This window comes from Mercurialis annua, linkage group LG1-X (assembly GCF_937616625.2).
Source record: "Mercurialis annua linkage group LG1-X, ddMerAnnu1.2, whole genome shotgun sequence".
In the NCBI taxonomy this organism is placed as follows: Eukaryota; Viridiplantae; Streptophyta; class Magnoliopsida; order Malpighiales; family Euphorbiaceae; genus Mercurialis; species Mercurialis annua.
The window spans coordinates 51,641,735-51,713,823 of record NC_065570.1 but is presented as its reverse complement, the minus strand read 5'-3'; the positions used below and the strand labels follow the sequence as shown (position 1 = coordinate 51,713,823).

General features: G+C 30.7%; 6 protein-coding genes and 2 long non-coding RNA genes across 10 annotated transcripts; 6 read left to right on the top strand and 2 right to left on the bottom strand.

Annotated features, from left to right (window-relative positions):
- The first annotated feature begins 1,133 nt into the window (after positions 1–1,133).
- Positions 1,134–4,368, top strand: LOC126665950 (uncharacterized). The gene is made up of 6 exons (XM_050358895.2): positions 1,134–1,502; positions 1,977–2,062; positions 2,162–2,308; positions 2,828–2,951; positions 3,649–3,935; positions 4,031–4,368. The coding sequence occupies exons 1-6, from the start codon at positions 1,271–1,273 to the stop codon at positions 4,121–4,123; spliced, it is 969 nt and encodes a 322-aa protein (XP_050214852.1). The 5' UTR covers positions 1,134–1,270; the 3' UTR covers positions 4,124–4,368.
- A 491-nt stretch (positions 4,369–4,859) lies between these two features.
- LOC126664348 (boron transporter 4-like) lies at positions 4,860–8,869 on the top strand. Its single transcript, XM_050356705.2, has 14 exons — positions 4,860–5,098; positions 5,199–5,304; positions 5,408–5,490; positions 5,595–5,787; positions 5,878–6,016; positions 6,295–6,460; positions 6,540–6,706; positions 6,803–6,976; positions 7,071–7,166; positions 7,260–7,376; positions 7,467–7,780; positions 7,882–8,161; positions 8,244–8,363; positions 8,489–8,869. The coding sequence occupies exons 2-14, from the start codon at positions 5,201–5,203 to the stop codon at positions 8,540–8,542; spliced, it is 2,007 nt and encodes a 668-aa protein (XP_050212662.1). The 5' UTR covers positions 4,860–5,098; positions 5,199–5,200; the 3' UTR covers positions 8,543–8,869.
- A 96-nt stretch (positions 8,870–8,965) lies between these two features.
- Positions 8,966–14,829, bottom strand: LOC126664347 (potassium channel AKT1-like). Its single transcript, XM_050356704.2, has 11 exons — positions 14,409–14,829; positions 12,917–13,282; positions 12,755–12,812; positions 12,333–12,653; positions 11,996–12,241; positions 11,785–11,883; positions 11,655–11,687; positions 11,352–11,537; positions 11,068–11,262; positions 10,884–10,959; positions 8,966–10,158 (listed from the first exon to the last, which is right to left on the bottom strand). The coding sequence occupies exons 1-11, from the start codon at positions 14,594–14,596 to the stop codon at positions 9,230–9,232; spliced, it is 2,697 nt and encodes an 898-aa protein (XP_050212661.1). The 5' UTR covers positions 14,597–14,829; the 3' UTR covers positions 8,966–9,229.
- An 8,385-nt stretch (positions 14,830–23,214) lies between these two features.
- On the top strand, positions 23,215–25,989 carry LOC126680683 (uncharacterized). The gene is made up of 4 exons (XR_007641269.2): positions 23,215–23,783; positions 23,886–23,972; positions 25,328–25,400; positions 25,796–25,989. It is a non-coding gene; the product is annotated as an uncharacterized LOC126680683 (long non-coding RNA).
- Positions 25,990–30,640: 4,651 nt separating this feature from the next.
- Positions 30,641–33,423, top strand: LOC130014703 (uncharacterized). The gene is made up of 4 exons (XR_007641264.2): positions 30,641–31,217; positions 31,320–31,406; positions 32,762–32,834; positions 33,230–33,423. It is a non-coding gene; the product is annotated as an uncharacterized LOC130014703 (long non-coding RNA).
- Positions 33,424–53,482: 20,059 nt separating this feature from the next.
- Positions 53,483–53,869, top strand: LOC126672856 (uncharacterized). The gene has a single exon (XM_050366809.1). It carries the CDS (start codon positions 53,483–53,485, stop codon positions 53,867–53,869), a length of 387 nt encoding a protein of 128 aa, XP_050222766.1.
- A 1,887-nt stretch (positions 53,870–55,756) lies between these two features.
- On the bottom strand, positions 55,757–58,395 carry LOC126668586 (uncharacterized). Of its 3 annotated transcripts, none has more exons than XM_050361780.2 (4): positions 58,288–58,394; positions 58,100–58,185; positions 57,929–58,019; positions 55,757–56,084 (listed from the first exon to the last, which is right to left on the bottom strand). In XM_050361780.2, exons 1-4 carry the CDS (start codon positions 58,317–58,319, stop codon positions 56,054–56,056), a joined length of 240 nt encoding a protein of 79 aa, XP_050217737.1. In that variant the 5' UTR covers positions 58,320–58,394; the 3' UTR covers positions 55,757–56,053. The 3 variants fall into 3 exon arrangements, with proteins under 3 accessions (XP_050217737.1, XP_050217732.1, XP_050217741.1); XM_050361775.1 differs by lacking the exon at positions 55,757–56,084 and adding an exon at positions 57,447–57,813 and having other exon boundaries at positions 58,288–58,395; XM_050361784.1 differs by lacking the exon at positions 55,757–56,084 and adding an exon at positions 57,447–57,787 and having other exon boundaries at positions 58,288–58,395.
- Positions 58,396–58,824: 429 nt separating this feature from the next.
- Positions 58,825–61,880, top strand: LOC126672850 (GTP-binding nuclear protein Ran-B1-like). The gene is made up of 7 exons (XM_050366804.2): positions 58,825–58,839; positions 59,096–59,165; positions 59,432–59,488; positions 59,578–59,695; positions 60,403–60,492; positions 60,590–60,769; positions 60,850–61,880. Exons 1-7 carry the CDS (start codon positions 58,825–58,827, stop codon positions 60,971–60,973), a joined length of 654 nt encoding a protein of 217 aa, XP_050222761.1. The 3' UTR covers positions 60,974–61,880.
- Positions 61,881–72,089: the final 10,209 nt, after the last annotated feature.

Here is a 72,089-nt window from a genome sequence, read left to right as displayed (position 1 = left end):
GCACGAAGTATCAAAAAAACCCAAGTTCGTTTAAGTGGATCACTTTTCCCCTGAACTTGGCAAAAACGTATCAAATCAAGCCAAAGAGAGTGAGATAATCATCCCCCTCAATTATCAAAACCGGACCAATTTAGCCCTCCATTCCACCCAAATTTAATACAAATTAAGTCTAATTTAAGACAAATTAAGCCTAATTTAATAGAAATTAAGCCTAATTTAATAAAAATCAAACATAATTTAATACTAAATCTTATTAAACTTAATTTAATATTATTTAAGTAATTTTAATTATCCCGTCTCCATTCCGACTCCCTCTCCACTCCATTCTGACCTCCGTCGGCCAACCTAATTCGCCGTCGGCCACCTCCGTAACCCCCCCACCGCCTGCCACCTCTGCAACCCATTCACCGCCGGCCATTGTTCTCAGACGAGAACAGTGGTACTGTTCTCTTCTAAGAATAGATGGAATGTTCTCAGACGAGAACAATACCAATGTTCTCGTCTGAGAACAGAAGGTCCGTTCTCAAGACGAGAACAGAAAGTCGTTCTCGTCTTGAGAACAGACTTTCTGTTCTCAGACGAGAACAGGCGGATCTGTTCTCAGATCTGAGAACAGATCCATTGTTCTCGGACGAGAACAGAGGGTTCTGTTCTCGTCTGAGAACGGTGGCCGGAGGATTGGGGAGTTTTGGGAGGTGGCCGGCGGTGAAATAGGGTGGCCGACGGTGGCTGAACTTTTAGTAACGTAGGAGATGAAAAAAGTACACAAAAGTTCCTATATATTTTTTAAAAATCTATTTTAATATATGAATTTTTTAAAATGTAAAATTGTTTTTTTATTTTAAAAATTTTCATATACTAGTTTGGAGAATTGTAAGAAAAATAAGGACTATTTTTGATTTTATACTATTTTTTTTAAGAGAGTATGTTTCAAACACATGTGAGAGTGGGCAAAGATAGAGGAGGGGTGAAACCGATCCGGTTTTGCCAAGTACAGGGGAAAAATGATCCGGTTTTACAAACTTGGGCTTTTTTGATATTTCGTGCCAAGTTGAGGGGGTGAAATGATCCTTTGTTCAAAGATGGGTTTTGCCCAATATAAAACAAAACAACATTCAGTAATCCAATGAGGTCCGATGTACACTATGTGCGCGCCAAGTAGATAAGCCCCCCAATCATATTAATCTCCCCAAAATTATCCATAATCCCTCACATTTTGGTTAAGCATTGAAAAATAAAAGTAAAAATTTGTTTAGGGTTTAATTTATCGATGAAAGGGGAGGTTCAGCTTGAAGCAGTGAATTACAGTGATTCGGATCCTTTATTAGAAAACAGTAATAGGGCTGATGATTCATCGTCATCAGAATCAACATCATCATTATTGCCGGCGGTAAGAGGAAGTTCGAGTGAGATTGAAGAAGGTGTTGATAATGATGATGATGATATCGAGAATGGCGGTGTTCCTAGTTGCCGCATTTGTCTCGAGAGTGATTGTGAACCAGGTTAGGTTATAATTTTATTCTTTTTTTTCTTTATCAATTTATCAATCAGAATTGTTATCTGTCGACTACATAACTAAACTTATATGTAAATACCGCTATCTTTTTGTGCCCATTGACTTTTGATGATGAATTACTATCATAATTTTGTCATTTGCTAGTCTAGGAATTAGGTTCTTTATATATATATATTGTGATGATTTTATTTCCTTTAAAATCAGGGATGTAAGATCATCCTTAGCTTTGAGATCAGTATAACATGTCAAAAAACTCTTGTAGCCTAGTTACTAATCTCCACTCTTCATCTCTAATTATAGATTGGAAGTAATGTTGGGTTATTGAACTTTTTAATACGATTTTTCTCTTAATGCTTCTTTGCAATTGCTTATTCATTATTTTGGTTCTTATTATATGTAGAAGTTCTATTTTGTTGATTTTAATTTTACTTTATTCAAATTTGTGTGTTTGATTCTGTAGGTGATGGATTAATATCTCCTTGCATGTGTAAAGGCACTCAGCAATTTGTTCATCGTTCATGTCTTGATCATTGGCGCTCGGTTAAGGTATATGCATGACCACTCGGTATGAATACTAAATTTTTATGTTTTAGGTGCTTTTTTATTTCCATTGATTTAATTGTGGCCTTCTCTATTCTTTGATAGGAAGGATTTGCTTTCTCACACTGCACAACATGCAAAGCCCAATTTCATCTTCGAGTTGCACTGTTTGAAGACAACTCATGGCGTAAAATGAAATTCAGAATTTTTGTGACAAGAGATGTTATAATTGTATTCTTGGCTGTACAGACCGTGAGTGATTTTATTACTTTTACTTCTATTTCATCTTTTACACATCACACACCCCATACAATTACAAACTAGAAGCGGAAAAGGGAATCGTGCTGGGATTTAGTTACATGTTTGTCATATATTTCAATCTAGCTTGTGCAACCTTTAAAAAGTTATCACGTGACAATAGATTACTTACATGTTTGTTTACCATGATGTTGGGATGCTATGAGTCATGTTTTCCATCTACTTTTAGTAAATCTAAAATGATCTCAATCTGAACACACCACCCACCCCCACAATTACAAACTAGAAAAGGAAAAGGAATGCTGATGGGTTTGAACTTACGACCTTTGTCTTCTCGATAGTCTATATTTGATGTCCTCAATCAGATATCTTTGATGTCCTAAATCAGATTTACTTAGATGTACAAGAGCACCTTTCTATGGTTTGAAATTAAGAAGTATCTTGAATTTTGATTATTATATCTGCTTTCTTCAAAAGTGCAACTTAATGTATATGAACATTTCCGTGTTTCAGGTAATTGCTGCCATCGGTGGCTTTGCATACCTGATGGACAAAGATGGCGCCTTTAGAAATTCATTTAGTGATGGCTGGGATCGAATCCTTTCTAAACATCCTATACCTTTTTATTATTGCATAGGTAACATCATGGTTTTGACTCTTTGTTTTTTGTTTATGTCAATTCATTTATTTTCTTTTCTAGAGTGGAAATTCTATTTCTAGAATGCTAATTAATAATTACAGATGTGCAAGTTCTTATTCCTACTTTTATTTCGTTGATTGATGAGATAAAACTAAATTTCAATCAAAATTGAAGGTATGTGTTCTTTGATAAATGAAAAGAAACACATAGGGGAGAAAGGTTAGTGTTTGTGGCATTGGCATTGCTCAATGTTATGGAGATAATTGTGCCACTTTTGTCATATTGTTTCTTGCTGAAACTCCAATCTCAAATTTTGCTTTCAAAATTACTCTTATCTTGTGCGTGACATGTGCAGTCTGTTACCAATATTATATGTACTGCAACTGTATGTGATTCTCTTCTGTAAAACTTCTTTTACAGTGTGAAATTGTGAATTCTCTAATTCTGAATATGTTTGAAACATTTCAAGTTTCCGTGGTTTAAAGTATTTAAGTTGTCAATATGGGGTTAATAATTCATTGTTGTATTTTTGTCCACAGTTACAGGGTTCTATTCTGTTGCTTCTCCCTGCAGTTATTACATAAAACATGAAAAAATCTCGATTTCCTCAATATGTGAGCACATCTCTAGTCTTGTTGATTACAAGATGCTGCTAATCATAATTTTCCTGTGCTTTGTTTTTTAATTGCAACAGGGGTCCTGGCATTTTTTGTGCTTCTCGGGTTTTTCGGCCTCATATTACATTGCTCCTCCCTGAATAGTAACGATCCCCGTATGGCTGGCTGCCAGAACTGCTGTTATGGATGGGGCATTCTGGACTGCTTTCCGGCATCTATGGAGGCATGCTTTGCGTTGGTTTTAGTTTTTGTTGTTATCTTTGCAATTCTAGGCATAGCTTATGGTTTCCTTGCTGCCACCATGGCCATTCAAAAGATCTGGCAGAGACACTACCACATTCTTACTAAGCGAGAATTGACAAAGGTATCTTGACGCTTTCTTCTACCGCTAGATTTTTTCTTGCTGCATGTACATTTGATACATAAATTATGTAACTACAACCTTTGACGATTTCACAGGAATACATAGTAGAGGATCTTCATGGCTGCTATACACCACCAAAATTGGATCCAGAGCACGAAGAACGCCTGAAAATGCTTAAGTTGTTGTAATAATGTGATTGTTGGTGCAGTTATAAGATATTATATGAAGTGTATCTATTTTTTTTTTAGGATCTTAAAGCTGCCAAAGTGTTTCTTACAGAGATAAAAGAAGCTGCGTTTTGATTTTGTTTGACAAACTTATTTTAATACAGCAGGATGAAAGAAAACTTTTTCATCTCTATGCTAATGCTCTGTAACTTACGAACCAGATATTTTCGAGCTACTGCAAGATATATATATATCGATTTTTGAAATTTTGGTTTCTTCTGTAACCTATTATTTGATAGGAAACTAGCTAAGCTGGTAGCGGGACACTGTCCTGAAACGCCAAGGTGCATGATTGAAATGTAAAATTTCAGGACATTTCTGCTTAGGCCGAATTCACAGTGGACCGTTCTTTCTCGAGAGAACTCAAGTATTGCGAGAGGTGTTACAAAGATTCAGTTTCGATTAAGAAACTTCTATAAAAAGTTCATTCTGAAACATTGAAAAAGGCATATTTATCTGTTTGCGACGGATTAGACAAGCAGCTTCTGATAAAGAAAGAGTCGGATCAGTTATCCGGCAGCTTAGTAGTACATTGTAAATTTGTAGTAATCGACAGAAACGAAACTCAAAACGACCCATAATGTCTTGAGCGATAACCTATCTGATAACAGAAATGAAACAACCTCGTAAATAACTAAACTAAACTAAAAGAATGAAGTGAACGCCACATGTTGATAACATCCTGTACTGTTTGAACTATCAAAAAACGGTTATCACGCCCTATATTTATAGTGAGAGAACCGTCCGCCTTCTCTTTCTCCCTCTCTTCATCCCTTTGATCAGACAGACAAAAAAACCTGTTTAATGTTAACTTTTTGTTAATTCTTTTTCAATATTGTTTCTTAAAAGAATAAACAAAAGGTTTTCATTCATTATATCTCCATTTTTGAATCTTCATCGCTGGGGTGGGACGCCAATTTGGCGTTCATTTTCCAGGTATAATAATATACTTATTAACATGGGTTTTGTACAATGCAGAAATGAGGGTTTAAAGGTTAAATTTCTGATCTTTTTGATATGTTTAATGTTGTATTAGCGATGAACAACATCAAATTTCCATTCCAAGGTATAATCCAAGATTTTAAAGGAAGGAAAGCTTGTTATTTGAATGATTGGAGCAATGCACTATGTACCGGTCCCAGGTTTGTTCTTATTTATCATTGTTTTTATTACAGGGTTTAAGATTGTTTGATTCTGATAAGGCTATGATGATATTTATGATTGCTTTTGTACTGATTATGTCAGGATTTTAGCTCCAACCACCTTTATATTCTTCGCTTCTGCTCTTCCTGTCATTGCTTTCGGAGAGCAACTCAGTAGAGAAACAGGTGCTTTTCGAGTTCTACGTTTCTACATTTGTTTCCATTTTGCCCGTTTTTCGTTTTGGCGTTTTCTCCGCCTGAAAGTTTTTACTTTATGGGGTTTCTTTTAGATGGAACTCTGAGCACAGTAGAGACTCTTGCTTCAACTGCAATATGTGGTATAATACATTCATTGATTGGTGGACAGCCATTGTTGATCTTGGGAGTTGCAGAACCTACTGTCATAATGTACAGTTATCTGTATACTTTTGCTTCGAAAACAGATGCAATTGGACGAGACCTGTTCTTGGCTTGGGCTGGATGGTATATTTATACATATTCTTTCAGGGTTAATTCAAGGTTTAAACCTTTTTCACTAATGGGGAACCATTGTTGTAATTTTGAAATTTTTAGGGTTTGTGTTTGGACAGCTCTTCTACTCATTCTTCTTGCTGTATTCAATGCTTGTACTGTCATCAATAAATTTACAAGGGTTGCAGGAGAACTTTTTGGCATGTTAATTGCAGTTCTTTTTCTTCAACAAGCTATAAAGGTATTTTTAACCAATAACATATGAATTATTTACAACTATGTCAACACTACAGCTTTTTGATCCTACATTTCGGGCGTTCTGTTTTTGAAAACACTTATGAAACTCCGGAACTCTATATTGTTCATATATCCTTGTAAAAAATGTGTCTCGTTGTTTTTCGTTTCTTTAGTTTCTCATTTCGGTGATTCCATTTGCGTGCTTGGTAGTTCCAATAATTGATGTAATTTCATTTGATTATATGAAGGGAAAAAAGAACAAAATGTTGTTTGAATTTGCAGGGAATGATAGGTGAATTCAGCATTCCTGTTGGTGATAATCCAAAGTTAGGAAAATACAGTTTTCAATGGCTATACACAAATGGGCTATTGGGTATTATATTCAGCTTTGGATTACTCTTCACTTCTTTAAAAAGCAGAGGTGCAAGATCATGGCAGTATGGGATAGGTTTGTGAAGCATGCACTTGAGTTTCTGAGTAACTGTTCCTTCAGGAATCTGAAAATGTTCTTCAAACCCTTTATGCAGGATGGTTTCGCAGTTTTATCGCAGATTACGGAGTTTCTTTGATGGTGATAGTATGGGCAGCATTATCATTCAGTATACCAGGTAAAACTCCTTCTGGAGTTCCAAGGAGACTGCAAAGTCCTCTTCCTTGGGATTCTGCATCTCTCGAGCACTGGACCGTAGTCAAGGTAAATACTTCGTCGTTTTAATTCAGAATCTTAGATAATTTGAATTATGCGAATACTCCAATTTTGGAAGAGGTAACATTCTTGATTGAATTACAGGACATGCTAAGGGTCCCATTGCCATACATATTTGCTGCTTTCATACCGGCTGTTATGGTTTCGGGTCTTTATTTCTTTGACCATAGTGTTGCTTCACAAATGGCACAACAGAAAGATTTTAATCTCAAGAAACCCTCTGCTTACCATTATGACATCTTAATTCTTGGGATTTTGGTAAATTATCTGATTCCTATTTTATCTTTCTATCATTTATATCCTTTTGTGAATTCGCATAAAGATTCACATGTTTGTTTGAATAAATTGTCAGACTTTAATCTGTGGATTACTCGGACTCCCTCCTTCGAACGGAGTGCTGCCGCAGTCTCCTATGCATACCAAAAGTCTATCTGTTCTTAACAGGCAGGTTAGTTTTATGATCAAAAAGCATATCTGCATAATTTCTGTCAACAGATATAGTTTATGTATATTTTTATAATAAATCTGATCATTGATGTAGTTGATTAGAAGGAAAATGGTAAAAAGTGCAAAGGAAGGCATGAAACAGAATGCTACCAGCTCCGAAATTTACGGCAGGATGCAGGAGGCTTTCATAAAAATTGAGAAAGCTCCACCTGTAAGTTTTTAGTTTATATAACCAGTCTAAGCCACATCGGGGTTTATGCGTCATTTCCCCCTTGATAATAGTAGTATGTCTCTGTTGCAGCCATCAGCAGCTGAAGAGCTCAAAGACTTGAAGGACGCTGTAATAGGCGAGGATGGAGGGACCATAAGTGGTCAGTTTGATCCTGAAAAGCACATCGATGCTTACTTACCTGTCCGGGTTAATGAGCAAAGACTTAGCAACTTTTTACAAGCACTTTTAGTGGCAATATCATTACTTGCCATGCCTGTAATTAAGATGATTCCGACGTCAGTGCTGTGGGGATATTTTGCTTACATGGCAATTGACAGTCTCCCTGGAAGCCAATTCTGGGAAAGACTGTTACTGCTTTTTGTTGCTCCTAGCCGACGATACAAGTAAGTTGTGATTCCGTGAAATGCGTTTCTGATATTTATAAGCCTAATCGAAACATGGCTTGATGAATCTAATCTATCATATGATGAAAAACTTCTGTCAGGATTTTGGAAGCAGCACATGCTTCTTATGTGGAGAGAGTTCCGTTTAAGTACATTGCTCTATTTACAATCTTGCAGCTGTTGTATCTTCTTCTTTGTTTCGGAATAACTTGGATACCTATTGCCGGAATTTTGTTCCCCTTGCCGTTTTTTCTGCTCATAACCATAAGACAGCATATACTTCCCAAATTCTTTCACCCACTTCACCTTCAGGAGCTGGATGCTGCTGGATATGAGGAAATTGAAGGAGCTCCAAAACGCAGTCACTGTGTCTCATTCAAGGTATGTTCATTTCTCAAGTTGATCATTATTATATACACAATCCTAGAAATGAATTGCTATAAGTTGGTTTATATGTTGACAGGATTCGGATGAAGATTCTGACTTCGAATCGTGTGATTCTGAGATACTCGATGAGCTAACTACAAGTAGAGGAGAGCTGAAGCTTAGATCTAAAAAGTTTAATGAAGAAAAGATTAGCCAGGCAAAACCATAACCTTCAATTTCTATAATTCAGAAAAGATTGCTTTATTGCATATACTATGAACTCTATCAGAAAATTATAACCTGAAGCATAATTAAGAAGAATATGTGTTTATGTTGATGCAGATTCATCCCGGGTTTGATGCTGCAAGAAACGAAGATGAAATTGTAAGATTGTGAAGAACAGTTCAAATTCACAACAGAGACTGCAGGTTAAAAAGATCATGTTGGTAATTCTTTTAACAGTATTAATGAATTAATACAAGAAAGAAAAGAAGAATATGAAAAATGAGAGGAAGCACATAAATGAGAGAACATTCTCGTTCAAATTTCCCATTTTCCTTCACCAGGACATTTATTATTGTTATTATTAGGATTAATTTTGTATTTTCCTTGGTTTCTTGGAAAGATTACATCGTCAACGACAGGCGTAAAGGAAGGGAGGTTAGCAAGATTTAATTTGTAAATGTTAGAAAATGGAATGAATTTGATGAAATACTTTTGACAGATTCATATATTGTTTATCAGAAAAAGATGACAGATTTTTATTTCATAATTTTGAGTTTTATTATTTTATTTATGAGAAAATTTTGAGTCTAGATAGAGACAAGAAAAGGAAAAAAGAATCTGTATTGTTTCATTTTACTTTTTTTTATCTTGGTGCACAACTGTATTTTGAATAGCTTGTGAAATACAACAGAGGCACTTCCCTCTACAGATCCATCTCAGGCAATGATTTATATTTACACTGGATCTGCTTTGTATTGAAAAATCTTCAAAGAAATAACTGAAAAATGAAGAATTTCATCAATTGACCAGGACCATTCTGATGCATTATATACAACACGACCTTTCCTTTCTTAGGACTTATTCGCTGTTAGTCTCCGATGTCTGATCACTGATAACAGGCAAGGAGAATTGACGGGTAATCTCCTTGGAACGGTCCGTTACAAATAAAATGTGATCACCATCTCTAATAACTTCAATATCATCAATTTCAGCTCTATCCTTGCTCAGAACTTTGGAATGTCCGAGGCCGAATTTCTGCTTACCAATCTCAACCAACTCCTGCAAACTTTTCGGAAGCAGAACGAGCTTTCCTGCCATATCGGCCTTTTCTGGGCAACTAATTACTACTCTAGCAGGGTTAGCTCCGTAATTGTCTGCATGGACAGCAGGAGTAGTTGGGAATGGTAATTCCTTCTCTCCCTTGTGGGCAGCTGACATCATTCCAAAGAGCGAGTTGTGAAAATTATTAGTTCTGCGCCTGGGACGGTTTCGGCTCCATGAATTATCTGTTCCTGTGAATGAACCATCACGGGACAGAGGGCGGATATTCGGTTCACTTGTAAATCTCCCAAGAAATCTAACACCATGTGGCTGCTGTCTCTCAGGAACTGTAACAATAGATTCAGGTTTAGGCTCTGTTCGAGTTTCGAAAATGAGTTTTATATCTTCATGTCCTTGTTGTTCAGCTAGATCTCTTGGACTCCAACCATGGATGTCGGGTTTGTCAATGTCGGCACCCTGGTCCAAGAGAAATCTAACAATTTCAGTATTGTCTTCGCATACTGCAACGTGGAGTGCTGTAGTTCCGTTCTTCCTCGGTAAAGTTACGTCCCCACCCTGACGAGCAATTTCATTCAGCAAATTCAAGCTGTTTTGTTCCGTTGCAGTACACGCAAAATGACCCACATCTCCTAGTGTTATATTTGCACCATTTTCTATCAGAAGTTTGGTCACTTGTTCATGACCATTCACCATTGCCTCCCATATTGGGACATTGCCTTCCGAATCTGACCACATCCAACGAATTAAAACATGTCAGGTTGCTTAAAACTTAAAATCATTAAAGGATACTAAAGTCAATATGTTTGAACAAGTCAGGATAAGGAAAAAAACAAACATGCATTATTGAGTTGGCTAATTTTAGCATAGTTTAAATAAATGAAGAATGAGACATGCATTATTGAGTTTACTAAATTTGGAAAGAACTAAGATGACTAAATCCTGCAGGCTCAAGACAGGTAGAGATTTGAAATCACTATATTAATACTAATTTTATATTCACAATGAGATCTGGCAATGCATGCCAAAAAATATAATTCATAAAAGAAGGGGATCAACTAGCTGTTCTGGATAAGATTGTTACAAGGTCAACTATAATCTATTTCAACTGATCCGGATTAATTTATAAAGAACAATACATATGTCAGATAATTACTAGTTTACATATCAACTACTATACGTCACTGTCTACTCTACACGTTTTCCTGTTATAGGCATGCTAGTCTATGTTGCACAACAACGGAAATACTGAAATGGGAAACGCTGAGATAACATTTCTTTTAAAAATTGATAATAAATATAGAGTTTCAGAGTTTCAGAAGCATTTCAGAAAAATGAAACGAAATGCTGAAAGGTGAAATTCGACATATTTCTATGCAATTATAGCCGGAAAATGAAAAGTAGTCATGTTAGGGGAAAAATGATCAAACATCGGCAATAGAACAGAAGTTACCTTTACAGTTAGGATCTGCCGCGTAATCTAGTAAAAGAAGCACACAGTTCTCACTTCCAATTGATGCTGCTATATGCTATAGACATAAGTTTGAGAAAGAACGATAAAAAAGTACATCAGCATTGGAAATAAAAAAATCAAACGCTACTTGTGAATACATATGGTAAATTGAAGTTTCACTTACCAATGCTGACCTCCCATTGTTGTCTGATTCATTTGGATCGAGGCCTCTTTTCAACAGTTGATGTAATAAAGAATCGTCACCCCTTTGTGCAGCAAAGCATAGACTGAGAGGTAGATCCATCCGACCACGAGCTAGCATGTTCTCCGTCTCCAGCAAAAGTCCCTCCATTAATGGGTCCTTTTGTTCTTTTAAATGCTGCAAAGAATGCATAGCTTGTTAGGACTAGCCGAAAACATACGTTTTCTTGTTTTTATCTATGAAATGACTCTAGATTCATTAAATACCTGGAGAAGATTATTCATAATGATGGTCCCATCCCCAATATTTGCCTGAACGATGTTCAAGAATGTAGTACGGTTCAGACGTAGTAGCTGACTCAGTCGTTTGGTCCGCACTGTAAAAAGTTGAGGTCTATAACAAAGCACACCAATTTCACCACAAAGATCACCAGTTTGTGCCTGCCCAACAACCTGCAATCAACCAAGATGATCATCAAGAACTGAACTATAAATATGCATTCTTGATACCACAATTTTCTTTTTTTGGAATTAAAAAGCTGTTTTAAGATTTCAAATCATAAGACTTGCCTGTTCAGCTCCATTTTTGTATACCAGTAGATCCTGTCAAGTAACTCAAATGTTAATAATTTTCTAACATTAGAAATTTAAGTTTTTTAATTGCAGCAGAATGGTAGCAGAAAAGGATTCAAATTTTTACCACAGCACCAGTGACAAGTATATAGAAGTCTGTAGGTGCTTCATTCTGCAAAATAACATCTTCTTTTGGAGGAAAATACTCGGCTTTCATTTCGGATACCTTTGAAATTCATTTACACAAGCAAGGATCCATTATGAACCATTTAATAAAAAACAATCTCTGCATAGATACAAAAATTGCAGAAAAGGACCAAGTTTGAGTAGTGAATTACCAGCTGGAAAAGCAAGTCATTGGAAACCCCACGAAATAAGTAGACCCTGTCGAGAAGAGAGTAGAAAAGATAATGTGAAATGCTTGATCGAATTGCTTTAGGAAGGGAATCAAGAGTCTCCTGCTGCTGCAGTCCTTCTGAATCTGTCCTAAACTTCAAACAAAGATGTGCTAACATCTGATCTTGCAAGCGCAGAGGAAGTTGGTTCCTCTGCGCGAAACTTGAAGCTGCTTGTATGGTATCTCTCTGAAATGTTAAAATTACAGACAATGCTATGAGCAATATATCATCCAATAGAGGTAACTGAAAAAAGATATCAATAAAGTAGAATACTTACAAATCTTCTAGTTCGGCTAGTCCCATGAACAACCAAGTTGGTCATGTTACCGATCAAATAAGCTGTCAATCCAAGGTTGAAGAGCATATAAAAAATATCGAAGATCATCTCCCTTGTATTGACAGGATGAAGATCACCATAGCCAACAGTGGTTAGAGTAGTAATAGACCAGTAAATTGAAGTCACGTATCGAATCCAAATACTCTGCTCGAGGAAATTATCTCCCAAGGATGCTCCAATCCAAGTCCTTTCAGGGTTTTTGTAACGTGCAGCAATAAGATAATAGAAACATGCAGCACTATGGACGGCGAAAAGGGTGACCTGCAGAATGATTTATATGCTTATAAGATATTTCATTTCTACAATTATATGCTTTATAACTCAATATCAAACACATTGATTCTTATCCTGAATTTACTTACACAAACAAGTTTGGCACATCGAACCCAGAAGTAGTTGAAGTTCCTATCTTTCTCCAATCTGTTCATACAAATCATGTCAAAACAAAATTATGTACAACATTCCCCTAAGGAGCTCAATCAAAATCTACATCGGCATAAGCTAGTTGATGGAAAAATCCGTACCTGGAAAATAAAGCACTGACTCTTCTGAGACGCCAAAGGCGAAGCATATTGAAGAAGCCATACTGTCGAAAAGGTTTGGGCGAAATCTTTTGAGCAAGTTCAGATGGGATTGTAGAAATGACATCAAATACAAGCCATGAACTTGTATACTTCCAAGCAATCCTTTTTGGATTATCAACAAGTAGGTAGGTAGCACGATCAAGGTAAGCTACAAAGAACGTGAGAATGATATCCACAGCAAAGAACCCATTTACCACATTATCAACAATGGACAGTGGTCTATCTGGTTTATCGAGAAATCCGAACTCGAAAGGCGATACCCAAGCTGTATATATCACCAGAACAACAAGAAAAGTCTCCCATATTCTGCAATTATAAGATTATTATCCAATTTTTAGCACAATATCTTAAAACTATTAGAATTTCAGAAAAATAATGCCCTATTTCAAATTGGTTAATATCTGCAATCATTCACCTAAGCAACACAGACAAGATCCAGTAATTATTTTCCACTATGTTACACTATTACATGTTTTGACATAAAGTTGCAAACTTTACAAGAAATAATGCAACCTGAAGAATGTTCACTGTTCAAGTCAAACCAAAAGAAGATTTTTTCAAGGCATCCAATAAGGAACAGTATTTGGTCCAAATCAGTGACAATTCAACAAAGTCATTCTTACCAACTAACAAATGACTAGCACACCTCTCATTTTTGTAAAATGTTTCTATATTCCAAACCCATGTACAAGCAGCACAAAATATTGAAAAAAGATTACATCTTTAATTGTTATCTAATCAACATGACAAAAAGCTCAAAATAGTTGGTTACCAAGAATCTAAGCAATCTATCTAGACCATTAATGATAAAAAGAATACCATTCTAAGTAAATTAAACTTCAAATCAAATACCAATCAATTTTCTTGATAGGTTCAACATACCATGATCAGTGATTCAAAAAAATTAGGAAGTCCAAAAAAACTGATAGATCAAAGATTCAAGAAATGAACTTTGTAGAATCTTTTTTCTAGATAAAGAAAAAAGTAATGAACTTGAAGTTTTATTCAAAAAAAGACAGAGATGAGAACTAGGTAGCCCCTTTTCCAGATACAAACAGAAGGGTGCAAAAACAATAAGAAACAAACAGATGAACAGCAAAAAGTATGAAAATGATTCAAATTTATTTACACAAAGTGACAAGAACCAACTTTGAAATTCCCTACCCAGAAAAGAGAAAAGGAGAGATGTAATTATTAAAATAGTTTGTATTGTAGATATCAATAAACAAACTGTCACGAGATTCAATGCCATTCTTTTCAACACCCTTTCAAGAATAAACAATGCAGAAACCAGCCCAATAATAGCAGTTATAAGTCAAAACCAACGAACCAGCTCAAACTTAAATTAAATAAAAACCAATACAAACAAAAAGAAACAAACAAAATATGAATCAAGAATCAAGAAAACAAACAAGAAGAATAATAATCAGACCTGTAACGGCGGTCATAAGGAGAAATAATGAAACTCCGGAGCTTAACTCTCCGGTTACTTCTTGCACCAAGTGAAGGTAGAACCGCATTAGTAAGACTGTACTGACTACCGTCTCTAGATAACTGCTCTATCTCTTCTTGCCCACAAACTGAAACCCTGAACCCGCCTCTACTTAGTAGACCCTCCATTAATTCTCGAACTCAATGATCAAGATTTTTCAAGAAACTGCTTGTGTTTTAATGTTCTTCTCTTGAATATATATATGGTTTCGGTGCACAAATATGTATATTTGAGGGTGGTGACTGGTGAGTGCGTGTTTGTAGAAAATGTTTCTATATATGCGTGTCTTATATAGAAATACATAAAGCTCTATTCATTTCATGGGTATGTTAAATTATTTTTATTTTTCTCTTACACAGTGACTTTAGTTCTCTCTCTCTAACAAATTTGATTTCTATTCTCTTGTTTGTCGCCTATATTATTAGTTTAAGTTCGTTTTACTCCTTTAACTTGACACTTAAATGATTAAAAAGGTTCAAATTTGTATTTTATGACAACAAGTTCACAGTTTGTCGATTTTTGTTCAGTTTACTCCATAAGTCGAGATTGATTTTAATGTTCAAGGGTAGACCGGACAATTTAGACATGATACGATTAAATCGTACGATATGAAATTAGATAAATTTATATTTGATGAAAATAGATTTAGATTATAATTAAATAAATATAAACTTACTAAAATAGATTGATTCGTTTACACAATTAGTTAAATGGTTTATATGTGTCGTATCGTACCGTGTAACTTGTATTATAAATGTGCTGTGTTTGAATGTCATATATTAAAGGCCTAATGTCTTAAAAAAATCCCGACCTTTTATCTCCTTTTCAATCATACCCTGACGTTGAAAATCAGTCAATTTTATTCTTTTTTGCAATTTTTCATTTTAATTGTAACTTTAAACATAAAATTGACCTTTTTTATTTGGTAAAAGTTCAAAAAAAATTCTCTAAATTGACCATTTTGTATTATATTAACTTTTTATATTAAATTGACAATTTTTGAAGAAATTTTTTGAATTTTTGTCAAATAAATAAAAGTCATTTTTATGCTTTATACAATTGAAATAAAAAAATACAAAATATGGAAAAATTGACAAATTTTCAACGTTGTGATAAGATTGAAAAGAGGATAAAGGTCAGGAGTTTTTATGACATTAACCCTATATTAAACCGAATAAATTCATGTCGTGTTTTGTGTCTAAACAAATATGATCTATTTTACGACTCGTGGACACGGATTTTTCGAGTCTATTTGAGAATGTAAACTGGACCAATGTTGACAAGCTATGGGTTTTGTCATAAAATACTAATTTGAACATTTTTTGTATGTGCCAATTTGGAGGGGTTAAATGACCCTTTGTAATTCTTACTTTCCAAGAAATCACTTCTATTGACCGCTTTGCACTTTTCTTTTATAAAAGTGCCACAATTTTTCCATTTTGTACCATTTCACTATTTTAAACTATACCCCATGTGTTTTTCGCCCTTTTGGATTTTCTAATAAGAAAATCCTCTATTGGGAAAAGTTTTGAAAAGTATGTCTATCAGTGTTTTAAAAAAATTAAGTATGTGATTTTTCTTAACTAATAGAGATGTATATATTTCATTATAACGCATAAGAAAATAATTGAAAATTACTATTAACTTTTTAAAGATAAAATGAATCTTCAAATATCTTATTTATTCTAAATCCTAAACTCTAAACCCTAAATTCTAAACCTTAATTTTTAATATAAAAAAATTAGGGGTTTTGGTCTGTTGAAATTGTCAATTTTCAATTGCAACGGCTAACTCACTCGATTTTTTTGAAAGAAAGAGAGGGTCATAGATCTCTGATACTCTCCTCTGTTCATCACCTTCCTCAATATTGGTATATTGGAATAAGAATTTTTTTTAATTCAATAACTTCATGTTAATAATTTATCTATTGATCATTTAAAGTTATTATATTTGTTATCATTTTCAAAGATATCTTGTACTCATGGGAGAATAAAAATTTGTTAAATAAGTATGTAGTGGTATTAGTTGAATAGCACATCTAAATGAGATTGCTAATTTAGAAATCTAGTTAAATTGATTGCTAAGTTTTTTGTTTGTATGTTTGTTTCAACTAATACCACTAAATATTGATTTATTTGTGTTTAGAAATTAGATATGAATGTATAATGATGTATTTTTAAAATATTTGTTATGTATTTATAATTTCTCTAGGTAAAAACAAAAGTGTAAATATGATTTTATAGGTATTTAAATAAATATAAAATTTTAAATTTAAAGTATACTTTTAAATATAAATAATTTATTTCATATTATTTTATAGTTTTCCTTAATATTTTGGAAAGAACTCCCGTTTGATTTGGGCGATGACCCACTCTCTTGAAGAGTTCATTCATTATTGGTGCTGTTTGATTCATAGTAGCTCATATTCTAAGTTGTGGTTTGAAATTTGGATGTTTACGATATGAAATCAATAAAGCGGGAATATGCGTAATTTTTTAGGAAGAACATTACATTTGAGGATGTGGTTTTTGCTAATTTCACTATGACTTCAAATTACAATAAATATTATAATTCGACTTTTGCTTACTCTCGTTTAAAGTTGTTTAGAAATCCAAATTATATATTACTTGGATGATTTTGTTTTGTATCTGCCTCAATCTTTAATTGCGTTTTTGTTTCTGAGTGTTGGATTGTCTTTTCTCTTGACTTTTTAATACTATTTTCATTCATAAAAAAAAACTCCCATTATGAGCTGAGGAATTTGTATTCGAATAATTATTCTATACACTAATATAAATACCACGTCAATTACGTAAAAGGTAAAATATCTATTATTGATAACTTTATTTTATATTTAACCAATCAATAAATATCTAAAACATTATTCATATATTTATAAGGGCCGATCATTTTGGGACTCAACATATTATGATTCATATTTTTGTCTCTCATGTTTGAAAATTAGACGATATAGTTATTTTATCATCCGTTTATTTTTTGTGCTAGTAAATTGAGCCAAAGTACTTAATTGAAAAAATTAAATTAAATGTAGGCCTTAAAATGATTTTTACGTAAATATCAATACAAGAAATTTAATTTCTTAATAAATTTAAGTTATTTATTTTTTACTTCTTTAATTTTTAAATTTTTTAAATTGTAATTTTTAGTTTTAAAATTTAAAAATCTTATAGCTAAAAAGTTTATTTAAAAAAATTAAAGTATTAATAAATATTAAAATTAAATTGAAGCCGTTAACTCACTAAATTACATATATGATTTTTTATCTAAACATATAAATTTAGGAATTAAATTGAACTTTATTTTTCTTTAATTTATTTTTTTGACCCATGTTACTAATACCATCAATAGAAAGAAAGACTAAACTGTTGGCGAAAATAAAAATTAAAAGCCATATTATTTATTTTTTGAATAGTGAAAATAAAAATATAAATTATGGTATATATAGGAATAATTTACTCTAATTATAATCATGAGATATACATGTTGTATTGAATAATTTTCTTCATAAAGACCGCTTGCTATTTTATGAAGTTCGCAAGAGTTCCGTAATGATCTTAAGTACTCCCTCCGTCCCATAAATATAGACAAAATGACTATTTTGGGTGTTTTAAAATATAGGCACAATAGCCATTTAAATTTGAATAATAATAGTATTAAACTTCATCAATTTCAATCACTTTTATTATTTTCTATAAATCGTCATTAATTATCACTATATACAATACAATAATTAATAATAAATTTATCTTTTTAAAATTTAATTATAATTTCAATTCAGTAATTATCTTTTTCAAATATAAATTAATAATACTTAAATTATTAAGTTAAAATTATTATTAAAAAATAATAAAATATAATTAATTTAACTATTTCTTAATTTATGTATAAAATACAAATTCTATTTTAACTATTTTGTGGGACGGAGGGAGTAATTACGAAACAATCTAAACAAATAAATCCATGTATAGAAAAACCTTACTGCCAGCATTAAATAACCGAAAGCTCCAACGAATAACGAAAGTCAACCAATAAATGACACTATAAGTTGACTTTTATCTCTTGCCCCTGCTTAATTAAGTGACCTTTCAATCTTGGATTTTTCTTTTTCTTTTAATTATAATAAAATATTTATTATAGGTTTTGGTCACCACATCACCCATAAAAAATACTAATATTATAAAATATTACTCCCTCCGTCCCATTCTAATTGACAAAATATGGAGTTTTTGGTGTCCCATTCTAATTGACAAAACTAACATAACTATAATTTTTTCCTTTAACTTTCCATCTTTACCCTCATTTAAATTTAAACTTTTTATGGAAAAATGGTGAATATTTAATGAGAATTTGACTAATATACTAATAGCATTAATTAGCTCCATTATTAATAGAGGGGTATAAAAGTAACTATCTATGTCATTTATTAGTTTGTATTGGTTATTGTAATTTAGTTATTTTGTCAATTAGAGTGGGACGGAGGGAGTATTATTTAAATAACATCAATAATTTAATTTTATTAATTAAAAAAATTATACATTTATTGGATTTTATTGTTATCAATATAGTACACGCACAGGCGATACCACCTTAAATTTTCATATACCGATAATGTGTACATAGTGGCGAATTTAAAATATTTTTATATAATGGATAAAACTGCACTATAAATTTTTAAAATGATCATATTGGTAAGGTATAAATTTTAAGGTGAATAAAATATAAATTTTAAAATAATAAAATTTTAATACTTAATTTTGAATTAATATTCTCAAAAAATTTTAAAATTATAAGATGGACGAAGGCTGCTAAAAGCTTTTTTCGGATTTAGACTCGTCAAAAAATTTATCAATCAACTAAATCAGGAAAAAGAAAGACAAGGCTAATTCGTGACTCGGAACATCGATCGGCTTTATCGACCATGCGCTTTTTCTAGATCAGTCTGTCCATATAAATACAAAGTTTACATAATTTTATTTAATTATGATATCTATGAATTTGTCAACTAGGTATTCTTCTTCTAACGTGCCCATAACCCAACCCAAATCACATTAAATTCTGCATTTTGCCAATTGTTTTCTATATATTATTTTGTCATTGATTTTGCTATTTTTAGACATGTTATTGGATGATGATCAGGATTTTGAAGAAATCGTGATGACATATAAAGTGCAAGAAGTATGGATTTAGTTTAAGTTATGAATTTTTATATTCATAGGTCAAACATCTTACAACGCTTTGATTATTTATATTCATAGGTCAAACATCTTACAACGCTTTGATTATTTGTTTTTGAAGTAGAATTTCATCTGGTCGGTCATTTAATTATTTTCTAAGAAACTTATTTGCTTTTTTAAATGGCCATGCTAGTAAGCACCAAATCCTTTTAATTTTTTAAAAATTTATTTAGATTTGTTAATGTTGTAAAATCAATCTTAATTTGGCTAATTCGTTAAAAAACTATCCAATTTTTAAAATCAATATAATATTTCTTAAAATTGATTTATGTTAATATTTCTGACATTCCAATCAATAATTTTTTTTTTAAATTACACATTCAATTGTTATGTAGGCACAATTAAATTAATTTAAAAAAATAGATAAATTTTGAATAATTTGTCAAATTAAGATAGATTTATAATATTTAAAATGTTTTGATATGAATTAAAATATCATTATTCCATCTACTTCAATGAAACATATAAATAAATTTTGGCAAGTAAATGAAAAATATAAACTGACCTATTTTAAAAAAAATAAACTGTTACTATTTTACATTATCTTCATCAAATTCTCAAGTTGTGAATGTAAAGCTTCAATCCCGTCATATAGTTTTGTTTTGTTTTTTGTCAATCCCGTCATATAGTTACTTGACGCCATTTTTCTTCTCCATTCTGTGCACGCTATCCAATTGATATTGCTCATTAGATTCATTAAACACTAGTCGTAAGCTCGCGCATTTGCGCGGAAACTAATTAATATTCAATTGAAATAATAAATATTTTAAAAATAATAATAAAAATCTAATATGTAAATTAAGAAAATAAAATAAAATGAAAATATATTCTAATAATTCTAATAATTGATGATTTTAAAAACATTTAATATATACGATATCTTTCTTTCATTAAATATTTTTATGAGTTGTGACATTTTATATTCTTATCCTTGTAATGATCTTCTTCCATTTCTTTAAATTTACACGCGGCTACTTTCGATAATAAAATGTGGACCATACATAATAATTTTTCGTACCTTATAATATTCGTAAAAAGGTAACTGAACTATATAAAATTACAAAAAAATTATCAAACTATTGTTTTTAATAAAAAAAGTTCCCTTGGTATACATTTTTCCTTATCCATATCATTAAAATGGTAACCATGTAATAAATAAATATAGGTCGGTAATCGTTTTATAATTTTTTATAACTTCGTAACCGTTAAAACTATATTCTGATGACTATTTTTTAACTTTTTAAAATTTGATACAGTTTTGTAAAACAACTATAATTCGGTGACCATAAAAATATTTAACTCTGTCAGCGCAATTAAAAGTGTAATACCTGAAAATAGTTCTACCATGAAAATGAAAAGTAGTATTAGAGACCCATAAAAAGTGAAGGAAAAGATACAATTTTTAATGAATAATCATTTTGGCATTATTCATTTAACTTTTATTTATAAATATACTGCAATTTTTAAAATTATAAGAATCTCAAACATAAAATTTCAAAAATAACCAAAATGCTAAAGACAATTTTAACCTTCAAGAAAAAAAAACTAAATTGCCTTATGTAAAACCCTAAGAACAAATTCAGAAATAAAATGTTGTTTATAAAACTGAAACCGCATATAAAATAAATATAAACCAATAAATTTTTATTAATTAAATTTGGTAAATTGAAACCATTAAATTTCAATTAAGTAAAACTGGAACTAATAAAATTATTTATCGAAAACTCTAATCACAAACTCATAAATAAAAATATTGTTCGTAAAAATGAAATTAATAAACTGTATATAAATAAATACAAACCAAAAAAATTTCAATTAATTCATTCCTGGTTTAAATAAACCATTGAATTCAAGAAGAAGAATACCACCTCTTTAAAACCAATATATTTTACAACTTCAATTAATTGTAATGATCTTGGATGACAAAAGATGAACATCAAAGAAAAATTATCGACCACAGTGATCAACATACGTTCGGAACTGTTATTCACCATCTTTTATTGTTTATGTTGTCGTTTGAAAAGTTAAGCATTTAGCATTAGTAATCCAGAAAAAATATTATAAAAAATAACAATCGTAGGTAGAGATGAAAAATATAATGATGCTTTTGATGAAACACTTTAGTATAGGTTGCTTACCATAACCGAGAAGAAATCAATCTATCTTGACAAACATGGTTACTTGAGCCTCTTAATAATGTTAATAAAATAATAGAATTATTATTTGGATAGAATAAAATGATAGAATAGAATTGTGTTAGCTATTTGTAAAATTATTCTAAAACGTATATGAATGGAATGAAATCAATATTAATCTTAAAGTACATCCACGTAAAAATAACTTAAAATAATTTATAAATTTATAACTGGCATGCAACACTTTAAATCAGCCAAAATTAATAAAAATCAAAATTTATTATAGTAATTTTAATATTTGATGATTTTAAAATATTAAATATTTATAATATACTGTACTTTTTACATTTTTATGTTGGAACTTTATTCTTTTTTAGTGATATTCTTTTCTGCTACTTCTGTTATGGATCGGATACTAATAGTTTTAAATTGGCCTAATCACAAAAAAATTTCCCACCTTATCACCCTTACCATACCCGAGAAGAAATCAATCTATCTTGACAAACATGGTTACTTGAGCCTCTTAATAATATTAATGAAATAATAGAATTATTATTTGGATAGAATAAAATGATAGAATAGAATTGTGTTAGCTATTTGTAAAATTATTTTAAAATGTATATGAATGGAATGAAATCAATATTAATCTTAAAGTACATCCCCGTAAAAATAACCTAAAATAATTTATAAATTTATAACTGGCATGCAACACTTTATATCAGCCAAAATTAATAAAAATCAAAATTTATTATAGTAATTTTAATATTTGATGATTTTAAAATATTAAATATTTATAATATACTGTACTTTTTACATTTTTATGTTGGAATTTTATTCTTTTTTAGTGATATTCTTTTCTGCTACTTCTGTTATGGACAGGATACTAATAGTTTTAAATTAGCCTAATCACCAAAAAATTTCCCACCTTTTCACCACTTATCAGTTGTACCCCAATGTTACAATTTTGTCCCAAATTCGCACATTTCAAGTACTAATTAAATTGATCTCTTCTTTCATTGGATTAAATTAAAATAAATCATTTATTTTTAACTTTTTGTGTGGAAAAAAATTCAAACATGTACTTTATAAGGGTTTTTATGAATTTTTCCGAGTGAAAAAGAGTCCAATTTGATTTTGAAGGTAGAATTGAAAACCAAAGGTGTGAATTTGGGTGAATTGGACAAAATTGCAACATCAGAGTGCAACTGTAAAAGGGCTGAAAGGTGGAGGTTTTTTTTGGTAATTAAACCTTTTAAATTTGACATATATCAGTATCTCATTACTATGAAATTAACCTAAAAGAGTCTCAAGAAGATTCATTGTAATATCCCGTAATTTTTTTTTTTTTTTTTATATTTTTATTTTTACTTTTTGATTCCGTCAAGTTTTAAATAACTTATTATTATTAATAAATATTTTTATTTTATTTTATTTGAGTCGTTCGTTGATTCAAACATGGTTCATTTTCGGTTCGATTGGATTTGGGTTGGTTAGACCCAAATATTATTAAAATTTCCTCCTTTCTTTGCATGGGCCCCCAAGAGCCCATGCAAAGTAATTGGCAGGTCTCATGGGAGACCTGCTCATGTTATAAGAGAAACAGCAACACGCATAAATTGCGTGTTGCATCAGTTTCTTTTTCTTTGGATATTTAAAGCTATTTAAACCGTAATTCATACAACATACTCTTTAAACCCTAGCCGTCATTATACCCTGGAATCTCCTGAAGAAAACGTAGTAAATCCTCTTCAAAAATCTGCCGTTCAGTAAGTTTCCTTAGGCTTGAATATTTCAGTTTTTCTTAATATCGACATCTCCGTTCGTAAGTGATAACTCTCTCGTTTTAGCTCCAAATTTCGTTCCGTTTGATTCCTGAGATTGTAGACTCAGCCATCTACAAGTCCGAGCTTAGTTTTCACACAACGGTACGTTATCTTTCTCGTAATTGCTGTAACCGTTGCCGCGTTTACGAAAATTCTGTTTTTGAGTTTTAAATCGACCTCTTGGGATTTCAATTCGTTTGGCAGCCGTTCGGAGGTCGAAATCAATTCCGTTCATTCCCCGTGAAAGTAGACTCACGCCTCTACGATTCAACACTTTCCTCTCGTCAAACGGTACGTAAACGAACCCTTATCAATCGTCGTCGTTTTACCGCTTTTAATAGTTCTTAACTGTGAATGTTAATTGGTTGTTGCCGATGGGGTTTTACTCTTTGATCTTGATAATTGGATACTCTTTTGACTATAATTCCTTGGTTACGGGTTGTTAATCATTAAGCCTTAACTTGTGATTGTCGTCGTCGTTCCGTAGTGTTTATGTGTTATTGATTTTCGATGGTTTTAAAGTTATTATCAATCGTTTCTTTTAGTTCGGCTCCTATCTTTTTGCGATGGCATGATTGATGTGATGTTCTTGATTGCTTGATTTTGTATTCTTGGTGGTTATTTGTTAACTGGGTTGATTTTGGAAGCTTTGAATTCATGATTGTTTGATATTGAAGTTTTTGGATTGTGTGTTGAAAATGGCGGGATAGTGTTTGAATTAAAGAAGAAGGAGAAAGTGTTAATGAGTCATAAAATTCGTTGTCTTTAATAAGTTAGTTCCAGTGGCTTTCTTAGCATTCATAATCATATTTTTGTTGGGTTATTAATATTAGAAGATATGATTAAATTTGGAATTGTTGGTTATGAGAGGTTGGTGGGTTTCGTATCTGCTACAATGAAATTGTTTTGTTTCAAATGATTGCAAGTGGTGGCTAAAAGGCAAGAATGATCCTTAAGTGATTTTGTTTTAAACCTATTGATTCTTTAAGTTAAATATTATCTATTTATTTGATTTTGATTTTAACTTGGGGATTTCATTTTAAATAGAAAGTTTTGATATTATTTTTAAAATCTAAAAATAATATTTGGTTCATTTATAATTAAATTAATAATAATTATTATTAATATAAATGACAAAATGGATATTATTATTTCGAGATTTTGGCTTAGAGTGCCAATTTGACTAAATTTTTAATTTTGCTTTTAATTGTTTATTAAATTATTTTAGTAAAGTAAATTGCCGGTAATATTTAATTACTTGAGTTTTAAACTATTGAGTTCTATTTTGATATTAATTAATATTTTATTTAATATTAATTATAAAATGTGGTTTATAAACTCTAGTTGGGTCGGTTTGGACTTGGGTCACCGACATGTGGGTTTAGCTTGGTAGTTTTGAAAAATTCGGCTAGCCCACTATTTGAGGAATTGATTTTATTTATCAATTAAATATTATTTTAATAATATTTTCGGATTGGATTTAAGTGCGAACTCAATATTCTTGAATTAATTTACGGCATTACAATTTATTTGAGAATTGTGTTTCTCTGTGATTTATCTGGTTATTTAATTGTGCTAGTCCTACGTGGTGTCTAGTGATCTTAGAGTTAGGGGTCGTACGGATATTAACCTATTTATTATTTTAGACCCGTCGACTGCTCGTGCTTCGGAGTCTACGCAGGGTTAGCTGTTTGCCAAGATCACGTGGATAAGCAAGCAGTGAGTTTGTAGTGCTATTTACCGCTTTATTAAGTACCGCATCATATTTTAATATTATAAATGCTTTTGAACTGTTTTTACGGATTATGGATCTGGATTGAAACGAGCTGCTCGATAGGCTTGTATCGAGACTGTGTGCACCGGTAAGTACTCTGGGATCGGCAGACTAAAGTCTTGCTTACGCTGGTATATGACGAGGATATGTTCCCGTCCACTCTGGGTTTATCAGTATGCTATGTCATACTTACGCTGGGATCATTTCAATACTGTTTTCCATAATCATATTATATTAGTATAAAAGGTTTTGATTTAAGGGTTTTAAACTTAATAAATGTAAATAGTATTGCGAACTCATCTCAGTATATCTGACCCCGTTGTTTTCCCAAATTTTCCAGGTTTATGATTTGAAAGCTGGTCCACTCCGATTCTTGATTCTTGGAGGTTTTTATGTCAATAAAACTAGTCTGTTGTTTTAAACTCTTAGACCGCAGTAGAACTAGTATAGTGTTTGATTATTATACTTTGGTTTGTCGTAGTGGTACGACTTTTATATTATTATACTTTGGCATGTTACATTGGATTATTATATTTGAGGCATGATTCACAGTTTCAGATTATTATCAAGTTATGATATTAGAACTGTTGTATAAACTGTTAGACTTAGGTTGGAGTCTCGGTTTCCCCCGAGCAGTGGTTTTCTTGCAGGTTTATTTGTATATAAGGTTATCCGCGAGGCTTGCTACGGGTTTTGGTACGACCATACCCATACCCTAGCGCCGGTCGCGATCCATGAAATTGGGTCGTGACAAAGTTGGTATCAGAGCTTTAGTTTCAAACCAAGGCCATTGCATGCTATGTGTTTACTCTGTTAAATTGTTAGTGAGTCATAGGGACTACTGCGGAATTAGGTTCGTGTCTTGTCTTTGAAACGTCATCTTTTGATTTTAAAAACTTTCTGCCTACACCGATAGGATTGCGTCGAGTCGGTCATTATTTATGCTTTGATTTGATGCTTTTATTTTATTATATTGATGTTATTTCGCTTGGATGATTTAATTGCTTTTGATTTATCGAAAAATCTTATGTTAGTAATTTTCTTTAAGTCATGCTTGGGTATGATGTTATTTCCTTATCATGTTGATGATGCGTTTCACTAGGTGATAATACTTTGGCTTTTATGCCTTTAATGATGTTGTTGACGTTAGATTATTTGTGAGTATTTCTGGCTTTGTCCTTGAGTTTTGATTTCTAAAAATTTATATTTTGTCAGTCTTTGACATTGTTTTGGGTTTAAATGATTTTTGACCGAAAAATCTTTTTCACGTTTTATGAATTACGTTGTTGGCCACGTATTGGTTTCAAATTACCTTAAGGATATTCTTTTTGTCTAGCTGGTGTTTTGACGCAAAAAAAAAAGTCAAATGGATAGTCTGGACACGACACTATAAAATATTATTTTCAGTATCTTGCCAATAAAATGAAATACGTTTATTTCAAAGTTTTACATTTGACTAAGAAAAAGGGTTGTTATTTTAAAATAAAATAAAATTCTTATATTTTAAAAATTAGAATGTTACGTCTAGGTTGGTGTTTTCAAAATAATTGTTTGAAATGATATTATTTTTAAAGGCAATACCGATTTGATAATATAACATTAATTTTGTAATTTTACCATATTTCGATTTATCCAAACTTTGGTGTTGGTCGTATGCTTGATTTACTAATTTTGATTGAAGCCAGTATTTTTGAAAGATTGTTAAAGAATTATTATTTTTCCACTTGGGCGATGAGTTGATGTTATTACTTTGGGTGACGTCGAGCTACCTATTTTGAAAATATTGAGATTTATTTTCAAAAGGCGTTCCTTTACGGATTTGAACATGTGTTGCATACGTTTTATAAATGGATATTATGGGTTTGACTTGGGTCACCCAAATTTGTAGTAGAGCTTGGAAGTGGTAATCACTCGGCTAACTCGATGATTTTAAATTGAAGCGTTTGGGAACAATTATATCTATTGTTTTATAAAAAAAGGTTTCCGGAAAATGATTTTTAAAACTGTGGGGCTCGACACGAACTTGGAACCTATTTTGTAATTTTTTTTTTCTTTCGAAGTGGATTTTAATAAGTACTTTTGACCCGTATTTTTATTATTTGATTTGAGTTGATGTGTTGAAAATATTATTGTATTAGTTAAATTTTCCTTAATTACGGGTTGTTTTGAGTTGTCACCATGTCGATAGGAATTCGCTGACCATATAAGATGTTGCATGCTTAATCTTTTGGAATTATATTGGTTAGCTACCCTAATGAGTAATTGTTTTACTACAAGATGCTTAAGTGCTTTTCAAACGTGTGATCAATTCTTGACCTATATTACTGTGTTATTATTCTTGCCTCTCATATTTGTTTAAGTTAAGCCATATCGGTTTTGTCCCCGTTGGCCTCATTGTGTGGAGTAGCACGTGAGGGTACTCCTCGCTAGTTTTTCTTTGGCTTAACTTTGGCGTTGGTGTCGATGTGCGATTCGAACCTTTGTTTTGACCCTGCGATTAATTTAGATGTTCTAATTGATTTAGCCGGATCGAACGTTTGACCCTGGAAATAGAAGTGATTAATTTTCTTATCATTAAACTCGAGAAACGATTCTCAAGAGCTGTTCGCAGATTTGAATTTCAAAAATCTGTCTTTGTCAGAGGAAGGCGATTTGAGTTATATTAATCAGCACCAGAGGGATAGTTGTACTCGTTAGCGTTTTCCTAGTGCGTGAAATTTCGAGCGTTATGCGTTTTTAGGTCGGGCTCGTTTGTGATAAATTGGTGTATCTAAATCTTTCGGCTTTTGGCATTCTAGAAAAGAATGTGGAAACTGTGTTCGAGGTTGATCAGTGTAGTAATACACTGGCATCTTTCATTAGGTAGATCAGTGATATACCAAAACTGATAGTGGGGCTGTGAAGGCGTCGTGTTGGTTTGATGCCTTTAGAAAATTTTCAAATTGATTTGAAGAGAAATTCGTTGTTAGGTAAATTTTAGTTTCGTTGTCGATTTTAAGTTATTTCATTTTGACAATTCAAATTGGTGGATTGGGATAATGGAGATGGGCAAATATGTCAAAATGGACGAGTGTACGTCTCACAGAGTGTAATATCTAGAAAATTTTTTCGAAGAAAAATTGATTTCAAATATTAAATTGTTAAAGTAATTGAAATGTTTTTATCACGTAATTGTGCCCAGACATGTCATGAACATGCATTTTGAAATGCCACGAATAGGAAACTGCATTGAGCATGATCACTAATTAAAGAGAAATAAATAATTAATACATGCATTTAGAACATTCATCACGACATTAAATTATTAGGGTTGAATGCAACTCTTTGGGGATGAGAGCTGTCATCACCCTGGCGCACAATTATGTAAAATAAATTTTATCAGTGAGACTTTTCAAGAAAAATATTTTGTTATAAACTCGCGAGTTATATTGTGAAAATGGTGTTTAAAAAGTTGATAAATTTCAAACGGTTTTGAAATTTTGGTTGGAAACTAGACAAATACTCTGTGACGACGGTGGTAATTTAGGAGAAATTGTGTTGTAAGGAGTTGTTTTATATTTTTGGAGTATCAGTGTTTGGTAAATAGGAGCTATGGTTATAAGGTTGTACTCGAGGTTTAGTTGTGTTAAGTGCAGAAAAATATTGAGTTCGGAAGAATTGTGTCAGCTTAGAGTGTATAATTTGAGTATTTTTGATTTAAGGAAATTGGTTATACTCTACGTATTTATTTACACTGAAGGACTTAAAAGGAATTTTGTTTTTGACATATTCAATTTCTGTACAAAAGTCTAGATACCTATATGGAAATTTTTCGCTAATAAAGGAATTTTTATTTGTGAAATTTTAACTTTTTAAGAAGTGACGGAACTTTATCAGTTTTGATTTAAAAGTGGATTTTAAGATTTTCTAAATGAATGATTTTAGAAATCATGAAATTATTTAAAAGTAAGGTTCGGTTATGATTTCAAACTGAGAGTATTTTATTATGTTGTTACATTTACAAACAAAAGGATTTTTCAATGGGTTAATTATTTTCGGTTGAAAATGAAATTTAACTGGAGGTGCTAATAATTTCAAAAGTTAAAGGGGGATGGTGTTATTTATATATTTATATTTGCGGAAAACGTTCTCTCAAAAAAAATTGTTTTGAGCATAACCAATAAACCCATTGATTGCGATTTGATCTAAATGATCTTCGGTAGGATTCGGGGTTTTCGTGATTGAAAAAAAATTGGAGGAAAAAAAAAAATTTTGTTATCAGAAGTTTGAATTATGTATTCTTTAGATTGGTTGAACCGTAACGATTCTAATGGTGTTTAGTTTTCAGCCGTTATTTGTGAGAGCACATTTAATCAGGATGACATTTAGATTTGGTGTTGAGTATTCTCATATGAGGTATTTGGTGTTGTGACTACTTTAAGAAATATAGAGTATAGGCGTTAAGGAATGTAAGTTTATTTTCAGTGGAGAGTGGCTGTAAGTTTTCGGGTTGTAGCATTAGAGTATGGCTTGTAAGATTTCGATTTAAAATTTTAGGATTGTTCCTACACTTGTAGTGTTACATTGATAGTCTTTGGGATTTGAGCCCGTTATATTTTTTTTTTTTTTTTTTTTTTTAATTTTCCTCATTAAGCGTGTTGATTATTTCCCCGGTTGGAAATAAATTTCAAATTCATTCTCACGTGGTGTTTGATAAGTCGTTTAAGGTACCAAATTGTTAAACTAAGAATTTTTCGCGTATGCGTGTGGTGATCATTCAAATTTTTGACTCAATTTTAAATTCAAAATTCGTATTTCTATAAGTTGGGAAGAATGTCTGAAAACTTTTCAGCGTATTTTCAGTTAAAGTATATTTCGTTTCGTTTAACTTTCCTCAGTTTTCATTTGTGGTAGAATTATCTTTTGGTAAGAGTTTGGTTTAAATCTGTTGAGATTGCAGTTTTATTTTTGTTTTCTGTTGAGTTCTCACCTGGTCGTAAAGTGATTTTGGGAATAAAAAATGGTTATGCGTATTGTTTTCTTTCGTTCCGTTGAGGATGCATTGCTTAGTTTTTTTTTTTTTTGAGTTAAAGTGAGATTTATGCTTGTTAATATTGATTTTATTTTACTTTGGCTTGGTAGTAAATTCGAGGACGAATTTTTTTATAAGTTGGGGAGAATGTAATATCCCGTAATTTTTTTTTTTTTTTATATTTTTATTTTTACTTTTTGATTCCGTCAAGTTTTAAATAACTTATTATTATTAATAAATATTTTTATTTTATTTTATTTGAGTCGTTCGTTGATTCAAACATGGTTCATTTTCGGTTCGATTGGATTTGGGTTGGTTAGACCCAAATATTATTAAAATTTCCTCCTTTCTTTGCATGGGCCCCCAAGAGCCCATGCAAAGTAATTGGCAGGTCTCATGGGAGACCTGCTCATGTTATAAGAGAAACAGCAACACGCATAAATTGCGTGTTGCATCAGTTTCTTTTTCTTTGGATATTTAAAGCTATTTAAACCGTAATTCATACAACATACTCTTTAAACCCTAGCCGTCATTATACCCTGGAATCTCCTGAAGAAAACGTAGTAAATCCTCTTCAAAAATCTGCCGTTCAGTAAGTTTCCTTAGGCTTGAATATTTCAGTTTTTCTTAATATCGACATCTCCGTTCGTAAGTGATAACTCTCTCGTTTTAGCTCCAAATTTCGTTCCGTTTGATTCCTGAGATTGTAGACTCAGCCATCTACAAGTCCGAGCTTAGTTTTCACACAACGGTACGTTATCTTTCTCGTAATTGCTGTAACCGTTGCCGCGTTTACGAAAATTCTGTTTTTGAGTTTTAAATCGACCTCTTGGGATTTCAATTCGTTTGGCAGCCGTTCGGAGGTCGAAATCAATTCCGTTCATTCCCCGTGAAAGTAGACTCACGCCTCTACGATTCAACACTTTCCTCTCGTCAAACGGTACGTAAACGAACCCTTATCAATCGTCGTCGTTTTACCGCTTTTAATAGTTCTTAACTGTGAATGTTAATTGGTTGTTGCCGATGGGGTTTTACTCTTTGATCTTGATAATTGGATACTCTTTTGACTATAATTCCTTGGTTACGGGTTGTTAATCATTAAGCCTTAACTTGTGATTGTCGTCGTCGTTCCGTAGTGTTTATGTGTTATTGATTTTCGATGGTTTTAAAGTTATTATCAATCGTTTCTTTTAGTTCGGCTCCTATCTTTTTGCGATGGCATGATTGATGTGATGTTCTTGATTGCTTGATTTTGTATTCTTGGTGGTTATTTGTTAACTGGGTTGATTTTGGAAGCTTTGAATTCATGATTGTTTGATATTGAAGTTTTTGGATTGTGTGTTGAAAATGGCGGGATAGTGTTTGAATTAAAGAAGAAGGAGAAAGTGTTAATGAGTCATAAAATTCGTTGTCTTTAATAAGTTAGTTCCAGTGGCTTTCTTAGCATTCATAATCATATTTTTGTTGGGTTATTAATATTAGAAGATATGATTAAATTTGGAATTGTTGGTTATGAGAGGTTGGTGGGTTTCGTATCTGCTACAATGAAATTGTTTTGTTTCAAATGATTGCAAGTGGTGGCTAAAAGGCAAGAATGATCCTTAAGTGATTTTGTTTTAAACCTATTGATTCTTTAAGTTAAATATTATCTATTTATTTGATTTTGATTTTAACTTGGGGATTTCATTTTAAATAGAAAGTTTTGATATTATTTTTAAAATCTAAAAATAATATTTGGTTCATTTATAATTAAATTAATAATAATTATTATTAATATAAATGACAAAATGGATATTATTATTTCGAGATTTTGGCTTAGAGTGCCAATTTGACTAAATTTTTAATTTTGCTTTTAATTGTTTATTAAATTATTTTAGTAAAGTAAATTGCCGGTAATATTTAATTACTTGAGTTTTAAACTATTGAGTTCTATTTTGATATTAATTAATATTTTATTTAATATTAATTATAAAATGTGGTTTATAAACTCTAGTTGGGTCGGTTTGGACTTGGGTCACCGACATGTGGGTTTAGCTTGGTAGTTTTGAAAAATTCGGCTAGCCCACTATTTGAGGAATTGATTTTATTTATCAATTAAATATTATTTTAATAATATTTTCGGATTGGATTTAAGTGCGAACTCAATATTCTTGAATTAATTTACGGCATTACAATTTATTTGAGAATTGTGTTTCTCTGTGATTTATCTGGTTATTTAATTGTGCTAGTCCTACGTGGTGTCTAGTGATCTTAGAGTTAGGGGTCGTACGGATATTAACCTATTTATTATTTTAGACCCGTCGACTGCTCGTGCTTCGGAGTCTACGCAGGGTTAGCTGTTTGCCAAGATCACGTGGATAAGCAAGCAGTGAGTTTGTAGTGCTATTTACCGCTTTATTAAGTACCGCATCATATTTTAATATTATAAATGCTTTTGAACTGTTTTTACGGATTATGGATCTGGATTGAAACGAGCTGCTCGATAGGCTTGTATCGAGACTGTGTGCACCGGTAAGTACTCTGGGATCGGCAGACTAAAGTCTTGCTTACGCTGGTATATGACGAGGATATGTTCCCGTCCACTCTGGGTTTATCAGTATGCTATGTCATACTTACGCTGGGATCATTTCAATACTGTTTTCCATAATCATATTATATTAGTATAAAAGGTTTTGATTTAAGGGTTTTAAACTTAATAAATGTAAATAGTATTGCGAACTCATCTCAGTATATCTGACCCCGTTGTTTTCCCAAATTTTCCAGGTTTATGATTTGAAAGCTGGTCCACTCCGATTCTTGATTCTTGGAGGTTTTTATGTCAATAAAACTAGTCTGTTGTTTTAAACTCTTAGACCGCAGTAGAACTAGTATAGTGTTTGATTATTATACTTTGGTTTGTCGTAGTGGTACGACTTTTATATTATTATACTTTGGCATGTTACATTGGATTATTATATTTGAGGCATGATTCACAGTTTCAGATTATTATCAAGTTATGATATTAGAACTGTTGTATAAACTGTTAGACTTAGGTTGGAGTCTCGGTTTCCCCCGAGCAGTGGTTTTCTTGCAGGTTTATTTGTATATAAGGTTATCCGCGAGGCTTGCTACGGGTTTTGGTACGACCATACCCATACCCTAGCGCCGGTCGCGATCCATGAAATTGGGTCGTGACATTCATGCAAGATTTTAAAAACACAGTTACATCACCTAAAATAATAATGCTAATTATCTATTAGAGAGCTTTACGAAACAATATCTCTTAAAATGTAGGTACTTATAGTGAGGGAGAAGTATATATTCAAAGCTCATTTTTCATAACTCTATTAATTGTATAATAATATTTTAAATAAATTTAAATTAAATTCAACAAACACAATTAAACTAATAAATTTATCTATAATTTAATAAATTTATTTAAATTTACGGAATGAATGAAGTGTTGATACTTTTTTTTGAAATTTATATTTCTGAATAGAGATAAAATACTTTAAAAAATAAAACTACCTTTTAAAAAACGGAAATAAAATTAAATTGTTATGGCTAGTAAGTTTCTGTATTTAAAACTCAATTCAATTTTTATAGACCAGGAGTTATCAAAACTACAATATCACAATGTCACATGTTTTTACTTTAATGAATGGATGGATATAATAGAATATGAAAAATGATTTACATAATAAGGAAACAAAACTGTGGCTAACAGGCTAAGTATTGTATGGTTAATAAAAATTGAAAATAGTATGAGAAATTCTTAGGTAAACTCAGTCTACCGCGTCATCCATGGACTAAACCAATCATATCATAACAACTCATTAAAATGAGGGTATTCTTGTAATATCATTATTCAAAAGTGTATGCAAATAAAAAACGAAATAATACAATATACAACACCTCTAAATCCAAGCTAAAAGTAGCTTTCCCTTGTCCCATTGTATGAGTTGCCACCTGATGGAGAAAACTAAATTTCAAATGCAATAGTCGAAATACAGTAAGTCAAATAATGGAGAACTCGTACGTACAAAGAAACAAATAGGAGGACAAAAAGATTTACAAATAATTTAAAAAGCAAAAATAAAAACCCTAATTCCTACACATTCAGCGAGGGAAGGAGAATGTATATTATGATGTATTTATATTGATAAATATAGATCAGGATGTTAAAAGTCATGATAAAAATGGAAATTAATGTGGTTTATCTATTAATTTAAATTTTTGATTTAAAAATTAAATAAAATTGAAGTAGTTTAAAAAGATTGGAAACTTTGAGAAGTGAGAATCAATGAGAGGGCTCCGTTGGTACTCTCAATTATATAATATATAGATTATCTAAAATGTCAATAGAATTACAATGTTGCTTTGGCAATAAAATTACAGTATTTTATAGTCTTCAAAAAAGCAATCAAATATCAATGAACTCATTATATCAAAATAAATATATCACACTTATAATATTTAATTTTACAAAAATTAGAATTAAAATTTCTCCTCTAAATAAGATGAATATAAAGAAAAGTAAAAAAAATTAATGAAAATGAATAAAGAAATAAAATTTTAAAGGATTGTCTACGATAACTCTATATTTTTTAAAAGTGCAGCTTATTTTATTCACTTTTTACTATTAAATGAGTTACTATTGTTAGATTCCATTTTAAAACCAATTGATTTTAAGATGGAATCTAATATGGTATCAGAACATTATCTATTCGCACAATTTGAATTTGGCCCGGCCAACATGAGATGCGTGAAGGATTGGTTGCTCGGCCCGGACACGCTACGTGTGAGGAAGAGTGTTGAAGTGGGAATTCCACATTGATTGTGTGTGTGAATGGACATGTTTTTAAATATTGGTTGGACATCTCCACTTAACACCAATCGGTTTTAAGATGGAATCTAACAACTATCACTTTCACCTAATGATAAAATTAACAAAATAGATCAAAACTAAAGTAGCTCATAAAAAGCCGAAATTTTAAAACAGACTTTAAAAACATTGATCACTTGCCGAAATTATAGCTCAAACAAATTTAATCTACATATAAAAATTATTTATGTTATTGTCTACCAAGACTAAAAAGACTTTATCATACCCAGGGCAATAAATCGGTTTTGGATATCTAAGAATCCGACAAATTTGAAGTGAAAGTACCGAGAATTGAAAACTATTTGTAAACTGTTGATTTTCTCTGAACCGAATAAAAAAAAAGATTTGATTGGCAAGGTTTTGAATCTCAGTTAAATATCGAAAACTCTATCGAAGCGTACTAAACCATACCGAATCGAAAAGCCAGAATTATAACCAAATTATTTAAATATCTTAAATTACATATATTTGCAGTTCTTTTTTATAATTTAATACTATTAAATCATTAATAAAATTTAGTATTAAATGCAAATTAAATCATTAGCTTTAACATGTTTGCAACTACAACAAACTTTTAAATTTGACATCAGGCACCAACTTTCATATTTTGACAAATCAGGACACCAAGCTACTTTCAGTTGAAAAAACGATGATGTAGACACCAAAATATACACTATTTTAACAGCCATATTAGTGTTTTTTAAACGAAAAATAGTTCAGTGTCATGATTTGAAAAAAAAAGTTGGTAACTGATTTTGCCGAGGCACGATCACTTTTAAAATCCAAACATATGTGTCTTTTTTCAATTACGAAAAAAAAATTAATTTTTTTTTCTACAATTATGTCTTGATGGATTGTGTGCTTCAATCGACGATTGTGACCTGTAAAACAAGTTAAATAGCAAATTGGACGGTGGTTGTCTGATTGGCTCTCCGATGCTTAAGTCAGTTTAGCTTAAGCTCAAAAAGTAGTATTGAATGTAATCGTGTATAGGATACCTCAGCTCTTTTTACAATAGTGAGATCTGAATTGATAGACTCTTAGAAGGAAGGCGATTCCTTTAGGAAGTAGAGTTAAAATAGGAAGTAGATCTCTACTTTGTAGCGTGATCTTCGGTCGAATCCTATTTAGAAAAGAGTGCTAAATATCGTATATCAGTGTTTAATTCCGTTTAGAAGACTATCTTTTATATATCCAAAAGATCTTATCTTGTATATTCTCTCTATGATTATAGCGTTATAGTTGACTTTTAATTCGATCTCTTGGCGAGTTTTATGTCTTTAGTGTTCGGTCTTTTGAGTAACGCCGACTTGAGAATTCGATCAATATCTTCTCGAGCGAAATCCGCATGACCATGCTCTTAGGCAAGCGAATCTGTTAGAATTCGGTCGTGCCGATACATATTGTTTATTATTTCGGGGTGAATCTTGAGGTAGGCTTCATTGGCCGAACTCTCACAGGACTCGGCTTACTATTGTAGTCTTGATGTTTGAGGCGAGTCTTTTTTGATTCGGGTGATTTGTTTCATATCCTCTATCACGGTAATTTTCGGACACATGTCGACAAAAGGCTTTTGATTTTTGACATCTGTCGATGGGCTCGCCGCTTGCTATCTGTTTTAGGTTTTCGACCCTTCGATTTCCTAGTCGCAATTATTACTTTTTCTTAGGATTCGTGTTTCGACATTTATATACATCTTCTTTTCATTTTCTTCTTCGTTTCATAAAACTTAAAAAAAATCAAAAACTTTGAGTTTTCCACTCTCTTATTCTCTAACTATGTTACCCGGACTCTTCATTTTACCCTGCCGTACCCGTGTCGGACATGACATGGCACCGACATGACACATGATATGGGTCCGACTCTTTAACTGACATGTGGACCCTTCAAGAGATAGAATTCTTGAGAAGTTGCGATATCATGTGGTAAAAAGACCATATCATATGTCGGATTCGATGTCATGTTTCGGTTCTTAAGAGCTAACACTGTATTTATTGATATAAACTTTAATTTGAGTTTTATTTTTTATTTTTTAAGACTAACAAATGATTATTTATGTCTAATTTATACATATTTATCCGTACATAAGTACCCGAGTCCTATACCGGATCCATATCCCCGTATTTTCAATTAAGAAAATTAGCGTGTCGGACATGCGGATACTTATCAATTTTGGACACCCATATTCGAGTCAGTGTAACATAGTTCTCTAAGATTTCTCGTTTTCCTCGTTTTCGGGTCGCTTCCTATCTACCCTTTCGATCCATTCTATTTGATTTCCAGTGCTTTTATGTTTTTCAATTGATTTTCTGAATTTATGTTTCTTAGTGTTCCTCTGAACTTCTTTTGAATTTTTTTTCCTTTTGTGGCGGTACCAAACTTTTAATTATGGTATATCTCGAAAACCTCCGTGTAGTTTGCTCTAAAAAAATTTAAAAATGCTATACATTTTTCCACCAAATATGTGACTAGTACCGCAACATCTTAGCAATCCATTTTGAAGTTTAACAATTGTCCATAATTCAGGATCTTAAGTTATATTTGAAAAGAAATCGAATTTAATAAAACATGTAAAAATGCTAATCGGATAACGTTTATAATAACTGTAAAAAGTGATCTATCTTGATTCTAAACTTTAAAGATCGTTTATTGTTGGGTAAACTTATTTTGTGATCCCTAAACTATACGATTTTGGTTCATTAGATCCGTCAACTTCTATTTAGCCCTCAAATCCCTAAACTTTCGTTTTTTGGTCCATTGATTTCTAAACTTTTGTTTTTTTGGTTCATTGCGTCCCTAAACTTTCATTTTTTTTTTGTTTCATTTGGTCCTTAAATGGATCTCCGTTTAAAGATTTAAAGGACCTAATGAACTAAAAAATAAAAGTTTAGAGATCTGAGGAAGTCAAATAGAAATTGAGGGACCAGATGAAACAAAACAGTATAGTTTAGAGACCCCAAAATGAGTTTACCCTTTATTGTTTCTTCAACTTAGATCGACTTCTCAAACAATTTTGACAACAAATTATAACTTCGGATATTGTATAAGTTAAAAACTTTTAAAACGATGCAAAGTACAACTTATAATATTAATAATGTTGATTCAGAAGCTACAATCAAAGATTGAATAAGCAAAACACATTTTGCAATAAGGTCTAGAATTTAAAATCTAATAGAATTAGTGAAATTATTAAAAATTTGTGTACATTTATAAAATAATTTCTATAAAATCTATCAAATTCCTTTTTAGCAATTATCTTCCATTGATTATCCCTTTTTAAGAGAAAAAATCATATCAACATTCACTTCCATACTGCTAATCTCATGAGTTTGTAACTGGTTTAAAAATTTAAACACATGTCCTCTACTATAATCTTATACTGTCCAATCATCGTTTTCATAGACTTAGTTATCATATGTGCAAAATCATTTACAATATAAATGATAACGTAGCACATCTAATAGGGGCGAAACAACCTCGCCAAGAACGAACATCGCTAAGTCAAGCATTTCACCGACCTGATGACAACTTCCGACCTTCTCCTAAATCACAGATCACACGACTTGGGGGGTCACCGGATCGATGGGCATTTGAACATCATCCGAGGCATTTGTTTTCGATAAGGTCGGATCAAAGATCCTATCCGGGCTCCGAGATATATCCAACTCAGACTCGGGCCGAGCTCCGGGCTGATAGACCTAAAAGCTCGGATCATACGGCCCGAGCTTCGAGATATTCTCAAGTGCAAGAACTATGATAATTTGGTCCCCAAGTTATCCGGGCTTCGGGCTTTGACCGAGCTCCGAGGTCCTGCCCAAGAGTACACGCTCGTGTACCGGATCCTGGGACCACAGAAGATCTTCTGACAGGTACGTGAGGAATGTTCCCTCTGACACACCTAACAACCTGCGCCTCACGCAGGGATATTCCTCCACGTAGGCATAACTGAATTTTGGGACCACGCGACTCACAGCCTGCCAGCAAGGCAGGTTTGTCCTTAAACCCTAACTATAAATAGAGGGTTTACGGGCAAACCCTAGGTAATTCGTTTTCCTTCAACTCAGACTACTCTCTTTCTCTTCTTCTTCTTTCTCTACCTGAAATCCTTACTTGAGCGTCGGAGTGAACGTCCGGTGACCCCCACCGGAGTTCTTTCTAACCTCTGTCTGTTTATGGTGTGCAGGTTGATAAAGTTCGGATTCCAGTTGGTGATTTATCAATAAGTATGGTTTATTTATATAAAGATAAAATTACTTGGTTTTATTCAACTATATCGTTTTCTAAATGTATATGCATATACGTTTTAACCAATCTTATGAGAACAAGAAGTAAAAGAAATTGAATGATCTTTATCTTATAATACAGCAGACATATATAATAAGATAAAATATAAATAAAGCGATAAATATTTAAAATATATATTTCAATATCTTAATTACAATACGTTCAGATCGAATCACAGTCCATATTAATAATTTATTGATATAAATTTATACAGAAAAAACAAATAAAAATTTTAGTACAAATATCCAAACTCCTACGATATGTGTTATTGAGTTAGATTCATATGTTAGTTAGTTGATGGAGAATTATATAAACTATACAAGTCCAAAAAGCAGACTGTGCGAAGACGCGCAATCGAGCATTTAAGCGTCCACGTGCAACATATGGTTATTACGTTATTTTCACACCTAATCAATCTCAATTTTCTCTTTCCCACCCTTTCCGTCATTTAAGGCTGCTAGCTCCTTCATACCTCTTTCCGCAACTAAAATTCTTCATTCTTACCAAGGGCAATGTCAAAAAAAATCACAAACTTTACACGTTTTCTCATTTTAATCACGCAGTTTAAATTTTCTCATTTTCATGCACGAACTAACAGTTTTTCTCAAATTTAATGTAAACACCATCCTACACACAAACAATACCTCAAATATTTGTACGGCATGCACCAACTTACACAAACAAGGCACATACTAAACCGATGCATAAACATATCCCATACGTGAGAGATAAATCAACCAACACCAGAGGTGAGGCATAATCTACCTTTTAAGGCTGATATTGAATAAGATTATCAAGAGCCATCATCGTTTTACCAAGCTGAACCAGTGGAATGTAAATCCATAAAAAGAGAGTTAGATGAGAACATTCATAGCGCGCGCGGCCATTCTAGTTAGGGGCAAGCGTTAAACCAAAGCGGCGAGCTACCTGCTGATTGGGTCTCCATTGTCGAAACCTATTTGAGAAGAATCATCTCCAACAGAGTATAAAATACTTAAGTTACGGCGGATCAGGAATTTCATACGATGGGATTCATATACACGTATTAGAAAATTGAATTATAAAAATATATAATTTTTTAGTTAAACGGTATTTAAATAATTTAATATAATTGTCTGCAAATATCAAATATTACTTCACATTATTAAAAATATCATTTTAATGTATATATGAATAATTGTCCAATTACTAATCATTCATTTTATTTTAAAATTTACTCTTTACCAATTTTATTGCAGAAAAAACTCGCTCCACGACTTTATAGATACTGGTAAAGTTAGCACCAATTTTAATAGCAAATAAACAAGCAAACGAATATTATGCTTCTTCATCTCTGCCATCCTTTCTGAAAACTCTACGATTTCATAGAAATTAGTAAATTTTTCGTCACCATAGACATCGGCACGATAATTTTTTAAGTTAGAGTGATAGCGGTCTTTTAAACATATAAGTTGATATTTTCTTAGCACATATGTTATTATTTTTCTACTAATTTACATTAAAATCGGAAAAATATATAACACTCAATTATATTTTAAAAGAAAAAAAATAAATAACCGCTCTTTGAAAGTTAGATATTGAGATGACTAAAACTAATAAATTTTGCATTTTAAAATCGAACTACGTCTCCTTTTTTATTATCAAAATTCTAAATTTAGTGTTAAACGGTGGTGATATCCAACGACTTATTAATTTTGACTAAAGGATGGTTCTAATTATTTTTCTTACATATGTATAAAGACGCAATAATAGAAAACTTGAATGAATGATGATAGCACTGTGAAACCATTCAATCAGATATGCAAAAGCCCATTGATATGAGTTAATCAATTCGATGAAACTCTTCCGGAATATATTTAATTATTTTTAACAAATAAGAACAATCCACCACTAATGGTGGTGGTTAATTCAAGTAAAGCTTTCGAGTGTAAAAACAAATTAAACTAGAAAAAGAAAAAGAAAGACCAAGGCAGCTAATTAAAACTCCACAACATAATTAATTTAGCGGTCTGTTTGGATCAATTCTGATATAAAAATTATTTCATTTCTAAATGAATTCTACATTAAAACTATTTAAAAATTGAATTTTTATATTTAATTTTTTAAATTTTAAATATAAAAATAATATTAAATTAAATAAAATAAATTAAATATTATATTTCGAGTATAAATATAAATTTAAATTGTAAAAATTCATTTGAACCAAATATATATATGTTAGAAATTTAATTGAATTCTATAAAAATTATAAAATTCATTTGAACCAAATAGACCTTAAAAGTGATAATGCAACAACAAACCCACTAATAATGACCATGTGAAGTGTATTCTTCAACTCTAATCAATAATTAGAAGTGAACAAAAATTTCCTGCAAATTAAGACACTAGGAATTCCTACTAATCTTTGACGTGGCTGTTATTGATAGGCTGGTTATGTGACATCATGTCTTGCAAATTTAAGGCAAAATTGCAACTTTAATCCCTTAGTTTAATGCAAGTTATTTTGTAACTGTTTAGGCTATCATTTTAATAACCCTTTAAGTACTATTTATTTGATAAACTTGAATTATATCAAATTAATATATTATGCTATAAATTACATTTTAATTCTTAATTTGTTTTGTTTTAGATTTAGGAAATTATCATTTTCTCAAAAAGAGATTTATTTACAAATGTATTATCATTTCCTACTAAGATAGTAATGTTTTCTATAATAAATATTGTTATTTTTTAATACCTTGCATTTTTTTATTTTTTTTTCTAATTGTTAAATTTACTTAGCTATATTTTGACTAAAGAATTAAATTAAAGAAATTTAATACATAAAGAATGAAAATATCAATTAAATGAAACTAAAATATTTAATTAAAATACTTTATTGACTTTGAAAATATCTTTAAACTATGTTCATTGAAATTTCATAAAGATACATTAAAAATTTGTTATAAAAAATAACTTTTAAATTATTAAAATTTAATATAATCAAATTTGTATTATTAATCTTGAAATTAGTCCCAGGAGCTAACCTGTTAAAAATAGTTAGTAAGGATGGGATACTCTCTTTTAAGTACTAAGTTAAATTGTTAATTTAATTCATTTGTGGTAAAGTGTTAATAGAAATATACCATTTTTAAAAAATATAGTTTAAATGATTTAAATAAAATCTATAAACTATATAAGGATTAAAGTTGAAACTTTTTACTAAATTTCATATATTCAAGTGGTACAACTACAACCTATCAATTGCTGACACAGTAAGAATAGTAGAACCTTAGTTTGTTGGAAAATTTTGTTCATTAGAAGTCTATTAATCCTATGTTTTAGGCTGATAAAGATTGATTCGTTCTTATAATCATGCTTTATAGGAAAACCAAAAATAAAAGTAAAAAGGGTTAGTATATAAATTTCTGAACTTTAACATTTGTAATTATATACATTAATTAAAACATGGCATCCTACATCCTATTCTTTTTAAAAAAATTATTGAGTGATTGCTATTTTTCGGCTGGTCAAAGCTTATGTGGTAAAATGGAGCAAAATTTGCATGCCAATTTAGCCTCATCTTGTTACCATAAATTAAACTTATTTGCATATTAAATTCTGATATTTTACATTTGTAATGATTTAAGTATATCGTTTTAAATTTGATAACTCTTAACTAATAGCCAACCTAAACAGAAAATTTGGAAGGACTGTCAATAAATTCTAATTTCAATTATAGCTTAAAAATATATTATTTAAAATTTATATTTATATTTTGATCATTATCATAGTAAAATAAATATAATTATATATTTAAGATCAAAACTAAGTTAAACATAATAAAAACAGACTGTCATAAATTATTATAAGGAATTAAAACTAAATTTCATTGTTAAATATAACTTTTATTAAAATAAAAAATTATAATTAAATAAATCCAAAAAATTATAGAAATTAAAAGGTATATCTATATTTTTTCGGGGGCTAAGTTAGGAACTAGGGTGGGGGGGGCATGCCCCCCTCGTGTCCTAACATAGTTCTGTTTGCCACAAAGCTTTTTAACATTCGAAAAAACAATAATGGACGACATAATATAAAATTTAAGAAGAATAAAATATAAATGCCACGTATTAAATAATATTACTTAAATCGCTATAAATATTAAAAGCGAGAATTTTATATACAAACAATGCAAATAATAGGGATCTTAAGATTCCAAGCCATATTTTTTTTGAAAAAGAAAATGAAACCCCTACAACTTGTATCATATTTTTGATCATGCATGACACAAGCAATGTTAAATATTGAGCCCTTTTATGGATAATCAGAAACATGGCAGTGATAGATAACTTTTAGATCAACAATAAATTTGATGAAGATATGTTACCGGTGTTCAAAAATCAAATCAAGTTGAATAATTCATCTGAAATTTGGTTTGATCTAATTATGCAAAATTGAATTTTTAATTTAGTTTGGTTATGATTCATGAACACTAAAAAAATCAGTTAAATTTTAACATTATTCAAACTAAAAAATTAAAACCGAACTGAAAATTTAACCGAACGGATAAACAAAACCCTACGACGTACCATCCTTTATGGCCGATTGCCAAAACTATGGATTTATGGGGTGAATTTAGTTGGCCATTTTGTGGACCATAAAACAAAATCACTTTCAAATTGCTAGTGGCATTCAACTACATGAAGGAACTGGTTTTGACAACATGCAGATTCAGTATCTCTTTGACTGTTGAACAAATATCTTAATTTATTTCTCACAGAAATCCGTAAGCAGACCTACATAAATATATATCCATTTTAAATGATAATACTATAAATTTAAATTGTCAATTAAAACATATGGTAAGCGATTGTTTAAATTTAAATTTTAATCCCTGATATACAATGAATATTATAATTAGTTAGTGTTTTCAATAATAAAATGAATTTTGATTTGAACAGAAGTAAATAGATAAACTTACCAAAATTAAGTACCTAAAAATGGACTCTTAGATATCAACTGTTGAGCAGTAGAAAGAAATAATGTGTGATTGATTGGGCAACTAGCAAGCAGTGTATCAGAAATGGTCCAAAAAATTGGCAACTTGTCATCCCCTCAGGGGACCAATTTTTGGATGCGAAATGTGGTCACCACCGAGTGAGAAATCCTGTCCATCACCTTTTCTTTTCCTTCAATACCAAACTGCGACTGCTTTGGCCTGTTTTTTTGAAAAACTGGGTGCCATTTTGGCATCATTTCGACGTAACATCTTTTTCCATAATTAGTGTTTCAAATATCAAACCGGTGAGCTTTACATACTTGCCGATTTCCGATTAGACCAATCTAATCTGTTCAACTAAATTATAATATATATAATTATAAACAATGACGAAACTAAACCGTAATTTGAGATAGGGCACAAGTTTTAGTTCCTAGAATCTGAGTTTTTGCTGTAGATTTTTTGGTAAGTTGAGATGCTTCATTTTCTTTGATTTGTTTAATCGAGACATTTAATTGTCTTTTCTTTTTCTTTTTCTATGGATATTAGCTAAAAAGCACGGAAACTTCGACAAAGTTGCGTTTCCCGTTTCGGAAACCGGAAACTCTTGGACACCCGTACGAAACGTTTCGGGCCGTTTCCGTAAATAATAAAAATTTGTAAAAAAATTAAAATTATTACTCACAAATAAAAAAATCTAACTAGTTACCATAAATTTTACATTCGCATTTCCCACAATACATCAAATATACTTATTTGTGTTGAATTATATTATATTTTTTTATATATTTATAAAATTTTAAATATTCAGTATATTAAAATTAATTATTTTGTTAATTATCATAAATATTTTTATAATATTTTTATAAATATATCCCTACATTTTTGTTATTTACACGTTTCCCCCACGTTTCGTGTCCTTCATTTTGAAAAACTTTCATTTCCCCGTGTCCGTTTCGTATCGTTTTCGTTTCCCGTTTCCGTTTCCGTGCTACCTAGAATATTAGCCTACCTAATTAGTCATAACATATCATCTGAGTATATTTTCATGTGCCCAGAGTTCTTGTTTATTTACCTATTTCAGAGGTAATTCTTTTTGAGTCAAAATTGGGGTAGGGCCCTAGCACCCTACCCTGGCTCCATCTCTGATTATAAACAAATCGCAATTTTTAACTATATTTGTAATTAAAACCACTTTTTATCAAACTTTTTAGAGTTAATGTCAAAAAAAATTACGAACTTTGTACATTTTTTCATTTTAATCACACAGTTTAAATTTTCTCATTTTCATGCACGGACAACCACTTTTTCTCAAATTCATGCACGGTGCTGAGGTGACACTCATTCATTGGTGTAAAATGACCTCCGCCTCAGCGAATTACACTAATGGAGCCGTGACACCTCAGCACCGTGCATGAATTTGAAAAAAAGTGGTAGTTCGTGCATGAAAATGAGAAAATTTAAACTGCGTTTCTTGGCAATTTTTTTCTAATAAATATAATTGTCATAATTTTCAGTTAAATATGCATATTTGTTCTATAATTAGCAAAGTTTGTATTATAGAATTTTAAAATTTAACTTTTAATCTAAAAAGAAAAATAATGCTATGATCTAATTAATTTTTTTTTAATTTTCGACTGTTAAAGCAAATAAAATACAAGTATGAAACTAAAAATAATCAAAAAAGTCAAATAAAAACAAATACGTATTGTACTGAGATAAAATATTGAAAAAATTTAATTAATTGACAAAGATAATTAGAATTGCTGCGAAATGAGGAAATCGAGACATTATTAAAAAATTAAATTAAAATTGTAACTATCTGTAAAATTTGAATTTTTTAACAATTAGGCCATGTATATATATATATATATATATATATATATATATATATATATATATATATATATATATATATATATATATATATATATATTGAAATAGATAATTATTCAATTTGATGTCAAAACTATTAAACTAGTTGGTTCGGTTTGATTCTTAAAATGTCGATATTATCGCTTTTAAATTTGTATGAGAATCACAACTTTTTGATATATTTTACAAATTCAGTAATGATTATTTAGGCATCAGATGTTTTAATCCACCCTTAGTAATTGTTACTCCTTCCGTCCCGTTTAAAAGTCTCATATTCTATTTTGAAATGTCCTATTTAAAAGTCCCCTTATTATTTTTGGAATGTTTTTCTATTGAATATTCTATTTTACCCCTATTTTAGTTATCTTAATAGAGTTCTATGAAAAATTTCACTATCATTAATGGGGATAAAATATGAAAAAACAAAAATAATTAATGTTTTTTTAATCTGTGTGTAAAGTCAAACAGAACTTTTAAAGTGGATAGAGGGAGTATTTTTTTTAAAGGAGCTAAATGATGAGATGATTTAGTAATCAATAAAGACTCCTCTTGCCACTCCGATTTGATACAAAGGTAAAAAAAGAATTAAACTTATAGTTTTGGATAAAAATATATCCTACAACCCGTCAGTTTTGGATTAATTTACACTCTGAAGTCTAATCTGTGTCAGTTTTAATGGTAAACAATGTATATTCAAAATTGACCAATAGTAAAAAAAATGTTCAAATATAAACTCTTTATTTTTATACCAATTTAAAGGGGTGAAATAAATCTTTGGTAGTTTAATATTACACCCATATAATTAGCGGATGGTGTTTCAATTGATCGCCTCCACATAACACATTAAGTCCAAGTACAACCCATACATTGCTACAAACAAAACAAAACACAAAAGTAAAGTTCACGGCCCAATGTTTGATACGTGCCAGACCAATGTAACCAGTCCGGAAACCTACTAGCCCATACTTCTCCTTCCTCATACAACTCAAGGTACAAGCCCAAAATTATCCAAACCGAGTCCGAGAATGACCCAAACACTAAAGAGGAAATTAGTCATTACACTTAATTTTCAAATATTTTTTCTGGTGACGAGGACTCACTCTGTTAAGCCGAAATCTTACAATCACTGTCAAATTTTAAAATATGGACCGCCTGCAAGTTCAAACCTGACAAATCTGGATTACAATGGCCAACAGTTCAGTTCCAACTGATCCATTTATTAAAAAAGATGCAATCGGGTTTTGAACCTGCAACCATAACGCCTATATAGTTGAATCTTAGGCCATTAGAGCAAATCCGCATGGGCATTCAAATATATTTGTGTAGTATTTTAAAACAAAAAGAAAAAAATCCAACACTTTATTTTTCATAGGCCAACGCGCCTTTTTAAATCCAAATATTTATGTGTTTTTTTTTTTGGATATGTCATTATAATTAATGAATATATTCGATAATATTTAATAAAATGATAATTGAATGTTGGTGATATAAAATAAAAAAACTTAAAGTAGTGTTTATTAGTTTGAAACATAAGAAGAAAGAGATACATACTACTATTTTAGGAATGTGTGATCAATTTGGAAAAAAAAATTATTCGATGCAACTGTTACACTGTATCATTCGTGCAACAAACCAATTGTGCGTTAGACATATGAAAAAATTAATAATAAAAAAATAAGTAATAATTAAATGATTCTCTATCGCAAATGCTCATTGATTTATTGTAAATATGACATGGCACAACCATTGCATGGGATAAACACTCTAGAAAAAAATTATGGCATACCATGAGGTTATATAAAAAAAGGAAAGTCGGGTTAAGCTCTTATTTCATGTTGCCCCGCTCGTATTTAACCAGAGTCTAGTGCAATCATTGATGTCTCATTGATTTCATACTTAAGGATGGATCCGACATTTTATCTTTTGAAAGTTATTCTTAAATTATAAAATGAACAAAGAACCCGTTTAATCAACCCCCACCCCCATCCCCGCCTCAAGTTGGCACGAAGTATTAAAAAGTTAATTCTAGCAAAATCCGTAAAAAAAACCTCGAACCTTTACATTTTTGTATTATTTTCTCCCTTCTACAAGAGACAGAGAGAGAGAGAAATTTAATTAAAAAAATTAACCCTAATTAACAATATTAAAACTTTAATTAACCCGAATTAAAATCCTAATTAAAAATCTAACGAAATTCTTACTAACTCGAATTAACCCAATTAACCTAATCAACACCCAACACCCTCCATCACCAACTACTACTGCCTCCACCACCATACAACAACCTTAACAAGAAATTGTTCCCCATGGATAGCCAACATTTCTATGGCCTCCACCACTGCCTACAAACCCCTCAATCACTATATGGCCTTTATTTGCTTGCCATCTGTCATCAGTTCGCCTGCCATCCATCATCAGCGGCAGCGCTCCTCCTCATCATTTATTCGAAGAAAAAGACAAAAACAAACGACCCATTAACGGTGACGATTCGACAAGCGGGGTATGGAGTTTTTACAATGAGGATGAATCTGCCGTTTCTGCTGGTGAGGCGGCGGTAATGGTTGCTTTTGCTGAAGAAGAAATAACGAAGAAAAAGAGAAAAAATGGTTTAAAATAAAAAAACATGTAAATTTTTTTTTGAATTTTTATTTAAAATTTGATATGATATTTGAATTTTTATTTAAAAATTGATCTGATATTTAAATTTTAAAATTATAAAGGTATAATTGAAATTTAAAAATTATCAAGTGCCAGAGGTATAAATAAATGTGAAAGGTGCTTTTAAATTTTTTGAAGTGTGTATATCACATATGAGATGCGACTGGGTCGAGAGATTTGATACGGTTTAGTTAAATTTTAAGGCTTTTTTTTTACCAATTTTACTATAATTGATTTATTTTTAATATTTCGTGGCTAACTTAGGGAGAAGAATTGATGCTTTGATCATAACAAAATTTGACACTATTGGGTTGGAGATGATGGCTTGTAGTACACTAAAGCGAGCAGATCATCCAAGATAAAAACAAGAGTTGTTTACGTATTTATCTTAAAAAAAACAAAACTAATTGTTTTTTTTATCTCAAAACAGAAAATTTTTAGAAAATACTCCACGTTTTTTCCAGATTTATATTTTTACTCTTGGTTTTAAAATAATTATGATTTTACTCCGTTATCATGTAGGTATCATCAAATTATCATCTCGTTATCATAAATTTTTTTGTAATTTTTATATAGGTGTCATATTATCATACTATCATCATAACCTTATCATTTTATTATCATAAAATTTTATCATACTATTATTTTTACATTATCATCTCGTTATCATAATATTTTGTATTTTTTTCAATGTAGGTATCATATTATCATAACCTTATCATTTTATTATCATAAAACTTTATCATACTATTATCTTCACATTATCATCTCGTTATCGAAATTTTTCTATAATTGTTTTTTCAATATACATATCATATTATTATCATAACCTAATCAGTTTATTATCATAAAAACCTTAGTATATTATTATCAAAATTTTATCTATCTATTATCATACAATATCATACTATTATCACTATCATATCATTCTATTATCATTCTATTATCATAATCGTATAGTATTATAATACTGATATGATAATATAGTGATACTCATATGATAACCAGACGCTGTATAAAAATCATTTTTCTCTGCTGTTTTATGATAATGTTATGATAATGCAGTGATACTCATATGATAACTAGATGTTGTTTTTTTTTGCAGAAAATCGTTTTTTGTGCAAAAAACCGTTTTTTTATCATAAAATTGCTTTTATGTAGATTTTAAGATCTAAAATTGAAAAAAATTCAAGAGTAATTTATTTAGATCTGAAAGTTAAAATGAATCGTACGAATTCAGAAAAAATTGCTAAAATTAAATATGAATGACGGCGGAGCAACGGCGAAACGATGGTAGAGTGACAACGGAGCGAAGAAGGAATGACGAGGAAGAAAAGAATAAAAATAGAGAAGAAAATAAGAAATTAAAAAGAAGAAAAAAAGAAAAATAAAATGGCAGAAACAAACTAACAAAGGAGAAGAAGAAAAAAGAGAAAAAAAATAACAGTTGTCAATTTAGAATAAAAAATAATATTTGAAGAAAAAAATAATAAAAACCAGGTATAATTATAATATAAATATGTGTTAGAGTACAAAATTAAAAACATTGAAAGAGGGAAGTTTTTTTTTTTGAGATAAAAAAATCATGTTGTTTAAAAAATTAGAATATTTATCCTAATTTCCTCTAAAAACAAGTGGAAAAAAATCTGAACAAGCTCTACTGGTTTCTTCTAAAATTTTATTGGCTTAATGCATTTTTTGACCCCTAAACTATACCATTTTATTCTCTGCGACCTCTAAACTAATTTGGTATTCCATTAAACCGCTTAACTATTTTTTTTATTCTATTTAACCCCTCATTTGAAACGTGCACACAACGCGCGCTGACTTGGATAAAATTGCTGACATGGCTTTGCTGACATGGCGTTAATAGAAAAAAAAATAGTTAAGGGGTTCAATGGAATATGAAATTAGTTTAGAGGTCAAAAGAAATAAAAGAATAAAGTTTAGGGGTCAAAAAATACATTAAACATAAATATATTTCTTATATTTAAAATAAAAACTGATATATTTTGTATATTATTTGAAAATCATTTAAGGCTTAATTATTTTAGTCATAATATTTAGTATGTTTGCAATTTTAACTAAAATTTAAAAAAATTAGCCTTGATTTGAAAAGTTTAAAATTGCAAAAAATTAAAAGTTGGTATCTTAAATTTTTTTAAATTGGAAATTTGTGTTAAATTTGTAAAACACATTAAAATAGTAATTTTTTAAACAGTTAAACCTTCATTTAATATCATCAAAGTATAGTAAATATATGTATTTTATAATATCGTTAAAAATGGAGAAACTCTTTTTATCATTATTGAAATGTAAACAAATGTTTACACGTATAAGATGTTATATCATGTAATTATTTGACTATTTTTTATTTAATATCATCAAATATTTTTCATTTTTTTACTTTTTTATTTATATTGGCATCAATAATTTATAAAAATATTATTAAAATTTAAAATAAATTTATTATTTTAAAAATTATATGTCATTGAATATAAATTAATTTATATGCATCTAAGCATTCATGCTAGACATAATGTGATTGAAAATTAAATAATTGTATTTTCGAGGAGATTAAATGGGTTAAAATTAAAAGTTTAAATGTGCAATAGAAAAATAAAATAGTTCAGGGGTCAAATAGAACAAAATTATATAGTTCAGGGGTTAAATAGAACAATTAATGCATTTTTATTATCATTCACGCGCTTCAAGCGTTTGAAAATACGCGTTTTTGCCACATTGGACAAAAAAGGGTCAAATCGACAAAATAATTGAGGTTGAGGGGTTAAATAGAACAAAAAAAATAGTTAAAAGGTCCAATGGAATATGAAATTAGTTTAGATGTCGCAGAGAATAAAGTGGTATAGTTTAGGGGTCAAAAGATGTATTAAGCCAATTTTATTTGTCATTAATTGTATATGCAATAGCTGACATTATTGTTTAAATTAAAATAACGAGAAATTCTTAGGTAAACTCGGTCTACCACGTCATCCGTAGACTAATTTATTATATTTTGACACGTCATTAAAATAATAGCACTATCGTAATTTTGTTCCTACTTGTTTACACCTTTGGATAGTAATATTACGATAGTGCCATTATTTTAATGACGTGTCAAAATGTGATAGGTTAGTTTACGGATGATGTGGTGTACTGAGTCTACCTAAGAATTTCTCTAAAATAACATCACATAGCAATTGGAAGTGATATTGCTAGATACCGATTAGTTGATAGTGATTTGAAAGAAAAATTAGATCGGTTGATTAACATGGAATGATTTCATAATAGTATAATAAGTACTTTATATTTAATTTACAGATCTCATCATTTATATTTATATCTTAAATTTCACATCACATATAATAATTTTCCATTATCTTATTGATGTGATATATTTTATGGTAATTACATTGCAATTGAATAATTTCTTTTGATTATTTTTTAATCAATAAGACTATTTAATATATTTTTATTTATCTATCTAGTTGAATATATTTATTTTTTTAAAATTTTAAAATAATTTTGAGAAAGTTTATAATTCAAATTACAAAATATATATTAACTAATAAGTTAGTTAATGAGACTATACTTTTTTTATATGTATAAAATTTTGGAGAAAAAGAAAAGCAGAAAGAGAGTAAAAGACATATAATATTTTTCTTATTCTCTTAGTATTTAATTTAAGGCGAAATCTATTTTGGGGTTTTTAAAATATTTGGTTTTGGTTCATCAGGTCCTTCAATTTTTTTTTTTAGTTCAAGTTTCTCAACTTTTATTTGGCTTTCTCAGATCTCTAAATTTTTATTTTTTGATTCATTGGATGTCTAAACTTTTGTTTTTTGGTTCATTAAATCTTTAAATGATTCTCCGTTTAAGAACCTAATGAACCTAAAATAAAAAGTTTAGAGATATGAGAAAGTCAAATAGAAGTTAAAGGATCTGATAAACCAAAAAAATAAAAATTTAGAGACCTGGGAAAGTAAAATAGAAGTTGAAGGATCTGATAAGCCAAGTTAATATAATTTAAAGACCCAAAATGACTTTAGCCCTAATTTAATATTTCAGCTAGACCAAGTCATAAGCGTCAATCTTGAGCTGACTAGACAGTGAGATGGCTAGCAAGATAACCGGAACAACCGGTAAAAAAGTCACAAAAAGAACACTCATCTATTCCCACGTCTTCCTCTTAATCCACCGACACCTGTCCAATCTTATCCGTTACTCTCTAATTTCCCTCCCCTTCAAATAAGCACCCCCACCAAGCCCAAATCTAAACCCATCTGCCACTCACTTCTCTCTCTAAATTTTACTCTCACTTTATCTCTCTAAAATAAACCTTCACCGGAAACAAATGGCTACTAATCTACTTCCCCTAACACCCGTCATGATCCGAGCCGGTTCCGGTTCTGGTCTGAGCTCCGAGAAGAACCGCCGGAGAAGTTCGTCAGGTTCAACATCATCCAACTGGTGGGCCCCGCTTTTCGGTATTTCGTCTGAGCCCGATTACATTGGCTCCGCCGATAATGTATCGCTTAAGAAGGAAGCGGGATCGGATTCGGATCTTGAACCGAAACCGTCGAGATCATCATATAGGTTTACACCAGGTTGTTTCACTGAAGAGAAGGCAAAACAGCTACGGTTGTTGACTACAGACACGTCATCATTTCACGACGTTATGTATCACTCTGCGATCGCTTCTCGCCTCGCGACTGACATTAAGCGCCGATCAGATGTGTAGTTTTCTTATCCGGGTCCGGATTTTTTTCGGATCTCCATGTTGTTTTTGATTTATGATATGTTCTCTATACAGTTCTTTTTGCGTGTAAACCATAATCAGGTTTCCGTTTATAGTCTGGGTCTGGGACTGAATTTGTTTTGGTAATGTTATCGGAACAGAGATGTAATTATGCAGTTGTCAATTAGGGTTTTTCTTTTGTAAATATCAATTTGATTAGTTTGCTTGCGTTACTTACACGTCAATTTATAATCTATTTGAATTAAGATTGATTATTTTATTTCCTTAAAGCACAATTTGTTATCCCACTACGTTTCTTGGACCTTCAAGATGAAGGGGTCTCAGATTAATCTGATGGATATAATTCATAATTATCATACAATGAGTGTGTTTGATTTAATAATAACATAGTACATAGTAAATGGTAGTCATTAAGAATACTCGTTTTCATTATCACTAGTTTATATAAGAGTAATGCTATATAACCTAACAGTTTTAACCCACTTTTTTGTATTATCTGACGTAATAATCAAAAAGTGAATTGATTAAATTCTGTTTTTTGAGATATACATATTTGAGTGGGAATTGGACAAATAAAATCTTGCCACATAAGGTGGGTTAAAAGAGTTAAGTTAAAAAAATGAGTTATAAAGCATTTTTCTTTATAAAATCGACTACAACAGTTTACGGTAGAGTAGGGTGTTTCGGCTACCTAAAATATCATCTAAAATGATTCATCATATAAATTATATAAAAATCTAGACAACTGGACACATAATAATTTACAGCTCCAAAAAATACAACAAAAGATTTATGTTTTATAATAAATTCAAAAACATAAATTAAATTGTAAAATTTTTAAATCCGCAAACCGAACTTCAAACAAAATGCAAAAAATTGTCAAAGTCACCTACCGATCAATTGATCTAAGAATATTATGTCAGTTTATAAAAACCAAAATTTTGTATTATTCCATTTTAATTTAAATCCATTTGATTTGATTAAACATGATTTTTTATCATTTACAGAAATCTATTTAATTCCGTATGAATCTAAAACGTCCTCATAAAAAAGTATAATTAGATCCTGACTCAAATTCTTAGTATCTAACTAAAAATATGCTTACTTATCAGATTCTTTTTCGACTGATGGTAAACAAAAAGTTTATGTGGGTACTTGAATTTGTTTGTATGTGCCGAATTAGAGCTAAAAAATTGATTACAAGATGAACAAGACAACTTGCAGACGCGTTTAGAATATTCGTAGAGACATTAAATATAGTAAGCCATAATAAGGTATAATTGTTTGGTTTGTCGGAAAATCACGGATTCGGAAAGAAAAAGAAAAAGAAGGGTCTGAGAATGAAAGCAGGAAGAGTTAGGAAACATGTGTAAACTGATGTGGTCCTGAAAGTGTACACGTTTCCATCTTGTTACTAACCTTTTGTCATCTACCTCACATATGATGCAATCAAAATTAGAAAGCAAATTCACTACTTGTCCTGTCAATGAAAATTGGAACTGGTATGATCTGTGTAAAAACCGACCAAAACCGATCAACCGGACCAACGCAAAATTTGGTTTGAGTTGATTTGATAATAAAATTTCAAAAGTTCAATTCTGTTCGGTGTTTTGACCCAAAAACAATTCAGTTAGGTTTCAACATAAACCAAACCGAAAAACCAACTAAACCGACCAGTTAGGTTTGATTTAAAAAATTATACTTTCTTTGAATTTTAGTTCGGTTTGATTTTGGAAAATAAGAATTTAATTTCAGCTCGGTTCCAACCGAATGCCCAACCCTAGTATGATCTTATGAAACCTATAAAGTATAAACTGTACCTACGGTTTTGATGGCAAACTGAACTTAATTTCAGCAAGGGCAAAACACTTAATAAGTTAGCATCATGGTTCTCATTTCAGAAATCATAAACCAATATTGAACCTTTTATGTAAAATTTGCATCTACACTTCAATAAAAGCAGCTTGCTCATATGATTATTATCTCTCAAGAACTATTTTAATATGAAATCCCAAAACTTTTAGGCCCCAGGAGAAAGGGTATCGATGCAGTAAACTTGCCATAACAAAATGATAAGAATAGCAACTGCATATATCCCAAGTGATCTGTTATTATTATAAAGTCCAAGAAGCAAGAAACAGCACCTCTCAATCCATAAGCGAATTTTTACTTGCTCTCTACGTCATATAGATCTGATCTGTGCATACACATCAAGGACAAATAACCAAACATTTGTCGCATATTAAAAACAAATCTTATTAGCAAATAAAATGGAAAAAAAGAAAAGGAAATTCTCAACATTTCAAGTATCTAAGACGAAAATGTGACAGAGCATCAGTTTATGAGCCTATTTGGTTCAACTGTGGTTAATGCTATTTTGAATTATAGAAATCCAACAGCTGATAACAACTCTTACGACAACTCTAATTTAAAAACTTTTTATTTCAACCGTTTGATTAGCTTACGACTTTCCCAACTTCTATATCAAACAAGATCATATGGGACTGCCCATTCATGCAGGGCATGTTATGTATCCCTTAGAGGGAAACTGCAATTCCCAAGCCTATATTCACTTGAGAAATTAACAACGAATATCTCAAGCTCTCTTAAACTATTTCCCCCGAGGTACTTGATGCAGCTAAATTTTACTATAGGTAAAATACTCTTATAACACAAACCACATAAAGTTAATGATGTAACATTCTCTAAAAAAGAAGGGCGTGAGTCATGACTTTGTGAAGCGCTAATCTTTGCCTGCACCACCTCATGCGAATTGAAGTGTTAAAAGCAAATGATTAATGCAAACATTCCAAGAAGGAATTTTTCCAAATTTTCTCTTGAAGGATACTTAACTCAATGGCAGTTCGCTATTGTTTAATTCTACAGCATATTTTATCTTTTTCCAATCAACATTAGCAATCCAGAATAATTTATTCCATATTCTGCTTCAATCTCTTTCCGTTCTATATGGGGACAAAGAAAACATGCACATCTTTCAAAAACTGTCATTCCTAACCATCAAGATGAAAAAAAATGTCATGTGATAGCCTATTGTATAATCATCATGATCCTCGATGATGAATCAATCTAGTATCACACAATTTGACATAAATATCATAGCCAAAACACTAATTAGACGGAAATCCATAGAGGAATAAGAAAATAAATGTAAAAAAGACTCACTGAAGGTTTAAAAACTACAAAAAAAATCAATAAGATAGTCAAAAATATTAGACTCCATAAAGTAAGCCTTAATGCAATGGACGTGTAGGTAACGTAAAACAATAGAATCTAGAAAATGATCCCTGATGTTACGGACATGATGGTAAATTGGTAACATATCCAGAACCATTAAAACATCCTTGTTACATTGCAAAGGGGAAGGTTGTTTTTTTTACGCTTACATACCTTAAAATCTCCAATGAGGAGAGTCCATCCATACGCTAGGAAACCCCTTAATGCATAGCACTCATGGAGTTAGATTTATAAAGACTATATCCAACAACTTTCCTATAACTTGAATTTTTTAACATAAATTATGAAATTAACCAATCACCAATGCTAAAGTTGTAGAGCTTTTATAAGATTGACATGAAACCCCACATCTTTAAAGTTTAAACTTCCCTAATTTAACAATGTCATCGACTAACTAAAATCAAAGGTAATACCTGGTTCTACAACCTTCTAAACCAATCCTTACTCAGGTTTAGACATACATTGCTCGGTTAAAGACACACATTGCTCAGATTTGAACGTCCTTACTCCTCGTATAAAGTTACTCAAACATGACATTATAATCTTATGGACTTCAAACAATTTTTTCCCTCTACTTGGAGTGGGAAGCAGAGACGTGGTGTATACTTTTATTGTATTAACCATCACAAACAACAGATACAAAGCCTGCATTATGCAAATGGAATAGCCATCTGTAACTTTCATAAATACAAAAATCAGCCAAAAAAGCAGTAAAATGAAAATGCACAAGTAGAAGTAAGAGTAAATTTGGAAAATGAAAAAAGAAAGAGAAGTGAAAAAGGATACATCAAGTAGAATCCATGAGCAAGAGCACCAGCCAAAACAGCAGTAAATAAACGATCCCTCAAAACTGGATTTCTACGCAATGAGATCCGAACTGACAATTCAACCAATTTAATCATTAAAACAATCAAAACCCATTTAATTAACTTAGAAATAGATGAAAAGAAAGCTTACTGAGAGGAAGTACTGGAGCATAAACTAGAGGAAACAAGAACTTTAATGGAGGTCCGTTGTTTTGCTTTCTAACAGCAGCAACATCCCTTTAAGGAAAAACAAACATTAATTACGGCTAAATAATACGAAATAAAGCTAAATATAATAAGGATTAATTATTTACGATGATTGAGTAAAGAGAAACTCGCCGGAGAGAAGGATCGGACGATGATGATGCCATGGTTCATAAAAAAAATACACAGTATTTGTGTAAACGTGTTCTGTAAATATTGCGACGTTTATGGGCAACAAGGCTATTGGGCTTGGCTGCTGTTACTGCATAACTATAGAGTTGGGCCTGGGTCCTAATTAAAAAGTTTTATTTTCATTGTTAAAATATTTTTCTAATAAATATCCTATTTTATTCTTTATTTAGTCATTTTAAAAAAATTTCTGAAAAATTTCATTATCATTAATAAAGATAAAACATAAAAAAATATATAAAAAAATAAAGATAATAAATATTTTTTTAATCTGTCTGTAAAAATAATTGGAACTCCTACAATGAGACGGAGGAAGTATAATTTTAAGAATATAATTAATGGTACTAAATTTAGCATTTTTTATTTGTAAATGTAATATTAAATTTAATCTAATAAATAATATTGCATTAGCATATTTTTGTAATTATGTTTTAAAATGGGTTGAATCATGAACCATGATTTATCCAGTTCGGTTTTGTAGCAATGCTAAAAGAAAAAGTGCGTAAATAACAAAAAAGGAAAAAAAGAGGAGGGAAAATGTTAGCTTCAGCTTAAAGTCAAGGTGCTGCAACCTCAAGCTATCTCTCCCATATATAAACTCGTCTCTTCACTTCTTTTCTCTCGCTCACATATCCACCAAAAAAGAAATTGAAGCAATGGTACAATTTATCATTATTTTTATTCTCCACTTTTCCATTTCAAGTTAGGATTTTGCTATTCGTGAAATTAATATGATCTTTATTTTCACTCACAGGTTTTACCGAATCAACAAACTGTGGATTATCCTAGCTTCAAGCTTGTTATTGTTGGCGATGGCGGCACTAGTAATATTTCATTTGTATATTTTGATTTTGATTTGTTGCTTTCTTTATCATTGCCGTATTAAACTACTCTTTTTTAATTAATTTTATAACCAGATTAATGTACGTAAATAATTATGTGCTATATTATAAGAAAATGTTGCATGTAGTGTTTGTACTTTTCATAAATTTTGATTTTGAAAATCTGTGTTGATGAAAGGTGTTATGTCACGTGTGAAAGGATTTTTAAATTCATTTGCTAAAGCTCAAATGTTTTAAATTTGATGCAGGAAAGACAACATTTGTGAAGAGGCATTTGACAGGGGAGTTTGAGAAAAAGTATGAACGTAAGTTTTTGATTAACTCAAAGACGCTTATATAGATTTTTTTTTTAAATAATTTTATCAGTGTTGAATTTAGTTTTTGCTATGTGTAGCAACTATTGGTGTGGAAGTTCATCCACTTGATTTCTTTACAAACTGTGGAAAGATTCGATTCTATTGTTGGGATACGGCTGGCCAAGAGAGATTTGGTGGTCTCAGAGATGGTTACTAGTAAGTGAGACTTTTGTATTTTTAGGAATACTTAACTGTGCAAAAAATTATGATTAGTTGATTGTATTTTATTAGCTTAGCTGGTTTCTAACTTCGGTATGGGTTGATGGTTCCTATGTTCAGTGTAAATATTTTTTTGTTCTTTCGTGATTATATGCTTTGTTGAATTTAGATTTGTAATTGATTTGTGATTAGCAAGCTTTAAATAATGTTTAGTTTTCATGCCTAATCATGATTTAGGAGTCAGAATTAATTCATATTATATTGAAATGAAAATATTATTGCTGCTTTTAGATTTTTTAGTTTGGAAAATTTTGATCTTTTATATTCTCTTCAATTGAATTTTTTGTTTAAGTTGCCATTTCTTATTTTACTATTTATTTTGATTTGTTTTGAACTGCTCCAGAATTGTGCAGTTGTGCCTTAATTAATTTCTCCATTAGTTGAATGTTCTCACAACATAAAATGAAATAGGAACTAATCCCTTATCCGATTCATTGATAATTAGTATCGGCATGATGTTGCTTGTTTTTGTTTTCTTATTTTCTTAACCTTCTTACCCCCTGTTTGTGTTTTTTGGTGTGCCCTTTTATAGTGCAAGTGATTGCAACATGCATATATCTATGACTTGGAGATGTTAATTCATCTTAATTGCTATGACTATTTAGTTAGTATTTCATTAACTTGTTTTCCTTTGAAATATACAGCATACATGGACAATGTGCTATCATAATGTTCGATGTTACAGCACGCTTGACTTATAAAAACGTTCCTACATGGCACCGTGATCTCTGCAGGTATGTTGGGAATGAAGGGAAAAGGGGATTCATTATGGCTTTCAGTTTGCCTTGTATCTTCTCTGATTGTGAAATTCCTTTATTGCTGTGATCTTAGAGTGTGCGAGAACATTTCCATTGTTCTTTGCGGAAACAAGGTTGATGTAAAGAACAGGCAAGTAAAGGCTAAGCAGGTCACGTTTCACCGGAAAAAGAATCTCCAGTACTATGAAATATCTGCCAAGAGCAACTATAATTTCGAGAAACCTTTCTTGTACCTTGCCCGAAAACTTGCTGGGTAAGAAGATAACAATTATCACTTCCTATTTGCGCTGTGGGTTAATGATCTTTACTTGATGATTTATTTTCTGGTGTCAGAGATCTTAATCTTCGCTTTGTTGAAAGTCCTGCTCTTACTCCTCCAGAAGTATATATTGATTTGGTTCAACAGCAACTGCAAGATTTTTCTTTTCTTTCCTGTGTGTTCAGTTTCATTGCTTAGAAATAACATCGAAATCTTGTCAGTTTCATATTCCTCCTTACCCTTTAGAAAGGGAGTTTATTTATTAGGCATACTCATCTTGTGAGTTGTCTGGTTGGGTGGTGCCTTTTTCCTGCATGCACGAGCAGGAGCTTCTCCAAGCAGCTGTTCAGCCTCTCCCTGATGATGACAATGACGCATTTGATTAGAGGACTTGAGTGCTGGAAGCTTCATCTTTTTTAGTTCTTTTATGGTTCTCTGTAGTTCTCTATTGAGGAAATTAGACTCAGCACTTGATTATCAAAAATAATTCCAAAAATACTTGAGCATCTTTTTTTTTCTGTCAACACTTAATTTCACCTTTTTATTTCATCCAGCACTTGATTTCACCTTTTTATTTCATCCAGCACTTGATTTTACCTTTTTATTTCATCCAACACTTAACCCAACATTTTTATTTCGTCCAACATTTAACTTCATTTTTTTTATTCATCCAACATTTAACTTCATTTTTTTAAGATTTAGAATTTAGATTTTAGGATTTTAGGGGTTTAGAGTTTATGATTTTAGGGTTAGGGTTTAGCATGATTTAGGGTTTAGGATTTAAGATTTAGGATATAGGGTTTAGCATGATTTAGGATTTAGGGTTTAGCATGATTTAGGGTTTAGAGTTTGGAGTTTAGGGTTTAGGGTTTAGCATGTTTTAGGGTTTAGAGTTTGGAGTTTAGGGTTTAGGGTTTAGGCTTTAGCATGATTTAGGGTTTAGGGTTTAGTATAGTTTAGGGTTTAGGGTTTAGAGAAATAAGATTTTAAGTGTTAGATCTAATGTTTTTATTAAATCAAGTGCTAGGTGCAATTTATTTTCTTTTGTAAGTATTGTCCGCAAATAAAAACGAACATAAGTATTTTTGAGATTATTTTAATAAAATCAAGTATTTTTCAACTTTTCCCCTCTCTATTTGATTAGATTGTAGCTTATAGGGTTCTTTATTTAAACGATATATCGTAGAGTGATTTGGAGTTGCGGATTATGTTGTATGTATTCCCAATAGCAGCATTTGTTATAAATTTTTGGAATTTGAAAGTTAAAGTATGAGCATCTATCCAGGATCATATTACGAATCTTGCACCTTTGAAGTTTTTTTGTTCTTGTTTCTAACCAAATCTAACTATTTTATATTTAAAAAATACTTATCAACATTAAAATATAAAATTACGAAATGATTATAATTGAATAAATCAAAAAAAATATGGTATTATTTTGAAAAAGAACATGATTGACTAAAATTGAAATGTATTTATCGAATTGGTTAAAATTTATGTTTTTAAAAGTTATGGTTAAAATTAACCTCACCCGAAAAGATTTGATATTTTTCAGAATTTAAGCTTATTTTTTAAGTTATTATTTTTATTCTTTCTTAAACTCTAGTGTTCTCGAATAAAAATTGAATAACTAGGTGTTTTAATACTAGTCTAAACTTGAAATTTAAGCCTATTATAATTCGAGTTTGATTTTTTGCATTTGCGTCAAACTTAACTTAATTCGGGCTTATTTCACTGAATACAAATATTGATGGATCCAAAGAAACTGCATGTCTTTTTTTTTGATACAGAGTACATGAGGTGTCTTAAACGGGTCAATTATGAGACTACACCTTTAAACCTTTCACATTCAGACAAATCCTCACCCGAGTCATATAGGTTTTTTGTAAGAGGCAAAATTCTAACCCCAAATTTTAAACGGATACATATATGAATACGGTTCGAACATGAAACTTCATTTAAATTAGGAGAGCGCCTTGACAACTCACTTTCGCCTTTGAGTTAAGGAACTGTATGTCTAAAAAGTACAAGTAGAGTAATGTAAAGTTGTCCATCGGTAGGGTCAGTTTGATTTGAATTTGACCGAAATTGATCAACTTACAGTTTGTTAAACTTTCAAATCAAACCAAATTATACTATAAATTTGAATTATATCAAACCAAAAATAAATCATTAATATCTAATAATTTTTCATTCATATTTATTAACGTATTTATCTATGGTATAAAATTTATTAGTTTATATGTCAACTTTAATTAAAAAATAAAGACTTGAAGCATAAATGTGTACCGTGGTTGTATTTTTTGATATCAAAAATTAATTTGCGAATAATTGTGAATAATTGATTGAGGATTGTATCTTGTTAATAAAACAATTTGATTTTTTTTATGCAACTACGAATCAGACAGCGCATTTGATAGCATAAGATGTCTATTCCGTGTCAGTTTACCAGGTTTAATATTTGATTTTTTTTCTTCGAAATTCTTATATAAAAATACATGTTTCAGATTCAATTTAATATAATACGACAGATTAAAAAATAGTATAAATAAACATATTTGTATTAATTCTTTTATTTTTCTGTTTTTGGCTTTTTTTTAAATGCCCAAAGGAATTGAAAATTGAAAATCGAATATCAAACTTGTATACAATTATAAATTGAATTAAACAATATTTATTGAGTAACTGAATTATAATTACATTTTTGTTTGGGTTTGGTTTTTTTTAGTTTGGTTTGTTTTGCACACTTCTAGATCAATATATGGTGGATCCTGGCTGGGGAAATTGTCGGTTATGGACTTGGGCCCGTTTGTGACTATTATTCTACAAACCAGGCTAAGCCCTCCAAAAGTCTTTAATGATCCAAAACAACAAAACAAAAGATTGAAGTGGGGATGGAAATAGACAAATTTGGGATCATTTGACCAAAACTCTGATTTTCACAAATAATCACAACAAGAAACATGAAATCCTAGTTAAACTAACTGCAATAGACAACAAAACAAAGAGAACTGACTATAATTATGCAATTGAGTTGAGTGGTTGGTTGTCTCATCTTAAATGGGCAAAAACCAAATCATAACTGATGACAAAACACCCTAAAATTAAATTAAATTTGGCCTCATCACATGACCCAATTACATAAACTCTCACCAAACCAAATATCCCACTTGCTTGTGTCTCAGGAACCGGATATGCACCCTCCGGTCACCTTTTTTACCTAGCTCCGGGAGCTGTCTCTATCGGTGTCGGTTCGAACCGCTCTCGATAGCGCTACATGGCTAGTTAGTATAGCGATGTGGACACTGTTGATCCACATCATTCCAACCGAGTGTGGGGTTGATCAAAGCTGGTCTTAGCCATTGCCAGCATGTAGACACATTGTGGGGCGACCTCTAGAGGGCAGTGTCCTAATTTGGAGGGGCCAATTACCCAATTAAGGACCCATGTAGAGGAAAGGTAAGTTGAGGTGTGAGGAAATAAAGGGTGGTGGTGGGTTTTGTTTGTTTGGGCTGATTGTGTACTTCAACTTCCAAGTGCCTCATCTTTCTCATATCTATAATCTATAATCTATAATCTATATCTATAATAAATATAAAAATGTATTCACGGGGGAACACTTCCATTCACGGACAAAAATAACCTCTACATATTTTATCCAAGTTGATATTCCTAATTGTGACACATAAGAATATTTGTGCTTAACAAATAAAAAGATGACATTCCTAATCCATAAAGGAAACATATTAAAAATAATTATCGCAGTAGCTACCATTATGTATTAAATTTCTAATCCTAAAAAGAATTATGCAACAACTATCATTATGTGTTAAATTCCTGATCCTAAAAGGAATTATACATATATATCACTATATATAAAAGAATATGACGAGTTTCATTAATATTAAATAATTATATTATAATATTTGTGTTAAAACTTTGATATTTTTTATATTTATTAGTTACTTACTATGAAAAATAATATAAATTTGCTTCAATCATATTATCATTTTTTAATAACAACAATATCAAAAATTAAATCTATTGCTTGATTCTAACTTTTTAATATTTTCAATAAAAGAAATTAAAATTTTATAAAATAATTAAATAAAAAAATACAAGTCTAATAAAATTTAAATAATAATATATTATTAAAAAGATATATAATTATAATATTAAATAACGGGTCATATAGATATCGTTAACGTGCGTAGCACGTGGCCACAAAAACTAGTCTTTTCAAAAGTGAGTTTGTAATTGTATTGGATGGGGCTCTCTGTCCTCGCTTTGGACTGTAAGGATAATATTATTGTTACAGTTTCAGTTTCGCCCGATAGCTTTAAATTTTAAAATCGAAGCTTTAGAGTTTGATCTTTCATAATTCCTTTTGATTTAAATGCAAAATGAGATTATATTTATTCACATTCAAGTCTAATGGACATTAGTATATGGGGTGGGGGGGGGGGGGGGTTAAAAATAATATTATTGTTTGTCTCACTAGCAACTTGAATTTTGACTAAATTCATAATTAAATCTTTTAACTTTATGTATTTTAATTAATTGTCTTTTAATTTTATTTTTGTACTTTCTGATCTGTCAACTAAAAAAAACTTTGAGTTCCTCGTTGGATGTCCGTCAAGAGCATGTGCTCTCATCCTCCGTTAACAAATAGAAAATTATAGATATAAATTTCTACGTAGGAAACTATTTTGGGGTAAAATCTATTTTAAGGTTTCTAAATTGTACGTGATTTGATTAACTAGTTCTTAATTTCAATTTATCTTTTCTAATCTCTGAACTATTATTTATTATTAAATTAAGCATTATTTGATATCGACATAAAAATTTGGATAAGTTTTACTCTCTCCGTCCTGTTTAAAAAGAAACATATCTTATTTTTACATGTCCCATTTAAGAGCATTCACAATACAATGCTATTTTTTATGCTAAATTTAGCATGAAAAAATGACAAAATGCTACATTTAGCATAACTTTTTAAATTTATATCCAATGCAAAATGTTAAAAGAAAGTGATATAAAAATTTAATACAATTATCAATTATAAAAACAATAATGTATTTAACTTGCCAACCTAGGAAGTGGGATTTTTTATGATGGATTTGAAGGAGAGGAATTTTCACAATCCATAAATTTTCATGTTATTTTTTTGTAGCAAACGATGAATTTTGATAAATTCATAAATTGTGTGAAATCCGTAGGATAGTTTTTTTATTGGATTTGTTCTTTATAAATGGCTACATTTTATTTTATTTTATTGGACACACTCGAATTTACCATTTTTATCCTCAATCGCTACGAAGTAATTTTTCATTAATCTTACTTATAAGTTTAGATTAATTTAGTTTTGTTTAGATTAATTAATCAATATTTTTCTAATCAAAATCCGGTCTAAAACATACTTTCAAAATGAATCCACAAAAAAATTTAAAGACTTGCACAGCTAAAATATGTTCATACAAACAGTTATCACATAGTATAATGTTAGTTTAAATTTATGTTTAAAATATGTATTTGAGTTGAATTGAATCGAACCGAACCATAAACATACCGGATCATGGTAGGGCAAGGAGCAGGATGAGAAAGGATAAAAGAAGATGAAAAAGAGTTGAGGTCCGGATTCATGGAAGCTTGGAAGAAGACAGGTTCTGGACTATAGGAGCATGTGCTGGGGCGGTTAGGAAACAAGTGTCGTTGTCTATCCCATATTGCAGTGTGTCGGTTCATTAGATTAGGCAAACCTGAATTTATTGCTACCCACTCAACTAACCATCATTTCTCCACCCTTAGTTGTTCTCGTCTGGATGGATTTTCATATATCAATCTTATGTCAATTGCAATCTTTAATTAACTCCAAGGTGTAGATGAGTTGATGAGGCGCTCTTTTAGCTTAAGTGAAGTTGCGGGTTCGAACTGTACTCATATATGCAGCCGTTTAAAATTTGGTGTCAGAATTTGCCTCCCGCAAGGGATCTACACGGCTCAAACGGGGATTAGTCTGAATGTGGAAGGCTTAAAAGGACCGTCTTATAGTTGAGACCAATTCAGAAAATCTCATAGATCCTGTACTAAAAAAAATTGCAATCTTTAATTTGTTCTAGAAAATTTGTTACAAATGCTCTGTTTTAACTTTATTTGTAAGGTATACTTTAAATTTAAGATTTGATTTTTTTTATTACATTCTTATTTAAGTCTAATTTATTTATATTTTCACCTTTTTTCTTCCTATACACATTAACTTTTTTCTCTTTTGTTTTTATTTTCTTCTTCTTCTTCTTTTGTTTTTTTTTTCGTTCTTGATATTTGTTTACAATTTCGTTATTGTGATTTTTTTATATGAAATGTGTTGCTCGTGAATCTTTTTTCAAAGAAAGGTTTTCCAATCAAAAATACTTATGGGGCAGTCAGATTTTATTTGTTACCTATAAACTCGTCATGTATGCATAATTTAACCTATAAACGTCTCTTCAAAATAAAATTATACATATGTGACAAGTCTTCACGATAAAATTAGCAAACTCTAATTACCGCATGTCAAAACTCGGTTGCATTTGACCAAAAAAATTTCATTTGAAATCAAATTAAAATAAAAAAAATTAAATTAAAACTTGATCACTAGAATAAAATAAAATGGCAGTTTGGATACTCTCACGATCAATTACCTAATGAACATATATATACACTTACACTTTTATATCATTGCTATATGGGACATTTCCTCAAAATTGTGTTCTTTTTTGATATGTATTGATGAAAACCCATTTACACATACAATAAATGATAAATCGTTTCCTAAACGCCCACGAAGTCTACCTTAGGACTCACTAAAGAACAACAAGTTAAAGAGGAGGTCAGCGCCAACGAACCGTATCGATAACTTGGCCAAAATACCGAAAATTCTTTGATTTATCGAAAATCGTCAAAACGCTTGTTTAAAATCAAAACATTTAAATTGATATTGTACAACTCTATAACATATTTAATCAAAATATTTTATCAAAACAACCCCATGAAGAAAATTTCTAGATTTGGAAAATTATAAATTAATCTTTGAATTTTATAAAAAATACACTTTAGTACTATACTTTAAAAATTGACCAAAACCATTCAAATCAAACTAATTTAAATCCAACAAATCTATCCATCCATACAAACATCCCAAACATCCCTTAAGGCAACAAAATTATAGTTTTGAAAAAATTACAGATAGCCCCTAAAATTGTTAAAATTGACAATTTAGTCCCTAAACTCAAAATCACACCAAAAGCAAGACAAACGTGTAAAAACATATATATCAAACCACATAATAATTTCAGCAATTTCAACATGTCTAAACTTAACCAAATATGCATTTAAATCCTTGAACCAAACAAATATATATGGCAACTAATCCTTTAAACACTTTAATCATGTAAAAATTCAACCAACTAACATTCTAGCATGTATATACACTTAAAATAACCAATTTTCAAATTTGAACAAATCATCAAATCATCATGCATGTCATCCCTAAGTCTACCAAAATGACATGAACATTTAATCATGAATTTGACTATATTAAACATGTTTATACAACTGAATCAACTCAAAACCTTAATCCATCATCTTGTATGTAAATTTCCAGCAAAAATAACTCATCTAAACACTTTGCATGTTGATAAAATCAACTCATAAACCAAGAACAAGACATGACAACGACATCATTAAAACTCCAAGCCAAAAACTCATGTAAAACCAACATCAAATAAACATGCAACTCAAGATAAAGAATCAAAATGTCAAAACACAAACCTCTTGAAGATACAATGCTGGAAATCAAGCTTAAAAATAGAAATTAAAACCCCAAGTATGATCAAGCTTCAAAGACTCCAAATTTTCCATTGCATGCACCAAGATCTCTTTGATTCTTAAAATTCGTAGTAAAAATGTACGTTAATCTCAAAATAACAAAGATTTAATAAAGATCAAAGTTAAGTATGATTTGGGAGAGAAAATGGCGGTTAGAGTTGTGAAACAAACGAGTGAAATGATATTACTTGTGAAACAAACGAGTGAAATGATATTACTCAACTTTTTAAACCGATCGTTTTAGACGATCATCTAAATGCTGGACGATCGTCCAAATTCATAAAAACAGACTATCGTCTAAAATCTTTAGATGATCATCCAACAGCTTAAAATCACTTTTTAAACTTTGAACGAAAACTAAAATGCAACGTTTTTAAATCTGATTCAAATCCGATGCAAGACAAACATGAAAACACACATAAGAACACTTAGAAACTCAAACAAATCATTGGTCACATAACAAACCAATCAAAAACAAATACCTAGAAAAAAATCTACACTTACACAATCAGAAACTAATCTGAAATCTCGGCAAAACTGCCGGAAAAACTAGGGATACTACACATTATATATTGTAATATCTCGTATAGTGTTATGAAAACCGATATAGATACGAGGAAACATGCTTTTCTATTAGGCTACAGTAGGACTATGTGATCATTAGCATTATCTTAGAACTAAGTATATGATTGATAAGAGAACTTAGTTATCGTTGAAAATTGTAAGTTCTAGGCGACGGCCTAGAAGTTTGAGGCGACAACCTAGACATATCTGGAGTGATCTGAGGCGATGGCCTAAACTCCCGATCAGATATGTATGGCGATGGTACTATTGACGCACGACCTGGATCTACAAAGACTTAATGGATTTTTTGGACGGAATTGTATTATTATGAATTTTGATGACATTATTTTGGAATAAGGATTGAAGCTTAAGGTTTCAATCAGATCCATTATTTGTCTATGTTTGTATATAATTGTTTATGCGATTAATATTTTCATTAATGTTCATTAGTAAATGGTTGAACTCATTCAATTTTAATTGACCCAACAATATTTCCCTCTTTCAGGTTAAGACTGACTTTGGAGAGCCAGACTTCCTACTTTTATTCTGGAAGTCATATTCAATTAACGTATTGAATATTGTTTTAAATTCTACAGATGCAGTAGTTAGGTATTTTGAATGAGTGACTTATAGTTGCTTGATTTGATTGAATTGGAGCTGGTATAATGCCTGTAATTCTCAAATTTAGCTATGAATATTCTTTTTTTCTTTATTGATTAATTTTGGCTATCCCTTAAAAAGGTTTTAAATTGGGTACATATAGTGTTTAGCTAGGTTATGTTTTATATAGGGTTTAGTTTAGGGTTTCACTAGCTTTGTTAGGTTTTATATTTTATTATTTAATGTTATATTTGGATTAATTACGGTGTGCTATGAAAGAAGCGGTAAAAGAACCGTTTTGGTTTTTAAAAGTATAAAAGAAGCTTTTAGGGTCTTAAAATTCTAATTTTCACGTACAGCAGCACAAGTCAATTAAATTTATTAATTGATCCATAAATTTTAAGATATCGGAATTAGTCCAATTTCTTAGACTTCTATCCGTAATTTCTTTAGATATTTCTAAGTAATTTGCGAGAAATACGATTTAACTCTTTAATTCTTTCCATATACGTGATCTAATCCCTTAAATTCTGTCTGGAGGATCACTGATTCATAATTTGGACAGATATATTTAAAAAACATCATTAAATGCTCCAGTCTTTTTCCTTTTTCTGTCTAAAAAGAAGGGTCTACGATATTTATAAAAAATGGAATGGACATACATGTATGAAAGTTTGATTTGTTTTAACTCAGTTAATAAAAGCTCACAATCATTAATCTAAGAAATATAAATGACAGCTTCAAGTTAATATTGTGCTTTCTATATGATGTCCGTCTAAATTATCAGCCTGTCATTCCTTGGATTGACATTCTATTTTCATTCAAGTGGGCTGTATTTTTAACAGAAAATTCAATCATATCATATGTTCCCTCTGAAAACAAATCATATCAAATAATCTTTCTCATAACTCATTTTAATAACTAGAAATTGAAACATTTATGAGTCACTGCCATGTGTCCTCTAGTTTCTTAACTTATTTCTGGTACCATTATTTAATTCAGTGTTCAAAGAACCAAATTAAACTGGTCGGTTCAACTGAATATCAGAGAATAGTTTGATTTAATTCTTCCTCAAAATTTAAAATTACATTTTTTTATGAATGATTAAACCTCTTTTTTTTTTTGAAATAAAAAGTTCTATTAATCAAAAGCTGATTGATCAGCCAGTACATAGAATTTGATAATCGGAGGGACATGCCCCAACCAATTAGATAAACTAAAATAGTCATATGCTACCACATGAGATTTTCTATCGTAATTAAAACAACATATATGCATCTCAATTAAGCTAAAGTAGTCATGTGCTATAAAACTGATAATATTACAAAGCAAAGAGTTGTTGTTGAAGGCATCCATTACAACCTTTGAAATAAAGGGAATTAGATTAGCTTCGCTTGCCATGATAATACTAACTTTAATCGCACGACTGCTACAGCTAGCAGCTATAACTTCATCGTTAAAGTCCCTAATCACATCTTTTGTGACAAATCTCTTCTCTTGAACATTAAAGACATCATCTATACCAACGAAAAATATACCGATATTTGGTGAAATCCGTCGTAAGATGATGGCTCTAATAGGTTTAGAGATCCAAATCGCTTGCATCGTAAAAAACAATTTCATCTCCAACGATGAAAAAAACTATTCTTAATTTTGATTAGAACAGATCTAATAAAATTAAGATATTAAGGTAGAAAATAATTTCTAAATCTAGACCAAAATTGGCCAAGAAAGAAACTTTATTCAAAATTAAAGATAAAAACTATGAAAAAGGTTAAAAAAACTGAATTTAAGAGATTGGGGAGGTGATTTTTGGCCAAGAATGGCCAAAAACCACCTCCCAAATGAACAAAAAAGAAAAACTTACTAGGGTTTGAAAGGTTTCTCAAAAGAGAGAGAGACGGCTAGGGTTTTATAATAAAAATAAATGATTAAACCTCTTTAATCTTGAAAAAACTGCAAAAATTGAAACTATAAAAACTTACTCCCTCCATTTTTTTTAATTGTCACTTTAATCAAATGTATTTTTCTATCAATAGTTGTCTTTTTAAAAATTGAAGATAACATTAATTATTATCTTCCAAATTTATCTCTCCCTTAATAAATGACTCTATAACTCAATTTACAAAAACACCTATTACATAGTAGGGTTATTTGAATATTTACTCCCATAATTTAAGACAAAAACCCACTTTTTTAATATGTACAATATTAACTAAATGGACAACTGAAAGAAAATGGAGGGAATATTAAATTATAAAACTCATCGGGCTCTTTATTTATT

Excerpts from the sequence above, each read along its gene's own strand:
- LOC126664347 (XM_050356704.2), bottom strand. The coding sequence starts at position 14,596 with ATGGAGGGTCTACTAAGTAGAGGCGGGTTCAGGGTTTCAGTTTGTGGG. Across the intron at positions 12,813-12,916 it reads GTCAGTGCTTTATTTTCCAG|ATTGGAGAAAGATAGGAACT; the intron begins GTACGGATTTTT and ends TTGTATGAACAG. Across the intron at positions 10,159-10,883 it reads GGCAGATCCTAACTGTAAAG|ATTCGGAAGGCAATGTCCCA; the intron begins GTAACTTCTGTT and ends GGATGTGGTCAG.
- LOC126672850 (XM_050366804.2), top strand. Across the intron at positions 59,166-59,431 it reads TGTTGGCGATGGCGGCACTA|GAAAGACAACATTTGTGAAG; the intron begins GTAATATTTCAT and ends AATTTGATGCAG. Across the intron at positions 60,493-60,589 it reads TGGCACCGTGATCTCTGCAG|AGTGTGCGAGAACATTTCCA; the intron begins GTATGTTGGGAA and ends CTGTGATCTTAG.
- LOC126672856 (XM_050366809.1), top strand. The coding sequence starts at position 53,483 with ATGGCTACTAATCTACTTCCCCTAACACCCGTCATGATCCGAGCCGGT.
- LOC126665950 (XM_050358895.2), top strand. The coding sequence starts at position 1,271 with ATGAAAGGGGAGGTTCAGCTTGAAGCAGTGAATTACAGTGATTCGGAT. Across the intron at positions 2,063-2,161 it reads ATCATTGGCGCTCGGTTAAG|GAAGGATTTGCTTTCTCACA; the intron begins GTATATGCATGA and ends ATTCTTTGATAG. Across the intron at positions 2,952-3,648 it reads ACCTTTTTATTATTGCATAG|GGGTCCTGGCATTTTTTGTG; the intron begins GTAACATCATGG and ends TAATTGCAACAG.
- LOC126668586 (XM_050361775.1), bottom strand. The coding sequence starts at position 58,319 with ATGGCATCATCATCGTCCGATCCTTCTCTCCG. Across the intron at positions 58,020-58,099 it reads TGCTCCAGTACTTCCTCTCA|TTCGGATCTCATTGCGTAGA; the intron begins GTAAGCTTTCTT and ends TTGAATTGTCAG. Across the intron at positions 57,814-57,928 it reads GCTCATGGATTCTACTTGAT|ATGGCTATTCCATTTGCATA; the intron begins GTATCCTTTTTC and ends TGAAAGTTACAG.
- LOC126664348 (XM_050356705.2), top strand. The coding sequence starts at position 5,201 with ATGAACAACATCAAATTTCCATTCCAAGGTATAATCCAAGATTTTAAA. Across the intron at positions 5,788-5,877 it reads TTCTTGGCTTGGGCTGGATG|GGTTTGTGTTTGGACAGCTC; the intron begins GTATATTTATAC and ends TGAAATTTTTAG. Across the intron at positions 8,162-8,243 it reads GTCACTGTGTCTCATTCAAG|GATTCGGATGAAGATTCTGA; the intron begins GTATGTTCATTT and ends ATATGTTGACAG.